This window comes from Colobus angolensis, unplaced genomic scaffold (genome assembly GCF_000951035.1).
Source record: "Colobus angolensis palliatus isolate OR3802 unplaced genomic scaffold, Cang.pa_1.0 Scaffold211, whole genome shotgun sequence".
Taxonomy (NCBI): domain Eukaryota; kingdom Metazoa; phylum Chordata; class Mammalia; order Primates; family Cercopithecidae; genus Colobus; species Colobus angolensis.
The window spans coordinates 1192655-1244497 of NW_012115278.1; the positions used below are offsets into that span (position 1 = coordinate 1192655).

Below are 51843 nucleotides of genomic sequence, written 5' to 3' on the forward strand. Positions count from 1 at the left end.
TCTGTTGCCCAGGCTGGAGTGCAGTGGCGCGATCTCGGCTCACTGCAAGCTCCGCCTCCCGGGTTCACGCCATTCTCCTGCCTCAGCCTCCCGAGTATCCGGGACTACATGTGCCTGCCACCACACCCGGCTCATTTTATTGTATTGTTAATACAGATGAGGTTTCACTGTGTTAGCCAGATTCGGCCTCCCAAAGTGCTGGGATTACAGGCCTGAGCCACGGCGCCCGGCCGAAGAATTTTAAAATAAGAGGTCAAGAGGTTAGAGATGTATTAAGAACAACATACTAAATCTGTAACGGAGCTGCAAGAAACAGAAAACCATTCTTTAGTTTTCTGTTGATTGAATGAGATAGTGTCACGTGACGTGCAAAGGTCTGGGTCAGCACAGAGTGTATGTTGTCGTCTAAATCAACAACTCTGTCAAATAATGCTTGGAACTGATAGATCCAGAGAATAGAACCCGCGAGGCCAGGTTGCTCTGGAATGCATCACTGCCCCAAGAGGGACATTCTAGTGACAAGCTTGGCAGAGTCAGCCTTGCCTGAGAACCTCACCATAAAAAGTCACCCCTGTCAATGTCAGCCCCTGTAGAGCAGAGCCATTGGGGTTCTCTATCACTAGAATCCATTTGAAAGTCATCCTGGTCTTTGTCCTTGAGTCAGCAGAAGAGACTATTAGAGCATGTTTGAAGAAGGTATTGATTTAATTAAAGATTTTTTTTTCCCCAGAAACTTGAAGAGAACAGTTAGCTAAGTTTTACGTCTACCTGAGTACACAAAAACTTCACCAACACACACATTCTTATATTTCTGAAAAGAACTATGCAGGATATGACTCGAACAGGTGATAGTGGTCAGAACAGGAAGTCAGAAAGGCATGCTTCCAGAAAATAAAAAGGCCTTTGGAACAAACTTCTTTGTCTTCAGTGAGGACTACTGGGAAAATTTGAGGTTAGAAAGGGTAGATTTATGTGGGGATGTGCTTGGATTGCCATGTGGTGATGGTTAGTTGTACTATTTTTTATATGCTTGTTTCTAGAAAAATAGATTTTTGAACCCTAAGTGCAAAAAATGCCATGAAACTTAAGGCAATCATACAACTTAGGGATGAACTCTGCACATGTCACAAATAATTATAGTTTATAGATTATAGTCATTTTATTTAAAATAAAAATAAATATTTTAAATGGTTACATTAGACACTTTAATTAAAATTTTGTTTTCAGATTGTAAAAGTAATACATGCCACAATTCTTCAAGATCTATTCCACCAATATGGAGAAAATACTGTGTGTGCATATTCACACATTCAATAAGTATTGGTCCTTTTCTATGTACTAGACACTCTTTTAGATGCTGGCAATACAAAATTTAAAAGAACCATTCTCATCTTTCAGGAGGAGGCAGTCTACAGAAAAATGTGCTCAAATATAATAAAAATCCAGCAGGCTGTGAAGGTAGCCTGTGCACAGGGAGAGCAAAGAGGAGACAGAAGTCAGGGGAGCGAGAAGGTGTAGGAAGGCTTCCTGGGGCAGTGAGAATTGGATGCCAGTTCCAAAGCAGGAGTGGTTGTTGGGGGTGGGATTGGGGGAAGTGGGTGGGCAGGGAGACTCCAGGCAGATGGAGCAGCATATGAAAAGGCGTGGAGATGTGAGAGGGTATTGGCTGGAGGTGGGTTCCTAGCAGGTGATGAAACTGGAGAAGTTAATCAGGAAGCCAGCTTGTGAAGGATCTGTGTGCTCAAGAGTGAATCTGATTTCAAATGTGAGCAAGACTTTCAGATGTCTAATTTAGCCCATTTACATATCCTCCAAGGTAGAGAGCATAGGTTTATTCTAAGATTGCCTCCTCATTCCGTTGACTAACCTTAGTATTTATTGCAGCCTGTGAGCCTAGGTAGCCTCTGTTGTACAAACCGTACCCATCCTCATTCGAGGTAGTATCATTGTCACCAAAAGAAACTTTAGCACAGAAAACAAGTCAGATAAGCACAATGCGCCCTGGCTAAGCATCCGAGGAACCCACACCTGGCTGGCCTGGAGAGAAGCAGGTGATGATCTCGAGAGATCTCATTTATATGGTGGGAGAAGGCTACTCAGAGGGTTAAAAAAATGAGATGACAACTAACTAGTGCTGGGACCGAGATTTTCATGGATACTCCCCAAATACTAAGGTCTAACTACTCTTTAGACTGTCTCATAGATCTAAGGCCAACGTATTGGCTGAATAATAGTAGCTGATACGGTTTGGCCGTGTCCCCACCCAAATCTCATCTTGAATTGCAGCTCCCATAATTCCCACGTGTTGTGCGAGGGACCTGGTGGGAGATTATGGAATCATGGGAGTGGTTTTCCCCCAAACTGTTCACCTGGTAGTGAATAAGTCTCATGAAAGCTAATGGTTTCATAAGGGGAAACCCCTTTCACTTGGTTCTCATTTTTCTCTCTTGCCTGCTGCCATGTAAGACGTGCCTTTCACCTCCTGCTGTGGTTGTGAGGCCTCTCCAGCCACGTGGAACTGTGAGTCCATCAAACCTCTTTTTCTTTGTAAATTACCCAGTCTCAGGTATGTCTCTATCAGCAGCATGAAAACGGGCTAATACAGTAGCTAATATCCATTGAGCATGTTCTCTGTGCCAGGGACTTGCTGAGTGTTCATGAGATACAATACCAGAGCAACCACTTTCCCAAGCCTAGCTCTCCAATAAAGATGGCATAAGCTGCTCAGTGCAAGTGTGAGCACATTTTACCCTCTTAATGGGAGAAGAATGTTTAAAGTGCTGAAGACCAGCATGAAAATGCTCAAGGTGAAATGGCCAGGGACATAGTGTGAGTCTAATTTTGTTCGTATATGAAAGGAACACAAAAGCATAAATTGTATTTATCTCTGGGAAGTGGAAGCCAAGTAATGTGTATTTCCTTCTTCATACCTTTCTTCTAGAATGAACACAAACTATTTTGATAATAAAATAATGTATTTTTTGTTTGTTTTTTTGTTTATAAAAGGGTGATTTTATCTGGTGAATTGGAGCCTGGAAGTTGTGAAGGGAAATAATCCCCATGTTTCTCTAACATGTCCCCAAGCCATTGAGCCCCAAGTGTGTGTTTGCATCTGTTGCTATGCATAAAAGTTTTTATTCTGTCATTGGGGTTAATTTTTTTGAGTCAAGGGGGCAGAGACTGGATTTGAGTTTCCACAGTTAGAAGGAGGCAGGAAATGAACAGAGCTACTTTTTATGGAAGACTTGGTAGAGAAGAGAGGTCAGAAGTTGACAAAACTATCAAAGAAAGACTAGATGGCTCTAGTGCAGAGTCATCTCGTGGGAGCCATGAGACTGAAGGTGGCATTCAGTAGGAGCAGCCCACTGTCCTCGCCTCTGGCAGCACCAAGCACCCAGGAGAATCCTAAGACTGCAGGCTGGGCATGGCTGGTGTTGTCACATAATGGGCAGGGGTGGAGTGAGAGGAGTAGGGCTTCTTTTGGGCAGGCAGGTATGTGATTGGTTTGTCTGGATGGTGGAAGCTGAACCTGAAGACCCAGGTAAGGGATGGCTTGATGTCAAACCAAGAAGGGTGGCCTCATTTTGTGATCACAGGCTGATGGAGGCTCAGTGTGAGGTTATGTTGCTAGGAAACAGAAAGAAGATGCGTTTATAAGCAAGTAAGAACTTCTGCAACCACTGGAATGCAGCCCAAAGCTTGGCACAGTTTTTGGTTGGTTTTATGATTCTGATAAGCACCAGAGTATGCAAAGCAGCTGGAGACTGCTAGGGTCCCCATGAAGGAAGGTGGCGGATGTGCTGACTGACATACGCCTGCCGGCCCCTATGGGACTTTGATGGCCATGAGCGTCAGGGAGCCACACCTCCCTGTGAGAGACACGACCACTGTCATCTGCTGTAGCTCCTGCAAAAAGTGAAGTGAAAATTGATGGACGTAAACATTGGACCTCATGAATAAAAACTTCCAGACGTGACTGGTGAAACCCAACTTGAATGCGGACCCACCAAAAGTTAATGTGATACCCATGGATTTGGTGAGCACTCTGAGGGGGCCTGTGTCCTCCTCATATGGCCACGGACTGATGAGGTTTCTCTTCTACTTCCTTCAGGACAGATGCTAACGTCAATGTCAAAATCAGCATGAGGACCCCCTGCTGACAAAGTTCCTATGTACTGAGAGAGTGCTATTTTCAGACAAATGTGACGAGTGTAAATTTGCCATTACACTATTTCTGGAATGAAGACAGGAATAAAGGGAGCACATTTTTAAAAACCTATCTATCCCATTTCAGTGTTTATTGTTATGATACATAGTTGAAATGTAGCTGCTGTTTAAAAAGTGATTTACCATTTAATCAATGAAAGTCCTTTCTCGTGGGCCTGACACCACCCTGTCACTTCCTCAGAGGGTGTCGCCCCCGTACTGGGTATGAGGACAGCCTTGGTGCTGTAAGGGGCCTGTTGTGGGGCCTCTGGAAGGATCTGTAGTGTTCCCCCAGGGTGCTCTCTTAGATGGCTCCAGGGATAAAGGGCGCTGTTGACAGAGGACCGTGCGAATGGTAGCACCCGATGCCACCTTAGACTGTTAGTAACGCAGAGCTGGTCATTTAAGAGCCCTGAGAAGTCCTTGGATCAAGGAGTGTTTGCAAGTCTCATAGGAGGCACTTGGTGAATGTTTCATAGGTGTGCTTGAAAAAAAAAAAAAAAAGAGTATTCTGCTATTATTGATTGGAATGTTCTTAGGCATCTACTAGGTTCTAATAGGTCCTGTGTTGTTTGGTTCTTATATTCTTTGATGATTTTCTGTCTAGTAGTTTAATTCTCAATTTTGGTATAACCTTTTGATAATCCTTCCTCCTTACAGCTGCTCTGAATATTCTCTCTGAACTTGATTTCACTATATACAAATTTTGCCTGAGTCTAGAGCAGCATATTAGAATTATCTGTGAGCTTTAAGAGACGCATATGCCTGAACCACATCCCAGACCAATTTAAGTCAGAATCCCTAGGGGTGCGTCCTAAGAATCTGCCCTTTAAAATCTCCCTAGGTGGCTCTATTGTGCATCCAGGATTGAGGACTACTGGATAGAGGCTGTACAATGTGATTCAATTCAAGTGTCCCAGGTAACAGACCTGGGTGAAGCCATGAGGTCACATCCCCTGTGTCTAGAGCAGCACTGTCTGGTAGAGTTGTCTGAGCGGGTGGAAGTATTCTGTGTCTGTGTATTGGGCACTTAAAATGTGGGGAGTGAGACTGAGGAACTGAATTTTTAATTTGATCTTTATTTTAAGTAATTTAAATTTAAATAGCTGCTTGTGGCTAGTGACTACTGTAGGCAGCTCTAGATCCATGTAATTTTTCTGTCTTATTTTACCAAAAAAAGAAATACATTTTCACCCGAACTTCCAATGATAAATGATTTTAAGTGGAAGTACTCTCAGTTAAAAATGTGTTCTTTTTATATCAAATAGTACATGTGTCAGCAAAACACATGAATTGATATTGTTTCTTCTCTGTGGAGAAGTGAGACTTTAGCAAACAATTCAGTGTGCCTCTATGATTACAAAATTGCACCTTGGAAAATATTTGTAAATGATCCTGCTAAGGAAGTAGAAAGAAATAAACTTACATTTTCTTTGAAATACATGTCTGTTATCTGTGGCTTTTAAAACTTACTCGGGGCTGGGCACGGTGGCTCATGCCTGTAATCCCAGCACTTTGGGAGGCCAAGGCAGGTGGATCACCTGAGGTCAGGAGTTCAAGACCAGCCTGGCCAACATGGCGAAACCCTGTCTCTACTAAAAATACAAAAATTAGCTGGGCGTGATGGCCCATGCCTGTAATCCCAGCTACTCGGGAGGCTGAGGCAGGAGAATCGCTTGAACTCAGAAGGCGGAGGTTGCAGTGATCCTAAAAAGTGTCTCACTCCCACCTGGGTAATAAGAGTGAAACCCCGTCTCAAAAAAACAGAATCAAAAACAAAAACAAGAAAACCTTACTCTGAATTCCCCAATTACTTTGTTCATCTCTCCATTTCATGAGGCTTGTAGTTTCCAGGAGCACAATTGTAACCATAAAAAAAAAAGTTCAAAGTCCGACCCAACTGCGTGGGACTCAGAATGCTTGCAACCATCTGTCACCTGTGATCAAGGTGCTGTGATAAAATGCATTTGTATTGGCTGTTCAGTGTTTCCCACATGACTGACACATGTTTGCATGGTGCACCGGCCCACGAACTCTTCACTGAGGAGTAATTCCTTAGACCCTGACAAAATTCATTGCAAGATAAATCCTAAGTGCATGTATTTTACACCATTAATTTGAGGTAGCAGGAAAACAAGCTACTCTTCATTTTGAAGTATTTATTCATTCTCTGATTTTTTTTTTTTTTTGAGACAGAGTTTAGCTCTTGTCCCCCAGGCTGGAGTGCAATGGCACGATCTTGGCTCACTGCAACCTCCACCTTCCGGGTTCAAGCGATTCTCCTGCCTCAGCCTCCCGAGTAGCTGGGATTACAGGTGCCCGCCAGCACACCCGGCTAATTTTTGCATTTTTAGTACAGACAGGGTTTCACCATATTGGCCGGGCTAGTCTCAAACTCCTGACCTCAGGTGATCTGCCCACCTTGGCCTCCCAAAGTGCTGGGATTATAGGCATGAGTCACTGTGCCCGGCCTTCTCTGATTATTATTTTTTTTTATTTTTTTTTATTTTTTTGAGATGGAGTCTCGCTCTGTCGCCCGCGCTGGAGTGCAGTGGCTGGATCTCAGCTCACTGCAAGCTCCGCCTCCCGGGTTCACGCCATTCTCCTGCCTCAGCCTCCCTAGTAGCTGGGACTACAGGCGCCTGCCGCCTCGCCTGGCTAGTTTTTTTTTTTTGTATTTTTTTTAGTAGAGACGGGGTTTCACCGTGTTAGCCAGGATGGTCTCGATCTCCTGACCTCATGATCCGCCCGTCTCGGCCTCCCAAAGTGCTGGGATTACAGGCTTGAGCCACCGTGCCCGGCCTGATTATTTTTAAATGCTAAATTTTAGTGTTGGGAAGAAAAACTAGGAAAAGGAGTGCTTTATCATAAGCTCATCAAGAAAAAGGGCTATAATAAAATTATTTTGGTTTTGGTTCTTTATAAAATATTTCTGAAAAATTTAAATAGTAAATATAATGTATCATGACAGCACCAAGTCAGATATAATTTTTCCATATTTTGCTACTCAACAGAAAACCATTAATGATACACAAAAACTAGGAGAAAATGTTTAAAGAAATAATGGGAAAATATTCATTCTTTCTTTCCATAGCTCCTTTCAGCTTCTGAAACTAAGAGCATTCATTTTCACTCAAGCCTGTCCAAGTCCTAAGAAAATCCTAACCAATCCTAAGCCCATATCAATAGGCTCTTCACCAGTTGGTTAAATTGGAATCAGTCTGTGGCCAAGAGTCTGTTGTGTATATCCCAAGCAGGGCCCAGACAAGGGAAGAGAGTCCATGCACCTGCCCAATTTCAGTTTTCTTCTGTTTCAGTGTTTCTGGCATCTGTTTCAGGTGCCACTGACCTAGGGGGAAGGGCTACTATAACCCACTTGAGAGGATGGTCAGCTGTCAATCAAATTAACACACTTAGAAGGGCCAGGGAGACTCAGGTGTGTCTGGCATTCAGCATAGCAGCCAGAAGGTGCTAAGAGGCAGAGGGGTGTTTTTGTGTTGCTCCTCCAGGCCTGGGAGCGTGGGCTGTTTGCCCTCTGGGGTGAGTTTTTCTCTGCTTTCATCTACATTGACAGATTTGCCATTTCTTGTACTTCTTCTGCCCTCATTGTCTTCCAGTCTCAAAGGATTGAGTGTCCTTCCTTTGCTGGAAGCTGGCCTACTCAGACTACCACAGTGGCACCCAGCTTTTACGCTAAGGACATTGTGAAAAATGAGAATTTCTGGGTCTTTCCCCCTGTCTGTTCTGATACTGGGTGTTGCCCAGGGATTTTTGTCTTTAGCCCCCCAGGAGAACTGCCCACAGGATTTGGTGGGCCTTCCTTGAGAAATACTCCCTGCTCCATGGAGAGTAACCATCCTCTCCATATTCGTTTGTTTTTATTGAGTCATTCCTTACTCTGTAAGCATGCTCACTTCCCCACGGAAAACAGAGTCCTCTCCCAACACCTCTTCTCCGCATTCCTTTCTAGCTGATTTCTCCCGAAGAAATAAACCCATACTTGTTGCCTATTTCCCCACGTTACTCCTCAGTTCTCTGCAGTCCAGTGTTTGTCCCCACTACTCCACACGTTCTGTTATTATCCTCCAAGCAAATAAAACTCACCAGTCAGCTCCAATCCAGACCCTTCAACAAAGCCTGCCGAGCCCCGTTCCTGCCCCCCGGTCATGGGCAGCCCTGTCCCGCTCCTCGCTGTCTGCTGCCTTGGCGCCCCGGTTTCCTTATCGCTTCCTGATATGCAGAGCTGTTTCCTGCCTCAGGCCTTTGCACTGCAGCTGTCTGGGGCCTATGCCTCCCACCGCAGGCTTCCTCCTCACAAGGGACTGTGTCATGTTCTTGGTGTCACAGCATCCATATTAGAAAGAGGCCTTGCCTACACACGTGATTTAAAGCAGCTATCATTCTCTCTCTTACAGCTCCTGTTATTTTCCTTCAGAGTGCATTTCCCAATTTATATATGTTTTAACATATTTATTGATATTTCCCCTCACTAGATTCTGAGTTTGAAAAGCTAGTGGCCTTACCTACTTGTATAGTTCGTCACTGTACCAAACCCAGTTCCTGAAACACAGTAGATGCTTTACTTGGAGAAAAAGGGAACCAATGATGCTGTTTTGGCGGAGGCCAACTAATGACTCCCTAATTTCCAGCTTCTGCACCTGAATGCAGAGCTGCCTGGGTGAGAGACCATGGCAAGCGATGACTCTGCAGAAAATCTGTGACTCAATATCTGCCCTGAGTGTTCTCAGTTCTCTGATGAACAAAGCCAGACACCCGGCACTTCACATCACTGTGGCTGATCCCATTGGTAGAAAGGCCTTGGGAAATTTTGCGTTTTAATGATTTCACTGAAAATAAAACCAAAAGCCTAGTTTCTTCCTTTGTACAGAAAAATGGTACTGCTGGTGTTAACCTTGTGATTACAGGATAATTTCAATAAATTGCCAGAGCCTTTTTGTTTTCTGTCTTTGCAGAGTAAATGAAATACAGAGAGAACTAAATCCTCCACTTCCTGTGTAGCATTGAGGCATTCAGGTGCCCCTTAGGAAAGAAGATTCCAGGAGCTTTGCCTCTCAGCATCACTGTGCACACAGCCTGGTTCCTGAGCACAGTGCCCATCATGTTCCCATCTAAGCCTCATTTCCTTTCCTTCTTTGGGGACATGAATCTGCTAGCAATAAAAATATCTAACTGGGTAATAATGTATGCAGGATACACTGTGTTTCTAATTGCTGTTAAATGGTGAAGGGAGTTAACTGGCATTTTGAACAGAGCCCTTACAAAGCCTTTCTTTTCCCCCCCACTAAAGCTGGTGCCTGCCCAGATACCTAAAAAACATGCACAACCCCACAATGGAAATGTCAGCAAGCTCTTAGTCCCTTTAAGAAGCTTTCTCAGCAGATGAGACACTCTGAGTGACAGTCTGGACATTTGGTTGTTTCTTTTATTATTTAAGAATGTCTTAGAATGTAACAGAAATGAAATAGACATAAGAAATATAATTATGGCAAAGAAAGAAAGCAAATGACCACTATTGCTAAATGGCAAGGCTAGTAAATCCATGAGGGTCACTTGTCCAGAATTAGTTTAGTAGAGATGGATACAAAATAAATATGAAAAATCACTATAATACTGCTTCCTATGCACTTCCTGGGATGTGCTTTACACACATCATTCTGCAATGCTGAGCAGATAGAGGGGCTCCAGGTTCACACAGGTCGGCTCTTGAGTACGTCTTTGCTACTCTTTGCAATTTCCAGCATCACTGCCAACTTATCTGGGTCCTTCGTACAGTTCACATGCATTATTGGTAATGGGTAGCTCTCTGTGCTCGGACTTTGTAGCTGATCAAATGAGGAGGGGGAGGACAAAGGGGCTGTTCGTAAATGTACTGAGCATCTACTAATCTGTATCAGGCCTTGTCCCAGACGCCAGGGTTGGACTGATGAAGCCCCAGGGCTACCTCTGAGGACACACAGGGAAGGGTGTGCTGAAGCTCCCGGCTTTGGTAATGGGCACGTAAACGAGATTCACAGAGAAGAGCAGGTTTGGGTGAAAGATGGTGAGTTCACACATGGGCACTAAGGACTTTCATTTCCACATGATAATGACTGGCAACCCCCCCCCCCAAATAAAAGACCAGAGCAGAAGCAGGGGCCAGAGTCTGAGAAGAGGACTCAGGAGCCAGGCCCAGAGTGGTCCCCGAAGTCCTGTTGAGTGGATGAGTTTGCTAAAGACATTCAAACAGAAAAGGAGAAATTAGTGAGATTAGACGCTCCCAGAGATCTCATGAATTACAGTCTGCAGGAAGAAATAAAATAATAGAGGAGATGGAGCTGAAATCATCAGAAAAGTTTGCAAGCCAGGCAAGTGCCCAAGAAACAAGGCCAGAGAGAGTTCCTCGAAGTAGATGGGCACAGTGACAAGTGCGGTAGAAGGTAAGGCAGCCAAGCCAGAAAATGGCTTTGACCTGGTGCTGAGAGACGCTGGGGCGAGTTGCTCAGTGGAGCAATGGAGGTGAAAACTGTCCACCGAGGGCTAGGGAGTCAGGGGGTGGGAGGGGCGGAGGCCGTACAGGGGTCGGGGGTGGGGTGGTAGATGGAAAGGGAAATGTGGGAGAAAGGGAGAGGCTGATAATGCTGGGGGACGGTGAATGACCCGCCAAGTCCGCCAAGTGCAGGTTGGACTGCAAAGGAAAGCGGCCAGAGAGGAGAAGGGGGAAGATACGAAGGCCTGAGATAAGATGGAGAGAAGAGAAAGTGGAGAAGGCTTTCCTTGGCTGTTCTTGACTATTTTACAAAACTGAGGATGGTAATTTGATAAAAACAGAGGGGGCAGAGATGTCCCTGTGGGCTTGAAGGGGCACTCCCATTAGGCAATACACAGATAAGTCAAGAAAAGATGAACAAAGTTGAGCGCTGTGCAGTCACTCGGGGCCAAATTATAGTTAGCATGAATTTTGGGAATCCAAATCACACAGATTTGTGACTTTCTTCAGAGATCCTTGGGCAAGAAAATGCAGAAAATAATTGGGTTAGAAAGCAACAATTCTAAGGCCCCCGGAGAGCCTAGTGGTTTACAGTCATGACCATGGGGCCCAGCCTGGGCAGAGGGGAAAGTGATGGCGGAAAGGGGAGGAAAAGCCAGGAGATCAGGGAAGATTTTAGGGACAGCAGACTCTGAGCTGAGCTGAATACCTCTCTTCCCTTAGAGGGAGATGCACCACTTCAAGGGGCAGTGAGGCGCCTCTCCTTCATATTTGCTTGCTGGCAGGTGAGCAGGAGAGGTTGCCCAAGTCGTCACAGAGATGCTCATACTCCTGGTGGTGGTTTCCCTTACCCATGCCCAGGTCTCTCTTGTCTTATATCAGTGTCTACCCCACAGAGAGGCTGCTCCCCTCATTATGGAGTACAGATTGACTAAACCATACCCTTAATGTCTGTCAATGCTGATAAACTACCAAATGTATACAGGTGATTAATAAGTACTCCCCTAATGATGATACGATCTTGCACCAGTGTTTTTATATATATATGTGTATGTATAGATATGTGTGTGTGTGTATATGTATGTGTGTGTAGATATATGTATGTGTATATATATTTACACACACACACACCAAGTCACTGGTCTAATCTGTTTAGTCTCCTGGAGAATTTAAGTAGCAGCAGGGGAAGAGCTGTGCCTTTTGTGTGTCCTGAAAGGCACATACGCCCCTGCAGCCTGCGGGTTAAGATGGAAGATTATAATTAATCACAAAGATGTGGCTGAACGCCCTGTGTTCTTCCTTCTGCTGCTTCCTGCTGCCAGGGGAAGAGCCAGTGGCCTCTAAGCAACCCCTGAGAGCAGCTCCGTTTGCCGCGTGCAGCATTGGCTTCAGATCCTGCTTCCTCAATCCTGCCTCCCTGCAGTTTTGGCTTTCCTTTTTCTGTTCTTTCTTTTTCTCTTGGCTTGCCAAATTTGGGCTTAGTCAGGGCTGCGGTGTTCACACTCCTGACGAGCCAGCTCACGCCGCCGCCGACTCAGAGCCAGAGCCTGAGCAGCGGTAATCAGAGCTGAAGGCAAAAGCAGGGGCGGAGGCACGCGTCCAGGTGTGCTTTCTGCAGTGCCTCTCTTTGTCCAAACATTTCACAGATGCCAGGGGGGAGAGGGCAGGGACAATGTGAGGGGCAGTGAATTCCCTAAGGAAATTACTGTTTCAATAAAGAAAGAAGATTGCAGGCTGCACTCTGTACGTGTAGATGAGTGTGTGCTCATGTTTTAAAACTCTAAACATGCAATGACTGTTTTTTTTTATTATACTTTAAGTTCTGGGATACGTGTGCAGAACGTGCAGGTTTGTTACATAGATATACATGTGCCATGGTGGTTTGCTGCACCCATCAGCCTGACATCTGCATTAGGTATTTCTCCTAATGTTATCCCTCCCCTAGCCCCCCCACCCCCGCGACAGGCCCTGGTGTGTGATGTTCCCCTCGCCGTGTCCATGTGTTCACATTGTTCAACTCCCACTTATGAGTGAGAACATGCAGTGTTTGGTTTTCTGTTCCTGTGTTATTTTGCTGAGAATGAAAATTTCCAGCTTCATCCTTCCTTACGCCTTATATAAACATTAACTCAAGATGAATTTAAGACTTAAATGTGGCCAGGCGTGGTGGCTCACAGCTGTAATCCCAGCTCTTCGGGAGACCGAGGCGGGCAGATCACCTGAGGTTGGGAGTTCCAGACCAGCCTGACCAACATGGAGAAACCCCGTTTCTACTAAAAATACAAACTTAGCCAGGCATGGTGGCACATGCCTGTAATCCCAGCTACTCGAGAGGCTGAGGCAGGAGAATTGCTTGAATCTGGGAGGCGGAGGTTGCGGTGAGCCAAGATCGCACCATTTCACTCTAGTATGGGCAACAAGAGTGAAACTCCATCTCAAAAACAAAAGGAAAAAAAGAAAGAAAGAAAGACTTAAATGTAAGACCTAAAACCATAAAAACCCTAGAAGAAAACCTAGGCAATACCATTCAGGACATAGGCATGGGCAAGGACTTCATGACTGAAAGACTGAAACACCAAAAGCAATGGCAACAAAAACCAAAATTGACAAATGGGATCTAATTAAACTAAAGAGCTTCTGCACAGCAAAAGAAAGTATCAGAGTGAACAGGCAACCTACAGAATGGGAGAAAATGTTTGCAATCTATCCATCTGACAAAGGGCTAATATCCAGAATCTACAAGGAACTTAAATTTACAAGAAAAAATCAACCCCATCAAAAAGTGGGTGAAGTACATGAACTGACATTTCTCAAAAGAAGACATTTATGCGGCCAACAAACATATGAGAAAAAGCTCATCATCACTGGTCATTAGAGAAATGCAAATCAAAACCACAATGGGACACCGTCTCACGCCAGTTAGAATGGCGATCATTAAAAAGTCAGGAAGCAAATTATTTTTAATTGAAATTTGTATCGATCTAATTCCAGATTCATGTGCAATTATAAGAAATAATACAGGCAAGCCACAATAGCTCATGCTTGTAATCTCAGCATTTTAGGAGGCCAAGGCAAAAGGATCCCTGAGCCCAGGAGTTCAAGACCATCCTAGGCAACATAGCAAGACCCTGGCTCCATAAAAAGTTAAAAAAAAAAAATTAGCTGAATTAGTGGCATGTGTGCATAATCCCAGCTACTCAGGAGCCTGAGGCAGGAGAATCACTTGAGCCCAGGAGACTGAGGCTGCAGTGAGCTGTGATCGTGCAACTGCACTCCATCCTGGGTAGAGTGAGGCCCTGTCTCAAAACAAAATAAAATAAAGAAGAAATAATATAGAGAGATCCCATATTCACTTTCCCAGTTTTCTGTAATGGTAATATTTTGCAAATTTATAATGTAATATCACAACCAAGATATTGACATTAATACAACTCCCCATCAATTTCAGATTTCCCCAGTTTTGTTTATTACTCATGTGAGCATGTGTGTGAGTGCATACGGTGTTTAGTTCCACACAATTTTATCACATGTAGGGTTGTGTTTCCACCACCACAATCAAAATACTGAGATTTTCATCACCACTAGAATTGCTTGTGTTACCCTATTGCACCCACATCCACCTCCCCCATACCATTCCCCATTGCCACCCTGGCCTTCAACCTCTGGTAACCACTGTTCTCCAGTTCTAAAGTTTTATTTCGAAAAATAAAATGGAAATGGGAACATACAGTATGAAATATTTGGGTTTTTTTTTTCACTTAGCCTAATTGTCCTGGGATCCATTAAGTCATTGTGCATATCAATAATTTGTTCCTTTTCATTCCTGAGTAGTATTTCATGGTATGGATGAACCACTTTGTTTAATCATTCATCCTTTCAGTCTGCCTGTATCTGCCAACCTCTGTCTTTTTATTGCTGTGTTTAAATTACTGATATTGATAAGTATTTATATGTTGATGCTTAAGTCTGCCTTTTTAATTATTTGTTTTCTGTTTGATTTCTCTGGTTCTTGTTCCTCTGTTTATTTTCTCACCTTCCTTAGGTTATTTGAATAATTGTTTTGGATTCTACCTTGATGTATTGTTAGTGTCTTTGTGTTTTGAATGTATTTCTTTGTATAGCTTGTTTTTAGTGGGAACAAAGATCTTGCCATGTTGTCCCCATTGGTCTGGAACTCATGGGCTCAAGTGATCCTCCCACCTTGGCCTCCCAAAATGCTGGGATGATAGGCATGAGCCACCATGCCTGGCCGGCTTGAGTATTTTATGGTGTTTCAATCATCAAATGTGATTTAGAAAAACCATAAGAAGGATAGTCTTTTGCATGTACTCATATTTTTATTTCTTAAAAAAAAATTTTTTTTAGAGACAGTCTTGTTCTGTCACCCAGGCTGGAGTCCAGTGGTGCAATCACAGCTCACTGCAGCCTTGACCTGCCTCAGCCTCGTGAGTAGCTGAGACTACAGGCATGTGCCACCGTGCTCGGCTTCCATATTTTCATTGCTGTTGTTTCTTCTTCTGTTCTGATGCTTCAGGATTCCCTCTTATCAGTTCCTCGCTGTCTGATAAATTATCCAATCTTTAAGGATAGGTCTGCTGGGCACAAATTTTTCTTTCATTTGAGAATGTCTTTATTTTCTCTCCATTCCGGAAGGATAGTGTTCCCAGACATAAAATTTGTGGTTGAATTTTCTTTTCACTTCAAATACTTGAAAAATGTTGTGCCATTTCCTTCTGGGTTCCACTGTTCAGATGGGAAGTCTACTGTCATTTCAACCATTCTTCCCCTACAGGTGATTTGTCATTTTTCTCTAGTTTCTTTCAAAATGTTTTTTCTTTGTCTTTGGTATGGATTTCCTTGGGCTTATCATATTTGGGATTCACTCAGATTCTCAAATCCATAGGTTTGTGTGTGTTGTCAAACTTGGGAAGTTTTCAGTGTGTTCCTTCTTTCAGCCCTACTCTCTTTTCTTCTCTTCATCTGAGACTCTGATGACAGAAATGTTAGATCTGTTTTACAGTGCCGTAGGTCCCTGAGAATATCCTTAATATTTATTAAGGATATTTTCTGATTGTTTAGATTGGTTACTCAAATTAGGCAAATTATATCCTCAAGTTCAGTGATTCTATCCTCTGTCATCTCCATTCCACAATTAAACCCATCTAAGAAGTTGTCTTTTTAAGTTTCTGTTATTATATTTCTTAGTTCTCTAATTTCCATTTGGTCCTTTTGTGTAACTTCTGTTTCTTTGCTGAGATTTTTAAAATTGTTTTTATTTGTTTAACTGTATTTATAATTGATTGTTGAAGCATTTTTATTGCAACTGTTTTAAAATCTTCATCAGATAATTCCAAATCTTATTCATCTCAGTGTTGATGTCACTGACTGTTGACTGTCTTTTCTTATCCAAATTGTGATTTTCTTGGTTTTTGGCCAAATGGGTGATATTTTATTGTATCCGGAACATTTTGTCTATTATATTACGAAACTCTGGATTCTATTAATTTTTTTTTTTTTTAATTTTAGCAGGCAGTCACTCTGTTTAGGTTCAGCACTCAGGTCCTGGATTACTTTTGTGGGCTGTGGTTCTAAATCAGTTGTATTTCAGAGACTGGGTGTTTGTTTATCTGTGAGGGCTGGAAATCCCACTCACTGCTGGTGCTGCTTGAGGAATGGAACAGGTTCTCCCAGGCTGGGCTATCAAGTGTCTCTTGGAATAGGATGGGAATCTCAGGCCAGTGGGTATGAAGAGGTTTCCTGGGCTGGGCTACTTGTCATAGTGGCATCCTTCTGCTGGCTCTGCCCACCCACCAGGCAGGCGGGGAGTCTCAGCACAGAGGGGTCCCTTGTTTGTATTTTCCCTAGACTGTAGATCTAGGGAGGTAAGACCAAGTCTGGCTGTAGTTGCGCAGCTGTAGCTCCAGCGTGAAGCACAGAATATAATGTGTAACAGGGTGTGTGTGCTGGGCTGGCTGTGCTATTGTTCTCCAACTCCCAAGGCCTCCAATTTGGCTTATCCATATATCTCATATGGGTAATGAAATGCAAGCAGGAAAGAGTATCACTTATAGGTGAAAGCTTTGAGAGCCAGGAGAACCTTCGCTTCACACTCTTTCCTGTGTCATCATCACTGACAATGTTTCAGACGGTAGCTGTTCCATCAACACACATCTCAGAGTCCCAGAGTAAGAAGGGAGACAGCTGGAAGCAGAATCGCTGCAGACCTTGGAGGGCATACTATGTGAGTGAGCAGGAAACTTTGTATGTGAATTGCAGAGATTTGGGAAGTTGTTTGTCAACACAGCATCACCTAGCCTATCCTGCAGTGAGTTTTGCTTAAAGGAGAAAATGAAGAGGCAAATTTTGTTGGCTCTGGAGAGTACTAGAAATGTATAAAACCATACATCTTAAAAATTACATTCATTAAACATTTTAGTAATTCAGTTTGTATCCTCTTGTTACACGTTAACAGTTGGGGCTTTACTCTAGGGAAATGAGAAACCACAGTTTAGTTTGACAGCATCTGGCAAAGTCACCCAGAGTACCTGGGTGGTCTGTGAGGACATTTGCGATATAGAGTGTTTACCGTTAAGAGAATTGTGGGGATCAGGACATTTTCAATTGCCAGAGAAAAGCTTCCTTTCTGTCTGCACCTCCAGGATGGATTCTAACACTAAGGATTATTAACTTGGTGGCTTTGTGCTTAACTCCAAATTATTTGTTCATAGATTTTGCATTTATTTGTCATTCTTCTGTAAATTTCTGTCTCCATCTTATAGCCTTGTATTGAGATCTCCATAGGCCAGTAATGAAATCAGCTTAACTTGAACCAGACCATAATACAGCCTCTGGGTGTGAACAAGGCCACAAGCAAGGAAACTGAATACCTCCTAGAGGAAGGAAATGGAGTTTCTGCTGAGGACGTTTAGGTAACATCACAGCACTTGTGTTATTGCCGGATGATGTTTCTCAGATTAAGGTGGCCTTGACACTTTCTCCAATGCTCTTAATACAATTTATTACTGAGGAAAAGATCTTCTGGTCATTTAATAAAGATGCAGAAATACTTTCTGTCAAATCGTGAGGAAGGAATCTGTGTATTTTTACAATATTGAATTGGTGAAAGTGAAATCCCTTTAAAATGAAATTAGAATGACTCATACACCCCCTGAATCACGTAAATACAGAGACCTGTGGCTAGTTAAACCCCTGAAACCAATTATCCATCCATGGCTGTCCCTAAGCACCCTTTTCTATTAAGGAAACACCTGTAGCATCCAGCCTATTGTCTTTTTTCTCTTTGTAGCTTGATTTTCTGACTCCTATCACCTATTTCTATTCTTCACGTCTCAGTGTCCCTAAATCTAGCGACAGAATAGTTTTTTCATCTGTACATATTGGTCTTTTTCTGCTGTTCTAATCAAGGCATACTGTAGACTTTTTAAGAATTGTATTATTCTCCAGATAGTTTTCAAGCCTATTTTATAGCTAGACAGAGGGATATGGGGCTAAATTATGTTACAATGCCATGAACCCTCTGTTCTTTCCCACTCTCAGTAGTTTTTCTGGAACAAACTCTCCTCAGATTACTGTAAACATTTGGTTAATTTCAAGATCTCTTAAATAACTGATTTTGACAATTTTGGCTACTGTGTTTATTGCTCTGATGGAAAGGTAGATTTATAGAGATTGTCAACCTACTATTCTGGTGGTATAATTTTAATTAGTTAAATTTAAATGTACCCACAAAGATAACGCATTTTATTTAATAAAAATTTGTTGAGCAGCTAGTATTTACTGGGCAGTGGCCTAGGCACTGAAGATTCAAGTGTGGGAAAGAAACACTTTTGCTAACATTTAGCATTTGCTAACAGTTTACCATTTTCAAAGGAAACAGACTTACAGACAGGAAGAAGTAAGCTGAGGAAGGAAATGAGTCTTCCCCTTCAGAACTAAGAAAGGGACAGTTGGCCAGAGAATGGAGTAAAGAGGCTGACACATCCACTTCCATTTACATTTTGGCCAAGACAGAGAGTAAAAACTGTAAGGTCATTGTGAGAGTCCTTCCACATTAAACTTTGCCCCAAATTTTCCATTTTTCAGTTTATTTCTCTTAATTTCCATCTGGAGAATAATAAAAGAATCAAATGGCAACTGTAGAGCTAAAACTATCATAATGAGGCCAGGTGCAGGGGCTGATGCCTGTAATCCCAGAACTTTAGGAGGCCAAGGCAGGTGGATTACCTGAGATTAGGAGTTCGAGACCAGCCTGGCCAACATGGTGAAACCCCATCTCTACTAAAAATACAAAAAATTAGCCAGGCGTGGTGTCAGGTGTCTATAATCCCACCTACTCGGCAGGCCGAGGCAGGAGAATTGCTTGAAGCTGGGAGGCAGAGGTTGCCGTGAGCCGAGATCACACCATTGCACTCCAGCCTGGATGAGAGAGCAAGACTCTGTCTCAAAAAAAAAATTAAATTAAAAATAAATAAATAAAACTATCATAATGAAATGTAAAATTTCTTAGAGGATTTCAACAGAAAATTTAAGGTTACAGAAGAAAGAATCAATGAATTTGAAAATAGGTCAATTCAGATTTTCCAGCCTGGGAAACAGAAATATAAAATAATGAAGAAAAATTAAGAGTCATAAATACCTATGGGACACCATCAAGCATACCAACGTACCCATAAAGGTAGTCCAGGAATGAGAGAGGTGAGAAAAAGGAGGAGAAGGGATGCTTGAGGAAAACAATGCCCAAAACATCCCAATTTTGATGGAAGCATTTATGTTCATATCCAAGAATATCAAATTAGATAAACTGAAAGAAATCTACACTTACACATATAATAGGCAAAACTGTTAAAAGACAAAGAATCCTGAAGACAGAGAAAAATGACTCATTACATGCAAGTGGTCTATAATAAGATTAATAGCTAGCTTTCCATTAAAAAATCATAGAGATGAGAATGCCATGATTCTCATGACGTATTCAAAGTGCCAAAAGAAAAAGAATGTCAATCAAGAATTCTATGTCCAGCAAAACTATCCTTTATGTATGAAGGATAAATTAAAGCAACTGTAGATTCAAAAAAACTGAGGCCAGGTGGGTGTGGTGCCTCATGCCTGTAATCCTAGCACTTCAGAAGGCTGAGGTGGGAGGATCACTTGAGGTCAGGAGTTCGACACCAGCCTGGCCAACATGATGAAACCCCATCTCTACTAAAAGTTAACTGGGTGTGGTGGCAGGCACCTGTAGTCCCAGCTACTAGGGAGGCTGAGGCAGGAGAATCACTTGAACCTGCAGGGCAGAAGTTGCAGTGACCTGAGATCACACCACTGCACTCCCACCTGGGCAACAGAGCAAGACTCTGTCTCAAAAAAAAACCCCAAAAATCGAAACTGAGAAAGTTTTGTGGTAGTGGACCTGCCCCCCAAGAACACTAAAGGAAGTGTTGCAGGCTGAAATTAAGTGATATTTATTAGTAACTTGAATCAACATGAGTTTGTAACACTTTACTTTCTGATTTAAAAGACAACTCCATAGAGCAATAATTATAAAACTTTGTTGATAAGCTTATAATGTATATAGTTTCCATGATGCACAATTAAAGGAGAAAGGAGCTATATTTAAATGAAGCTTTTGAACACCATTAACATTAAGTTAGTTTAATATGAATGATATTGTTATTATGTTATTAATCACTCAAAAATAACTCAAAAAATACATAGTAAAACGAACAACAAAGAAATTAAAGTTGTACACTAGAAATATGTATTACTGTAATAAGATGTTAATGGGCATGTACAGGGACAGAAACCACATAAAGCATGTGGAAAACAAGTAGAAAGATGGCAGACGTAAATCTTACCTTATCAGTAACTACATCAAATATAAATGATTAATTAATACTTCAGGCAAAACACAGAGACTGGCAGAATAAATAATATTATACAATTCTATTCTGTCTATAAGAGATGCAGTTTAGATTAGAAAACTGAATACATTAAAAGTAAAATGATGGACAAAGGAATACGATGCAAGTAGTAGTCAAAGTAGAGCTGAAGTGTCTATACCAATATCAAGAAAAATAGTTTTTAAGACAAAACTTGTTACTAATCACAAAGGATAGTGACAAAGTGGTAGTGATCCCACTGGGAAACACAATAATAATAAACATATCTGTACCTAACAACACAAATTTTAAAATACATGAAACAAACTGACAGAAGGGAGAAATAGACAATTCAGCAATGATTGGAAACTTCAATATCTATCTCACTTTCAATAGTAGATAGAACAAATAGGCTGAATATTAAGGAAATAGAACATTTTAACAACACTGTGATACAAATAGACCTAATTGACCATTAAGTATATAAAGCATTAGGTAGACTATGCAGGAAAAATAAAGAGAAGACTCAAGTCTTAAAATCAAAACCAATCTCACAGAAATAAAAAGATTATAAGGGAAACTATAAAAACTATGCCAGGCCTGGTGCAGTGGCTCATGCCTGTAATCCCAGCACTTTGGGAGGCTGAGGTGGGCGGATCATCTGAAGTTGGGAGTTTGAGACCAGCCTGACCAACATGGAGAAACCCTGTCTCTACTAAAAATACAAAATTAGTTGAGTGTGGTGGCCCATGCCTGTAATTCCAGCTACTCAGGAGACTGAGGCAGGAGAATTGCTTGAACCTGGGAGGTGGAGGTTGTGGTGAGCTGAGATCGTGCCGTTGCACTCCAGCCTGAGCAACAAGAGTAGAACTCCATCTCAAAAACAAAACAAAACAAAAAAACTGTGTGCCGACAAATTAGATAACCTGGATAAAATGGACAAAGTCCTATAAGGATGCCAAGTGCTAAAATTGACTCAGGAAGAAATAGAAAATGTAAATAGATCTATTAAAAAGTACAGATGTTGAGTTAATAATTTGAAAACTTCTCACAAAGGAAATTCTAGGCCCATGTGGCTTCACTGGCAAATTCTACCAATTATGCAAAAATGAATACTCATCTCCTACATACTCTTTCAAAAAATAGAATACCCATCCCCCCAACTCTTTCAAAGTGGGAAGGAACTTACCCACTTAGCCTATAAGGACAATACTACCCCCAGTACTAAAACCAGACAAAGACAGCATAAGAAAACTACAGACTGATATCCATTGTGAATATTGACACAAAAATTCTGAATAAAATACTAGCAATTCACATCCAGAATATATAAAAAGAATAAGAATGACCATGACCACATGGGAATTTCCCCAGGATAAATGTTGGCTTAACATTAAAAAAACAATCAGCTTAATATACCATGTTAATAAAATAAAGAACAAAAATCACATGATAATTTGAATAGACACAGAAAAAACATTGGACAAAATCCAACAGCCTTTCTTAAAAAAACACTCAACAAAGAGGACACAAATTCCTCTTCCAAATAAAGAAGCCTATGAAAAACTCACAAGTAATATCATACTTAATGGTGAGAGACAGAATACTTTTCATATAAGATCATGAACAAAACAAGGATGTTTACTCTCACCATTTCTATTCAACATTGTACTGGAAATTCTAGCCTGGGCAATCAAGCAAGAAAGAGAAATAAAATGCTTTCAGAGTAGACAGAAAGAAGTAAAACTATTTCTATTCTAGATGATATGAAAATGCTAGAAATAATATCTTTTAAAAGCTATTAGAACTAGTAAACAAGTTCTCCTACTTTGCAGGATACCGGGTCAATATACAACAATCAATTGTATTTCTAGGCATTTTATGACCAATATGAAAATGAAATTAAGAAAAACAATTCTATTCTAATAGAATTAAAAAGATGAAATAATTTAGGATAAATTTAAAGAAGTATACAAGTTCAAGACTTGTACACTGCAAACTAAAAATTGTCATTGAAAGGAATTAAGACAAACTTAAATAGATGAAGAAGCACTCCATGTTCACAGATTGAAAGACTTAACATTGCTAAGACAGCAATATTTCCCAAATTGATTTGTAGGTTCAATGTAGTCTCCATCAAAATCCTAGCTACCTCTTTTGGACAGAAATTGACAAGCTTATCCTAAAGTCATAAGGAAATACAAGAGAGCCAGAAGACCCAAAATAATCTTGAAAAAGAAGAACAAATTTGGAGAACTTACACTTTCCAGTTTCAAAATGTTCTACAAAACTGTGGTAATCAAGACAGCATGGCATTCTCATAAAGACAGACATATGAATCAATGGGACAGAATTGATCATCTAAAAATAAATCTTCATTTTTATGATCAAATGATTTTTAATCATGATGCCAAGAAAATTTAGTGGGTAAAATAAAAGTCTTTTCAACAAATGGTGTTTGGAAAACTGGATGTCCATGGCAAAAAATAAAAATTTAACCTGTACAACATGCCATATACAAAACCTAATTCAAAGTTGATCATAGACATAAATGTAAGAGCTAAAATTATAAAACTGAGAAGAAATAGAGAAGTAAATATTTATGACCTTAAGTTAGGCAGTGATTTTTTAAGTATGACACCAAAAAGCACAAGCAACCAAAGAAACTAAATTGGACTTTCTCAAAATATCGTATTTTGTGCTTCCAGGGATACCATCAAGAAAGTGATGTGATTCTCCTGCAGAATAGGAGAAAATATCTGAAATGATATGTCTGATAAAGGGCTTGTGTCAAGAATATATAAAGAACTCTTATAGCTCAACTAATAGACAACCCATATTTTTTAATGCGGAAAAGTTTTGTCTATACATTTTTTCCAAAGAAGATATATGATTACCAATAAACATATTAAATGATTTTCAATGTTATTATTCATTTTTCATTAGGGAAATGCAAATCAAATTTTCTATGAGCAAACTGCCCACTAGGTTGGCTGAAATTTAGAAAGTAAACATTAATAAGTATTGGCAAGGATGTGGAGGAATTGGAATCCTCATATATTGCTGGCATGATTTTAAATGGTGGAGAGAACAGTTTGGCAGTAGCTCAGATGTTAATTACAGAGTTTTCATATGATCCATCAATTCTACTCTCATGTATGTACACCAGAAAAATGAAAAATAAAAATATCCACACAAAACTTGCATATCAATGTAAAAAGCAACATGATTTATGGAAACAACTCAAATATCCATCAAGTGATGAATGGATAAATAAAATGAGGTATAGTCATACAGTGGAATATTATTTGGTATTTAAAAAGGAATGAAGTACTAATACATGATCTTTCCTCTCTGCCTCTGCCTCCACCCAGATAACAAGAATGACCCCTTCAATGACTATGTGGGTCATGAAAACTGGAAGAATCTTTCAGTAGTTTCTGTCTGCCAACCAGGAAAATTTTTGATGATTAAGAGCCCCTCTGCCTCCTGAAACAGAAAGGGAATACCATAAGGTGACTAAGCACAAATGAATATTTAAATTAAATGTCCTGCCACTTTGCGGTTGAGTTGAAGGTGACCAAATCCAACAGGCTGCATGGTGGCATCACTAGGATGTTGTTCTGACCTCCTCCTCTATCGCTTTCTTGGCTGAAGCTGTCTGATCTGGGAGGAGAAACAGAGCAGACAGAGCCTAGACTTTTGTGAGACCAAGAGATTCCACTCTATAGTCTTTTTGTAGTTTCCTGGACCTCTCTTGAATCCCAAGATTCCTTAGACTCCCTCTTATTCCTTGCAGTTCTCTTCTTGGCTGTGGTCTTCTATGACACATCTGTCCTCTTTGCAGACACAGCCAAAAGAAAGGCATATGTAGTCCCTTACCCTCAGGGCTGTTTTTGATGTGTATCCTCTCCCAGCTGGGTGGTGCTTTCTTGTTTCCTTCCAGATCTGGTTTTCTCTTCCAGGAAACAGTCTCTTTGCTTATTCCTGGGCGTAGTTTATTTCATGCTGAATCTTTAGTTGGAAAAATCTGAGGATACCACTCTCATTGACTTTACCACAATTTGTGCTCTCTGGAGTGCTGAGATGTGGCTACTCTGGCTTCCCTGGCCTTGGCAACTGGCTCTTCCTTGTTGACTGGGCTCTAGGTAAAATTCTGGACCTTGGTGCCACCCTGGTGACAAATTACTTTCCAGGAGCTCAGGAGATATGGAAATGTGGTGTTCATCCCCACTAGATTTTATGGACAGAGTCACTCGCACTGAGTGACTTTTTTTTTTGAGACGGAGTCTTGCTCTGTCGCCCAGGCTGGAGTGCAGTGGCCGGATCTCAGCTCACTGCAAGCTCCGCCTCCGGGGTTCAGGCCATTCTCCTGCCTCAGTCTCCCGAGCAGCTGGGACTACAGGCGCCCGCCACCTCGCCCGGCTAGTTTTTTGTATTTTTTAGTAGAGACGGGGTTTCACCGTGTTAGCCAGGATGGTCTCGATCTCCTGACCTCGTGATCCGCCCGTCTCGGCCTCCCAAAGTGCTGGGATTACAGGCTTGAGCCACCGTGCCCGGCCATTGAGGGACTTATTGATGGCAAACAGAAAGAGACATTTTCTTGGGGAAGCTAAGTGGAAAAGAGGAGTCTATTAAAAGGATGCTCGGCTAGAGACCAGGCTTGTGACTCTCCCCAGGAGCAAAAACGTCATCCTTGCTCTCTGCCTTGCATCTCTTTTCTTTCTGATTCATTCTTTTTTTCTATCTGGAGATTAATGTCTGTTTTTTGATCTTCACAAGGAGGTGGAAGATGATCCACTGGGGAAGATTGACTCTGTCTGGCCCAATTCTCAGGGTAGAGTTTCCGAGCTGCTGAAGTTTGGTCAGTGCCCACCCTGTGTGGACTGGGCTGTCTGAAGACTACTCCCGCACATATAGGGCAATTTGAGGCAGTGGAAATTTGTGAACGGGATCAACTCTCATTAAATTGCTTTTATTAGAGTGTGCCAGTGTTTAAAAGAGAACACACAACTTCCAGTTTTCACTTCAGTGCAAAAGGAGCTTTGAAGCTGTCACTGTATCCTAATAACAATTCAAAAAACTGACAAACTGAAAAATCAACAGTTCTTCTTAGAGCTATCAGAAAAGTGAGGACACAGGGTAAGCTGCTGTCCCCAAAATTGGAGAGACAGACATGTGGATACAATGAATCTGCTCTAAACAGCAGAAACTCTAGAGCAGAAACCTCCATGGGCACCAGTGCCAGCGTGGGAAAAGCTGAACTGTAACTGACAAACTGCCAGAGGTTGAGTGTGGAAAAGATGGAGTTAAAAATTCCAAGAAGACCCAGGTATAGAAGGGCTCTTACACTTCTATGAGGTATAACTACAGACACTCTCCCAGATTCTCAAAGCAAAGATCAGAGAAAAATTCCCTTATGCTTCTCTCAGGGGGAGGAGAAAAGCAACTACTTTGAAATATGCCAGAGCATCCTTCTTATTACAAGGCTTACCCTCAGGAGAAACTATTTTATCAGAGCCTAAATGCTGGGTTTTTATCAGAATGTAACTTACCCAGGGGAAGGGGAAATACCTAACTCCAGCTGCCTGTAACCATCCTGTCCTACCTAAGGGATTGGGGGCAACTGAGAAGCTCCTATGAAGTTCACAGTCCACTTTAGGAAACTAGCAAAAGAAGAACAAATTAAATCCAAAGTAAGCGGAAGATAAGAAATAACAAAATTACAGTAGAAATCAATAAAATTGGAAACAAAATCAGTAGAGAAAATAGACAAAATTATAAGCTGGTTCTTTGAAAAGATCAATAAAATTGATAAGCCTCTGTAGCTAGGCTAAGAAAAAAAACCAAACTACTGGATTAAACAATGGGCCAAAGACCTTAACAGATACTTTACCAAAGAAGATATACAGATGTCAATTAAGCATATGAAAAGACGCTCCACAAGATGCCATCAGGGAAATGCAGATTAAAAAACAATGAGATATCACTACATACATTAGAATGGCTGAATTCCACAGCTCTGACAACATCAAATGCTAGTGAGGATGAGGAACAACAGGGACTGTCATTCACGATTGGTGACAATGCAAAATGGTACAGCCACTTTGGAAGACAGTTTGGCCATTCCTTTAAACACTAAACATACCCTTACCAGCAGTTGTATTCTTTGCAGTTGTGTTCTTTAACGTTCATCCAAAGGAGATGAAAACTTACGTCCACACAAAAACCTGCAGCTTCATTCATAATTGCCAACACTTGGAAGCAACCAAGATGTCCTTCAATAGGTGAACGGATAGATGAACCGTGGGACATTCATACAGTGGGATATTATTTAGCACTAAAAATAAATGAGCTATCAACCTATGAAAAGATATGCAGGAAACTTAAATGCGTATTGCTAAGTGAAGGAAGCCAATTCGAAAGCCTTTGTATGTATGATTCCAAGTATGTGACATTCTGGAAAAGGATAAACTAGGGAGAGGGTAAAAAGATCAGTTAATGCTAGGGATTTGGGGGAGAGAGAGATGAATAGGTAGAGCACAGAGGATTTTCAGGGCAATGAAACTATTCTATCTGATATTATAATGGTAGATATGTGTCATCATACACCTATCAAAACCCATATTAAACCCCAAGAGTGAATCTCAATGTAAACTATGGACTTTGGGTGATGATGTGTCAATACCATTTCAACAGTAGTAACAAATGTACCATCCTGGTGGGGAATGTTGGTAGTTGGGGGGTCTGTGCATGTGTGGGGACAGAGGGTATATAGGAACTCTCTGTACTTTCTGCTTCACTTTACTGTGAACCTAAACCTGTTCCAAAAATAAAGTGTATTAATATGAGAAACCACAAATGAAGGAAAATGAAATGCACACACACACACAGGGTGAACACACCCACTCGTGTGATGTCCTCTTAGTTTCTTTAGTATGCCCTCTACAGAGATTACCTGGCATGCTTCCAGTCTGCCACTCACAGCCTTTACAACCTGGAGAATATGGTAGTAAGGTGCTAACAACTACATAGCCACATCACCCTCCCATCAAGTATTTAGTCAACAGGTATTTGTTGAGCATCTAATATGTGCCAGCAGTGCCTGGAGGCTGTGGGGTGGAAAAGGAGTCAGCACTCTTTCCAGTCCCTTGCCCACAAGGATGCGATCATCTATAATATGGTTTGGATGTTCTTTGCAATCTCATGTTGAAATGTGATTCCCGATGTAGTAGGTGGGCCCAGGTGGGAAGTGATTGCATCATGGGGGCAAATCCCTCATGAACGGTTTAACACCATCCTCCTGGTGATAAGTGAGTTATTGCTCAGTTAGTTCATGCACAGTCTGGTTGTTTAAAAGAGTCTGAGGGGACCTGCCCCTTCTCTCTCTCTTGCTCCTGCTCTTGCCATGTGATGCGCCTGCTCCCTTTTCCCTTCTGCCACAAATGGAAGCTTCCTGAGGCCCTCATCAGAATCAGATGCTGGCATCGCTCTTCCTGTACATCCTGCAGAACTGTGAGCCAGGTAAACCTCTTCTCTTTATAAAGGACCCAGCCATTAGGCAGTCCTCTACAGGAACACAAACAGACGGACACAATCCACTTGGGAAAGAGAATGTCACCCTGCAGCTAGTGGTGAATATGATGATATTACATATTGCTACAGTTGACTGGGGACCAGGATAATAGTTGGTGAGCTAATTATTTGGCACAGGTGATAAGAGTATGAAGATTCGGTACAGGAGGAAAGACTCATTTGAGCTGGAAAACCCTGAGAAAATTGGCAAGAGTGGGAGCAGCTTCACGTAGGCTCCCACAGCTCGTCAGCTCTGCTGACACCATCTTGAAATTCTTACTAGTTTTGGAACAAAGATCCTCATATTTTTATTTTGTACTGGACTCCCCAGATTAAGACCCCTCCTCTCCAGGAAGGAAATGCTTGTATGGGTCATGTCTGATTTAGAAATCATAATTGCTACCACTTACTGTGCATTTGCAAGTACCAGGAAGGATCTTCGGTGCTAAGACCTTATCTCCTCTAACCCACACAAAGGAGAGGAAAACCGAGTTTCAGACAGGTCACCTGAACTCACCCAGCTGGTGGGGCAGGAAAGATTTAAACCCAAGCTCTTTTCTTTTATTTCTGATTCATTCTTTGCAGATTTTTATATCAGTTATTTACATTCATGGTTCATACTTTGAAATGATTTTTAATTAATTAATTAACTTTTTGAGGTAGGGTCTCACTCTATGGCCCAGGCTAGGGTACAGTGGTGCAATCTCATGGCTCATTGCAGCCTCAACCTCCTCAGCTCAAACAATCTTCCTGCCTCAGCTCCCCAAGTAGCTAGGACTACGGGCGTGCACCATCACATCCAGCTGATTTTTACTTTTTGTGTGTGGAGACTGTGGTCTCACAACATTTCTCAGGCTGGTCTCGAACTCCTGGCCTCAAGCAATCCTCTCACCTCAGTTTCCCTAAGTGCTGGGATTACAGTTGTGAGTGATCATGCCCAGCCTTGAAATGACTGTAAGATGTTTGAGAGGAATAAACCAGCTCACCCCTGTGAATGGTTTAGTTCAGCGGTTCCTAAACATTTTCAGTTCACAGCACCCTAATGTCTTAGTAATCTTATTCACAGGGCTCTGAGGCCACAAGAAATACCTCATAATTCTGTTTATGACCTTGTTGGGTCCAACTACCTTAATAAGTATTTATGTCCTAACAACTTAGTAGCTGGGTAAAAAATAATATATACAAATTGAAAGAAATAAATCATATTTTATTGTATTATTAAATAACCACAATACTTACTAATAGTATGTAGGTGCATCATTTGGGCACTAGCAATATATTAAACCTTGGAATCAGATAGGACATATCACCTTTTCCCCCACAGCTATCACAGCAGTCACCAAAAACCAAGCTTTATAAAGATATGACGTCATGGAAGGAAATTTAGCAACCTAATGTTAAAACCGATTTACCTGGAGCTAGCAGTTCCTGAGGTGTTTGACAGGCATCATTGTGTTTTCCTCAAGTACTTCAAAATATCCAGGCACTTCTGCGAGTCCCCTGAGGTGCCTGCCCCTCTGTCTGTTTATGCAAAGCAATGTCCCCTTGCTGGTGGACAGGTGCAGGCAGTGCTTTTTCCTCTGCGTGACGATATTAGATATGCAGAAAATCATGGATAGGAAGAGCCAAGGAAAAAAGGGGGAATAAAAATAGAATGAACAAGAAAAGGAGCTCAAGAAATGTATTTTTAAAGCAGTACCACAAAAATAAGCTCATATTTTACTATGTATTTGACAGCAGAATACAATTACAACTGACATCAATTATGTTCTCTATTAGACTTTTCTCTACCTTATACATTTAAGTGTAATCCCAAATGGGGAGAGAACCACTGCTTTTTAATATAGGTGCTTTCTCAATTTGAAAACTAGAATAGAAGTCATGTTCAGAAGTGTAAAGAATTCTAAGAATGAGGTGGGGGGTTAAACGATTGTTAGTAACCAAGAGGTTCCATTATTTTTTCCTTCAAGCATGTTGGTATGTGGAAAACGGAAAGCATATTAAACCACTCACTTGAGTTAGTTAAACCCAACATATTAGAGCAATTATTAATCCTCTTTCATCTTTCTAATAACAACAAGACACAAAGCAATTGTTAGTTATAATTTGTAATCAGTAGCATGTCGTTAGTGGGCTGTTAATTGATTGTATCTACCAGTGTTTGCGTAGATGGGTTCTGTTGTTGTTGTTTGAGTTTCATGTTAATTCAATAGGAGTGGTAACTTGGTTTTTGGTGAGGACAGGAAGATTTTACATCTCATTTCACTGATTCTGTTTTCTTCTGAACATTGGACTTCTATGTGCTTATTTAAAAAACTATGTGGCTACTGCCATCTGTTGGATGGAATGTGAGTCCTCCTCAGACACGTGGCCCTTTAAAGCCCAGTGTCTGTCCCTTCTAACTTCACCAAGTGTCTCCTCAAGGTAAGGTTCTGCCTTTGATCTACCTGCATGCATCCCAGCTTCCAGCCCCAGAACTGAGTTCATTTTGGGAACGTTTTCTGCCGTGGTGGGGTACTTTCTCTTCAGACATGTAAATGCTCTTTACTGAAGAGTGTGAGGTTGTTTAGCTGTCCAGGAAGACTTACAGCATAAGGAGGCATGTTGAGGTGGGGACGGATGTGCCTGGGAGCATGTTTAGGAACAATTATATTTTTAGCATGTGGTAGTGGAATCTACATTGGACTAACAGGCAGAGAAATCAAAGTTCAGCTGTACATTGTGGTGCATATTGAGGCCAGTGATTTTATGTCTCTGAGCTGGCATTTCCTCAGCTGTAAGACAAGAGGACAGGACTAGGACTGAGAAAATCTTATGAGCTGAAGACCCACGCGGCTCCGTCTCTCTAAAGAGTCATATTAAAAGAACAGCAGACCTAACAGCAAATACGAATTTAAGAGGAAATGCCAGTCTGATTTAACTGAAAAGCACAGAGAAGAACCAATCTACAGATCATGGGAAACCCATTTGACCTGACTCCCTTTTCCCCCACTGCTTGGTTCCTATTTTTCTACTTGGGCTGTGATTGTCAGCATCCTCGTTCCTCACCCCTCCTACTCTTTCTCTGCGGAGGGACTGTTTTCTCTCTCCACTCCTGTTCAGGTTTTTTCTTAGTCCTCCCCTCCTCCTCTAGCCCTCAGTCTCAGCTTTCTCTGCCCTTTTGCTGATTCTGCATCACAAAATTCCAAGAACCAGTCTTGGAGAAACTACCTCTTCTCTGAGATGGGAAACAGGTGAAGAAGCTGAACCAGGCAGAACACACTTCATATTGTCCAGGAGAAACACACACACACACACACACACACACACAGAGCCAAGCCCTTCTGACAGCAAGAGCCTTCAACCCTGTGACTGATACGACTACAATGCCTATAGCTGAATTCACTGGTTAGGGAGTGCACAATGGAATTTTGTCCCTTGAATTGGGGATGTTTGAAGATCCAGGCTATTTCACTCTTCCTCCTGCCTTGCTAAGGAATGACCGAGGTCATTATTGAACTCAGTTCTCATTTGCTTTCTTAAAATTTGACGTCCACAAAACTTGGAGTTTATTTACTTCTCCCTTTCCTCCTCTCTTCATTTAGTCCATCATGCCATTTGTTAATACCAGATTAGAGAAGGGGAGCATGTCAAGGAATTCCTTTATGATTTCTTCTCTGAGGATGAAGTCTTGGTTGAGTCTTCACTGGACAGGTTCAGGATGGATCCTGGGAGTGGGGCTGGGGCTCTGCGGTGTGTGTGTTCTCCAGAGCAGTTATCCTGCTGGGGCTGGGCCAGCCCTCCTGCCCCAGCAGCCCCCATCTCTCTCTGCCCCACCCTGTCTCCTAGGTGAGGTGTGCTGGGATTGCTGTGTGGGGACGGAGTACGGCCAGCCTGCTTGGGCTCAAACCTTCAAGGAAATGAAAAATAATTTCTCCTTATAAGAGGTTAGGGGAGCCTCCCCAGGCTCGTCTGCTGCTAGTTCTGTCAGTGGAGAGGCAGTTTAGAAGGCCCCAGGAGGCTGGGAGGAAAGGAAGTGTGCCCAGGCCCACCTAGGGGAAGGTCTACAGGAGAAAGGCCCTCTTTGTCATTGCTGCAGGGTAACAGCGAGTTTTGCAGTTGGTGATAATGATTCATTCCTCAGTTGAGGTTTGGGAGGATTATAGCTGGAATTTGAAAAGTCGTTTCTATATCTGGCAACGAAGGAACTCTGAGTGATCACCATGTACTGTTTGGTGTTTTGCCATCATTGGTAATATCACTGTGGTAGTCAGCTCGGGCGGCTGTAACAGAACACTGTAGACTGGGGGACTCACAAACAGCAGACATCTACTTCCCACAGTTCTGGAGGCTGGAAGGCCACGATCAGGGGCCAGCTGGCTTGGGTTCCGGTGAGGGCCCTGTTCTGGCTGCGGGTGGTTGCCTTCTCATCGCATCCTCACGAGGCGGAAAGGCAGCCAGAGAGCTCTCTGAGTCCCTGTCGCAAGGGCACTCATCCCATTCATGAGATCTGCACCCTGATGACTTAATCACCTCCCCAAAGGCCCACCTTCTAAAACCATCACATGGAGGAATAGGATTTGAGCATAAGAATTCCGTGGGAATGCAAACGTTCAGTCAATAGCCATCACCAACAACACTAAAATGTGAATTGGAGGTGTCATGTGAAAAAAGAAATGATCTAAATGAAATTCCATGCTGTCATAATGGAGTTCTGCAGCCACCAATGTATGTCCTCTGGTTGAGTGTACAGGCGGTATATGAATATGTGTAAGTGTATATATATCTTGTGATTGTTCTGAGCATTCATGATTTAAAGTACCTCATCAGCAATGAGCAGTGTTCACACTCCCGGCTGAGTAGAGCTAGCGTGTGTCTCTACACACTGGCTGGTTGTGGAGGCAGAATGTTATCAGGATGCCCTGATAGATCAACAATGTCCTCTCCTGCTTTGCTTCAGGAAGGGGTGAACATTTGTTTACGGGTCTGACAGCATAAAAAGTGAACCTGTGTAATCCCAGCACTTTGGGAGGCCGAGACGGGCGGATCACGAGGTCAGGAGATCGAGACCATCCTGGCTAACATGGTGAAACCCTGTCTCTACTAAAAAATACAAAAACTAGCCGGACGCGGTGGCAGGCACCTGTAGTCCCAGCTACTCGGGAGGCTGAGGCAGGAGAATGGCGTGAACCCGGGGGGCGGAGCTTGCAGTGAGCTGAGATCCGGCCACTGCACTCCAGCCCGGGCGACAGAGTGAGACTCCGTCTCAAAAAAAAAAAAAAAAAGAAAAAGTGAACCTGCCGAGAATGGAGTCCATGCACTCCAAGTCACTTCGCCTTCACTGGTGCTGAAGGATCCCTGTGGCTCAGGGTCCACAGGCTAGAGAACTTATTGCTAGTGCAAATGCTGACCCAGTTCCTTCCACTGGGATGGACAGCTCCAGTTCCTAACTCCGCCAGAGGAGCACAGCTCTTTTGTTTCTAGTATGTTCTAGTATAGAGGAGCTGTTGTTGAGGATAGGTCCGCGGAGGTGATCACCTCCCTTAGCTCCTGCACAGTAAGTGGATGCTGAGGCAGAGTCTTGAACATCACAGCATAAGGCACTGGGATGTGTCCCCAGGGCTGTGCTGCCCTTGAGTGGCTTCCTGGTCTGTAAAGTTGCATGGTGTGTAGGAAGAGACGGAGGTCTGGCGCCTGGCAGCACACCGTGACTGGGTGGACCTGACTGTCCTGGCACCTTGGGGGTGCAGAGCCACCACTTCACTCTCACGGAGCTACACTATTATGGGGTATCCTTGCAGGACATAGGAGACAATCTGAAGCATTCAGGAACCCCAATGCCTTGAAAACAGTATCAGGGGATGAATTATAATGTAACATACTAATAATATTAAAAAGGCAAAGGGAAGTAAGGTTTTAAGAGATTCACTATGAACTTTGACTTCAAGTCTATGGAATCCTCATTTACCTCATACCTCATTGTAGATTTTTTAAAAACTACAGTGAATTATGTTTTTTTCTATTAAAATTGCCTATAAGTTGACTGTGAGTTTATCAGAAGTCCATCTTTTCCCATTTTGACAAGGTCTAGTGACAACTGGTAAGAACTACAGTCAGCACCGGCTACTTTCAACTAACTACAGGTGGGATAACTCTGCATTGCTGTTGGTTGATACAGAAGCTGAGACATGAGTGATATTCACTGCATAACTGGCGATGCTGGCACTAATGGGACCCTTCCCACAGGTCATGCCCTCTGTTGAGTGCACTGTGTAGAGGATCACATTTATTCCCCAGTGCAATTCATGGGACAGAGATGATCATCCTTATATTCAGGGAGGAAATTGAGACTCAAGAGAGGCTCAGGTAGCAGAACCAGGCTTGGATCCAGAGACTCTGACCCCAAAGCCGTGACTTATGGTGGGGACCTCTGCTTCTTCCCAGAGGTTCTAGTGAGCAGCCTGGGGTAGTGATTTCCGCCTATGGCGACTAAGAACTCCTACTTTATGGCATCAAATCAGGGAGGGACTCCAGCTTGATCTGGCAGCTACAGCTGTAGACATTATCCCTGCCCTTGTGAAACATAAAGACTTGTTAGTCTAATGGCAGAGATACCACATCAGTGTAACGTAATAGATACGTACTAATCAGTTGCTGTTATTCCAAACACAACATTGCTTTATTATACTCTATGTAGTCGCTTTTTCTGTATGTCTATAAATCAAATACGTTTTCCTGCATCCTGAGAGGTAACAGCCTAGATAAATACTTTATTTATTTAAAATCTGTCCACCTATTCATCCGTCCAACACATATTTGGTGATTTTGATTAAATTCCAGGTGCCTTTGCTAAGGATGGAAGGACATACAAAGATGTGAAAATCCAGGCACAGGCTCTTCCTTCAAGGTGGCTCAGTCTACCAGGGGGAGACCCTCTATGTAAAGAACTCTGAGGTAAGTGCGGTGGAAGCGTAAGGGTTTAGCAGAGAATTTGCTCTCACTGCAGGGGGGTCACAGAAGTATTGGTGAGTGAGCAGGACTTGGAAAGGGCAGATGGGCTGGTAGAAAGGACACTGCAGATGAGCAAAGGGACACTCCTAGGGAGTCTCGAGTGTGGGGAGGACTTAGGGATGTTCGTGGAAGGGAAGAGCTGGGCAAGGCTGAAGAGTAGGGCAGGGCAGGGCACGGAGGGCTCGGCCCCTGGGTTGGCGGCTGGGACTGAATTCAGTAGGCAGTGGGGTCGTTGAAGCTTTGAGAGCTGGGGAAAGCCATGACACAGGTTTAGTGGGAAACGCATGTTACTTAAAGTCAGGCAGATCCTGGCTGGAGTCCTGGCTCAGCTTTTTAGCTGTGTCTGCTTGGTCGGTCGCTCTCAGCCTGAGTTCCCACGTCAGTCACCTGAAGGAAACGGGCCTGCCTTGTGGTCTCGTTTAGAGGTCTTGTTCAATCATGTGTGTAGAGTGTGCCCATGGGGCCTGGCCAGGGAGGCGTCCGAGGCACCTGAGGCTGAACCAGGGGTGGCCGTAGAAATGGTATGAAAAGAGCGACAGCTCTCAGAGACAAGGAAGAATGACTAGAACTCGGAACCTGACAGGAGGTGTCCTTGCCCGGTGAGGGGGCTGCAGAGTGAGATGTGACCATTCTGGGCTGCCTTCCCCGCAGTTCCCGGCCCGGGCATGTAGTCGCTGTGGGGTCCTGAGCCTGGGACAGCCCTTCTTTAGTCAGGCTTTTCTTTGGGCTATTCCTTTCAAGCGACAGCAAAACCTAGTAGTCTCTGTTTTCATACAAGGTTCTAACATCTGATGCCAGATTTACAACCTGGGGTGGCCAAAGATTTTTGGTTTTCCCTGGGGCTTAAATCAATGGTGTTGCTTGGCTTTCTCCCGTGCAGCCAGGATGGCCAAGAAAACCACCGGTTGTTCTGCTGCGAATGGAAGGCATGCTGCTGCGTGGCTCTTGGTATTTACCTGATCCTGGAGCTGAGCTTCGTCTCTGTGGCCTGCAGGTGGAGCGGGGCTGGGAGAGATAGTCCTCTGGCACGCTTTCCACATTTGGATGGCAGCCCCAGCTTCAGCTTCAAACACTTTTATCCCTGATGGCATTGTTTACAAACACGCTGGAAAAACAGAATTAGGGAACAAAATTATCTCCTGATTGCTGAACTATGATGAGATTGATGCTTTTAAGCACTTCCCCTAGGGAAGCCAGGCAGGAATCTTCCAAGGGGAAAATGTATCATAAGGGAAGACTGTTAAAAGTTAAAACTGGGCTAATGAAACTGATAAAGGGAGAATCATTTTAATGATCGATGCACTGTCTTAATTAAATTACATGATTTCCCAGAATAACACATCCATCATCATCGAGTATGCGGACATGACCCGATTCTGGGGTCTCACAAGGGGCCTTTGGGTGTCTCTGAGAGGATGGTGATGAAAGACTCAATGAAATTCGTGCTTCTGAACGCTGAATCCGCTTCAAGGTGCCGTGTCAGTGCTGTGCGTGTTCACCAGCAGATGTCACTGTTTACATATAAAATGCAAACAGCCCCCAAAGTTGTTTTTTTTTTTCCCCCACCTTTATTCTAAAGCAAGACAAGCTTGTCCATGTTTTCTCATAAAGCCTTATTTATCATGTGGTCATTTTTGTTCTGGGAAATAATGATATTGTTTATCTCTTTAAATAGCTGTACGTGTAAAGGGAACTGGTTTATGAGAGACACTCATTTCACATACTAAGCTATCCAATCACATCTCATTTAAAAGGTAATTGTTAACTACTTACAATTTGCCCGAAACCAGCTTCCCATGACGAAAGGTGTCCAAAAACAGCTAAAGAACTGTGCTTCTTTAGAGGTCTTAAAACCTCTTTTGAGAGATGACAAATAATAAAGCAGCTTAGAATGTTGGAAGTTAAGTTCTAAAACTAAAACTGAGTGTCATATTGTTTCAGGGAGATAAAGGTCTGTGGGGGCTGCAGCAGATGGAAGGCTTTAGAGAAGGAAGCCCCGAGATAACGAGGGTGAATTCATCTGGTTGGGAGGGGGAAGGTTCTGTGGGTTTTGGGGGTTTTTTTGTTTTGCTTCTTGTGTTTTGGGGGTTTTTTGCTGAGAGAATAAAGGGCAATTATGTTTGGAGGATCTATTTGATGGACTCATGAAAAGCAAAATGGAGGGGGCTGATGTTATTACAAAATCCAGTTGTGAGAACAGGAACTCCTGCACTGGTAACTAGAAATAAATTCAGATTGGGAGGCATAAAGAAGGAAGACAAGACCGCCGTGCCAGCTTATTGACAGGTATAGTCACTATGTCTTTTTGTCTTCTCAGTCCAAAATCAAGATACAAGCATTGACACATGGTCAGACACTAAAACAGAAGGTTTGAAAGCAGGGCTGTTTGCAGAAACTCCGGGACATATGGATGCTGCATATATACAGAGGAGAGAGTGACTTGAATCTCATGAACATGTAGGGTAACAATGGTGCTGCCACTGAGGGAAATGGAAAACCTGGGCAGGAAGGTTGGCTTACACAGAAAGATGTTTCTAGTCTGATCCATGTTGTTGAAACTGATGTGGGCCACGGCATGATTGGCAAGGCTGGAAGCTATTCAGGAGCCACTGACCTAGAAGTGGAAATGACAATAGGGAGGGGAGAGAGAAGGGCCAGGGTGTAGCAGTCAAGGTTTGTGTCTTAAGAAGCCAGCTCATTTTATTAAATTGCATATATCTGTAAGTAACATCCAGGAAAGAAGAGAACTAGAAACCTCTCCCTGGTGTGGTGTACTCTTAAGCATGCAAGTTTCCGCTGACTTTGCACCCTCTCTGCCTTCACAACATGGAAATTCGTGACCGGAGCCTTCAGCCTGCACCCCTCCACCTATCCTAGGATTCCATCATCATTACTCGGGACTCTCAAACATCTGTCCATCAATCAGCTGCCCATCATACTTGCTCACCCCTTCCAGTCTCTGGGAAAGCAACTTGTTATCCAACGTGGAAGGTCTTGTTCTTGATAAGGTTCACTTTTTGAATCCTATGAGGGAGGGAGGGAAATGTGGCTGGAAGTTTAAAGCAGCCACAGCCATTTCCAAAACACATTCTCCTTCATTTTCCACTGACTCACTGTCGGATCTTGACAAACTCCTAACTAGAGCTGTGCCTTAGTTTGCTCAACTATAGAATGGGAAAAAATGACCCATTCTGTATTCAGATTGTGTGTCTGTCTGATGCATGTCAAGCCCAGTGGGGGCACGCCCTTAGTAATGAGACATGTTAGCACCAATTATGTGCTTTTCACATTGGGCAGGTGTCAGGAGAGGCCTGGGGTCATAGGACCAGACTGCAAACAATACAATCCCAGAATAAGTCCTACTAATTTGGCATAATTGATGAAAATGAAGATCAGATATTCGACCAGAGATGAGAAATTCATGGGCACGAATGCTGCAGCTCTGATTACTTTGCATATGAATGTGTGGTAAGAGGCAACATTTCTTTTGTTTAAAACCCTGTGCACTTAATTCACATTCAGAGAAAGGTTGTGGAATCATTCAGGCTCATTGCAAACAAGGAACCAGGATGCCAACAAGGCCGATGTTGTTGTGAGAATGTTGAGCTATTAATCGTAAAATAGCAAAACAGGGTGATTTTATTTATAGCAAACTGTCGTTACGCAGATAATAAAGACCCCTTTCAGAGCTTGCATTTATATGTATGTGTATATATATATATCTATCTTTTTTTATCCCCACAAAAAAGTGCTGGCTTGTGCAATGATTTTTCAGATGAAATGAAAGCAGGATGAGGATGTCAGCCCTGAGTACTTGTGACTTTTAGACCTAAGTCCTTGGCATCAGCCAGCATTGCAGGATGGAGCAGGTAGGTTCAGCAACCCTGTGAAGGGAGGCTAGGGTATTACTGGCGCCCTTTAAAAGCAGACTGAGTACATAAACTCTCACTAGACTGGAAGTGAGTGAACAGCCCCGGGAAAGCCCAGATGAGCTATTGTGCCTTCCTCGGCTTCCCCACCTTCTGTTGTGCTAGGAAGGGCTGGGGAACCTGTCTGTGGCAGTCAGACATCCCTTCCCTGGCCCCTCTAGAGATGGATGCTACCTCCTTTTAGGAAGTGTGTGGGAGGGGGCCAATTTGCAATGGTTCGCTTGTGCTCAGTCCCTGCTAGGATGATCAAGCTCTTTTCAAAACTCAGGGGTTGGGCTTTTGCAGTTTCTGCACAGAATAGGCACTTAAATATCTGTGGAATTCATGAACGACTTCATGCATGCATTTGGTCCTGTATTCTGGTCCAAATAGAAGATATGGTAGGTAGACAAATACCACCTCCCCCCACAAAGACGTTTCTGTCCCAATCCCTGGAACCTGTGCATGCTACTTGATTTGGAAAAAGGCTCTTCACAGATGTGATTAAGTCAAGGGTCTTGAGATGGGGAGATCATGCTGCATTATCTGGTAGACCCTAAAGGCAATCACATGTATCCCTATAAGAAAGAAACAGATATTTAACTACGTACAGAAGAGGAGAAGGTGATGTAAAGGTAGAGGCAGAGTGCTACAGACTGAATGTGTGTGCCCCCTGCCCTCCCCAACACACACACGTTCACATATTGAAACTTAACCCTAATGTGATGGTTTTAGGAGGTGGGGCTTGTGGGAAGTGGGATTAGGTTATGGGGGCAGGGTCCTCATGAATGGGACTAGTGCCTTTTTCAAGAGGCCCCAGAGAGCTCCCTTCCCCTTCCACCAAGTGAGGATGACCATCTAGAAACTAGGAAACAGGCCCTCACCAGAGACTGAATCTACTGGCGTTTTCGATCTAAGATTTCCCAGCCTCCAGAACTGTGAGAAATAAACTTCTGTTGTTTATTAGCTACTCAGTCTGTGGTATTTTTTAATAGCAGCTCAAACGCACTAAGATACAGAGACTTGCAAAGGTTCAGCCTTTGCAAATCGTGGTGCAGCCAAGAGCCACAATTGCCAAAGCTGCCAGCCGCTGGAAGAGCCAAGGCCTGGATTCTCCCCTCTGGAGGGAGTATGGCCTGTGGACACCTTGGTTTCAGCCCAGCGAAGTTGATCGTCTACTTCTGGCCTCCAGAACTTTGAAGAATAGACTTTGGTGTTGTAAGGCACCAACGTGTGGTAGTTTGTAGAGCAATCACAGGAAACAAATACAGAAAACAGCCATCTCCTCCTGAACCAAACTCCAGATAACCAAATTCCACTTTGAACTAACCAAATTCAAGTTTCAGAATAAGGAGAAGACATTTTTGTCCCGCACAGGTATTACTGGGGCGATGTTATGAAGGTGGTGGGAATTTTTTAAAATAGTTTTTAAAATTATGAAAGTACGAGACCATCCTGGCTAACACGGTGAAACCCCGTCTCCACTAAAAAATACAAAAAACCTAGCCGGGCGAGGTGGCGGGCGCCTGTAGTCCCAGCTACTCGGGAGGCTGAGGCAGGAGAATGGCGTGAACCCGGGAGGCGGAGCTTGCAGTGAGCCGAGATTGCGCCACTGAACTCCAGCCTGTGCGACAAAGCGAGACTCCGTCTCAAAAAAAAAAAAAAAAATTATGAAAGTAAAACACAGTCACGGCAGAACAAAGAAGCCAAATAGTATATGGCAAAGTCTCAAATTCAGTGCGCCCTCCACTCCTGATTCCCAAAGGTCAGTCCTCTGTTTCTGTGTGCTCTTCTTTCAATTATGATGAATACAAATATACTTAAAGCTCCTTATTTTTATACAAACTGAATCATTTATTCACACCCCACAGTTCATTTTTTGTTCACTTAAAAGTGTATTTTGGGAGATCTTCCTGTATTTGTATATAGGTAATTCCTCATTATTTTTCAACAATGGTATGGACATATCATAATTTAATCAGTCTAAACTGATTACTTATTAAGGAAAATGAGATATGCTTTTCCTTTGACAAGGACACTCTGCCTTTAAACTGAACTTATAAGATGATAAAACACTTTTATTTCCCTAAGTCACGGCAAACTATTGTCGTTGCTCTTAAAAGGCAGTGTGATTCATGAAGAGGGTTGGGTTCTGCCTAGGAACCCTAAGATTGTGGGAGAAGTGTGGGATCTTCTGAGTGGTAATATTCATCTGTGTCAAATGCAAACTATTGCGCACAGCCCAGAACCAGAGAAGGCTCTGAAACACACTGGCTGAACGAAGAAATCAAACAACACACTGCTATTGTGTTTATCTGGGCCCTTACTCGAGGTCTCAGTGCTAGTAAGTGGCTGATCCAGGACGTTGACCCTGGCCAGCTGACACCCAACTGTCCACACTCTTAGCTAATCAAGGCAAATGCTTTGGCTATCCCTGGCTGCATTGCAAGCCACTCCCAAACCCAGCAGCTTAATACAATAGCAATCATTTATTTGCTCGTGATTCTGCCCTTTGGGCAGTGCTTGGTGAGAACCACTCATCTTCACTCCAAGTAGTATCTGCCTGCACTGGAATGTCCAAGATGGATCATTTTACTCATGTACCTGGTGCTTCTGCTGGGTGGCTGGTACACAGGGGCTGATCCAGCCTTTCAGTCTCCATGTGGCCGCCCTGTGCGACCAACATGGGCTTTCTTACAGTATGGTGGTCTTAGGTATTGGCCTTCTTACATAGCAGCTGACTTCTCCCAGAGCATACAATCAGAAGCTGCATTCTTTCTTAATTTCCAAACCTGGAAATTTAAGGATACCACTTGTGCTGCCTTGATTGGTGAAAGCAATCACAAGGTCAGGTCCGATTCAAGGGGAGAGGAAACAAGCACCTCTGCCTCTTGTGGAGGGAGCGTCAAGGCCATTGCGAAAGAGCCTGGGGGATGGGAGATGTCGCTGTGGAAATCTTTGGGAACACACTCCACAACCGACAATTAAACATGCACATTAGAAAGCAATTGTAGGAGAAGAAAGAAGAGTCGCCAAGGGGATGGAGTTTGTAAGACTGACAGATTACTTCCAGCTTGCAGGATGAAAGCCAGAGATCATGGAGGACCTGCTTGAATTGGCATTGGTGGGTAGGTAGAAGCAGACATTTGCATGTGAGAAGAAAGTGGCTTCAGGAGCACAGTGTAAGCAAAGGCCCAAGGTGGGAGGGTGAGGGGTGTGTGTGTGTGTGTGTGTATTTTCACCAAAAGATCTAGGAAGAAGAGGGTTAAAGAGCTGTGGGGTGATCTATTTCTTTTTCTTTCTTTCTTTTTTTCTGAGACGGAGTCTCACTCTGTCGCTCAGGCTGGAGTACAGTGGTGCGATCTCGGCTCACTGCAAGCTTCGCCTCCTGGGTTCCTGCCATTCTCCTGCCTCAGCCTCCCGAGTAGCTGGGACTACAGGCACCTGCCACCACACCGGGCTAATTTTTTTGTGTGTATTTTTAGTAGAGACGGGGTTTCACCGTGTTAGCCAGGATGGTCTCGATCTCCTGACCTCGTGATCCGCCCGTCTCGGCCTCCCAAAGTGCTGGGATTACAGGCTTGAGCCACCGCACCCGGCCGGGATGATCTATTTCTAAGTGAAAGATCATACGTAGCGCAGAGGTGGCTGGTGCTACTGGCTTTCTTTGGTTCCTAGGGTACTGCAAATAGGGTGGAGATGAAGACAAGTTCTCACCCTCTGGCTATACTGGCACATGGGAGCAGCCTTCTCTTGGAGGACTGTTGCCAGACAGAGGTATGTGGGCACCTACGCATTGCCATGGACTTCAGGATGAGAGTGGAGTGGGCCATTCTCACTGCTCCCACCCTGGAGCTGAGTCCCCTCCTGAGCCCTTGTTGCCACGCCTGTGAGGCGGGCACAGCTGCAAATGGCAGCCGCGAGGTAATTGTGGGAAGAGTATGCTAATCAGCAGATGCCCGCGATTAACTTGCCTTTCCTGTTGCCTGTCAAACCCAAGCTGCCTTTGTTGGAAAAGATAATTAAATTGGAATCAGATGTCTGCAGTAAATATTTTATTCAGAGCTTTAGATGACAATAGAGGAAGCTGACTTGCAGTCCACCTTCAGATTCCCACCTTTGTCCAAGCTCAGGGCCTGAGCTTGGAGTCTATTCTGTGAGCTTCTTGTTGAACAATCAAGGGACACCACTGGGTGCTTATTGTCTTATTAATGCTAGCATGTTGTCAAAATGCATCTTTGTTCCTGTAAGAGTGGATGAAACCTGTCTTGGAAAGTGTGGAGTCCAGATGGACTGGGTACTCTAGCCAGCGTCCTCCCTGTGTGCTCCCCTCATGCACCCCGTTTGCCTCCTGTGTGATCTGAGGGGACCAAGGGCTCTGCTCCCCTCCCTCACTGAAGCTGTCCTCACATGCCATCGCGGTGCTTGAGCTCAGGGCCTGCACATGTTTTTCAGCCTCTTGTGGACGGCTCTGCCCTGCTCCGGCAGGAGACAGTCATGATGGTGACTTTGGTGCAGTGAATGCCCGGGAAGCTCGTTAGATTTCTTTTCTTCATGTGATGCATTAGCTCTGATACATCTTATAGGATGGGAAAGTGAAGAGTGCGTAGGGGGCAAGTGGTTCTTTCTTTTGAGTACAAATGGTAGTTTTCCTTAAGGACTTTATATGAGGAAAAGATTTGTAAGGAGAAACCAGTGTGCCCTGTCCCACCTTCCTCCTCATACTCCAAGCCTGCCGTCATCCTCACAGTATTGTTGCTCTCCCTCCATGCCTGGAATCCTGGAAGGATGAGGAACTGGCCTAGCCTCTTGTTTGTTAGCAATGGAGAAAGGAAGCCAGAGAGTGAAACACGTGTGGGAGACCTGACCTAGGAGACACAGGACCAAGACATGGCTCCTTGTAATTAGGTATATCAAACGGAAAATCTTCTGCACAGCAAGGGAGACAACAGAGTGTAAAGGCAACCTGCAGAATAGGAGAAAATATTTGCGAACCATATACCTGACAAGCAGTTAATTTCCAAAACATCTAAGCAACTCCTAAGACTCAATAGCAAGAAAACAAATCATCTGGTTAAAATATGGGCATGGGACTTAACTAGACATTTCTTAGTTTTGCCTCTCTCCACAGAGAAAGACTGTCTAAAAAGCAAAAAACTCAAAAAACAATAACAAAAAAACCCTCAGCAGAGGTGAATCTGCTGAAAAAGCAGGGAGACCTGGCCAGAAGCTGCCTTGGGGTGACATAAGGGAGCTGTGATGTCCGGCTGACCTGGGACAGCACATGTGTGCACTGTGACACGGGGAAACTTCAGGAGCAGGGCCTGGGAGATGGCGCTGAGCACGGGGAGGGAGTTGTGCCTGAGGATGGCCTGGATAGGGCAGTTTGCCTGTGAGTGGGGAGGGTGATGGGAGTCACTAGTTTGCTACAGGTTATATGTTCTGCCTGTGAGGTCATGCAGGAGGGTGGAGAGCCATCCACGACCTGCCAGTCAATGGGAAAAATACTGTCTCAGTAGTACTTTTGAATTGTTTGAATACTTGCTTAAGATGAGCAAGGACCTTAACCTTCACCAAACTTTGGTGAGGCTCCTCTGAGCGCGCCCCACCCCCACTTTTATTTATTTATTTTTTTGACTGAACCTTATCCTTGGTCCTGTCTTTGATCTGCCTAGCCCAGTGCTGACAAGAAATCCTGTTGTCAGTTTAACGAGAGTCCTGGTAAGTTCCTGGTATGAATTTTCCATCTGCTGCTTCCCTCTGCTCATTGTCCCCACCTGTCCGTGTTGTACGCAGAGTCGATGAGTTCAAGCTCTCTCCCATTGACAATAGACTTAAATGAAGTTTTCCTCGCTATTTTAACAAGTGTCAGAATAACTTCTCTTTTACATGGCCTAGGGCCTAACACTCTAGAAGACCCATTGGTGTAATTCCATGCTCCCTGCAACCACATTTATCCATTTCCCCTCTGCCCCCTACCCTTGCTCACCTCCAGGTGCAGTTGGAAGCCATGCTCCATTAAGTGGAGCAAGATTTGACTGGATCCTCAGTAGGGAAGATCTCTGTGTGCCTTTTTTGTCCATCTTAGAGCCATCCGATTGTAACACAAGTTGGAAGGTTTTTATGGGGCGATCTCTTCTTCCTTGAACATGGTTGACTCTTCAATATCAAGAGCTCTGTGCAATCTCTTGAAATAATTAAAATAGAGTGGACGGTTAGGTGATGTTGCTGCCTGCCAACCTTCTGAATGAGGACCTGGCGTTCAGAAACTAGCTCAGATGTGTCACTCTTGATATTTTTTCGTTGAAATTCACCAACACTGTCTGAGTCCACCCTTCACATTTAATGTATTAAGACCCTATACATTGTAAGACTTAGCGAGTTATTGGATAAGAAATTGGGAACACATCACTTTGACTTGTAAGGACTCATGTCATACCCCAAATGGATGAGTTGACTCTCAGGGATTGTAATTAATGGGCTTCACCCATGGTACCTGCTAATGGACAAAGGATCGTTGAGCACAGACAAGAACTTTGTCCCAAGTATGTGTTTTATAAGGTAGTGGCTGAACGTCAAGCCGGAGGTAGGAAAATATTCTGTAATTTTCTATTCTGAAATTGATTTCCAGCATGAGAATGGCACGCAGTACATACAGCATTCCCCTGCCACTGAACGCTCACGCCCAGCTGCATTTAGGTTTTGAGGGAGGCCTACTTTGAGGTTCAGGATGTGTAACAGCCCTATGTTGGAGTTACTGTTAAAAAGTGAATCCAGCCCCAGCTTCCCGGGGACAGTTTGCGTTTATACCTTTGTCCCAGCGTTTTTATTGATAGTGCTTTGTTCACCCTCAAAGATACTCAGTTTTGGCTGATTTTTAGATCATAGGGTTACCCTAGTTATAGCATGTTGATGAAGATGTGGTTTACTTCATTGTACAGAGTCCTTTTCCTGAGGACTTTCCTCATTTTCTTTTTTTTTTTTGAGACAGAGTCTTGCTCTGTCGCCCGGGCGGGAGTGCAGTGGCCGGATCTCAGCTCACTGCAAGCTCCACCTGCCGGGTTTACCATTCTCCTGCCTCAGCCTCCGGAGCAGCTGGGACTACAGGCGCCCGCCACCTCGCCCGGCTAGTTTTCTGTATTTTTAGTAGAGACGGGGTTTCACCGTGTTAGCCAGGTGGTCTCGATCTCCTGACCTCGTGATCCGCCCGTCTCGGCCTCCCAAAGTGCTGGGATTACAGGCTTGAGCCACCGCGCCCGGCCCTTTTCTCATTTTCTTAATCCTCAAGACCAAGGATGTTTGTACCACTTCTTACTAACAATTTTGTCATTATATTGGAGACAAAGATCATATAACAGATCACATTTCTGTTTTTACATTGAGTTTATGGGAAACTCAGAACTATCTCTAGTAATTCTACAGGTCTACCCTCTATGCATTTTTGTTTGTTTGTTTGTTTGTTTGTTTTTGAGAGGGAGTGTCACTCTTGTTGCCCAGGCTGGAGTGCAATGGCACGATCTCAGCTCACCACAACCTCCACCTCCCAGGTTCAAGTGATTCTCCTGCCTCAGCCTCCCAAGTAGCTGGGATTACAGGCATGTGCCACCACGCCCGGCTAATTTTGTATTTTTGGTAGAGACTGGGTTTCTGCACGTTGGTTAGCCTGGTCTCAAACTCCCGACCTCAGGCAGCCTCCCTATAGTGCTGGGATTACAGGCATGAGCCACCACGTCTGGTCCCCTCTATGCATTTTTATGTGATCTCAGTCTATTTGCTCCCAATTCTTGACTTTTTGCTTATAGCATTGTTCTTAATTTTTCAGACTCCCTTGAATTGACTCTGGACAAGACAACTAGAAAACAATTAAATAATTATAAAGGCTAAATTTAACATTCATAGGCAAAAAATGAACCTTAGCCTAAGTCTTGTACATTATCTAAAAACAAATTCAAAATGGAGCATAGACATAAATCTATACAACTTTTTTTACAACAGGGGAAAATGTTTGCGATCTAAGACTAGGCAAGTGTTCTTAGACTAGACACCAAAAGCAAGATCTATTTTTTAAAAAGTTTGTAAACTGGGCATATTAAATTTGAAAACTTTTTCTTTTCTACAAAATACTTTGTGAAGAAAATGGAAAAACAAGCTACAGACTTGAAGAAAACATTTTCAAACCGCATATCTGACAAAGGACTCCTATCTAAAATATGTAAAGAACTCTGAACTCAACAGAAAACAACAAGACTCGAATATGAAAATGGGAGACAAATATTTCATCAGGGAGTATATTCAAATGGCAAATAGCTTCTGAAAGGTATTCAACATCATTAGCCATTAGGAGAATGCAAACTAAAACCACAGTGAAATATTGCCACACACTTAACAGAAGGGCTGTTAGAAAGAAGGAAAGTGCTGAATGCTGGGAAGGATGCCGGGATGCAGGGATCTCTTACGTTTTGCTGATGGTGATGTGAAATAGGACAGCCTCTAAAGAAAACATTTGGGCAGTTTCTTCAAAAACCAAACCTGTAGCTACCATGACACTCAGCAGTTACACTCCTGAGCATTTACGCATGTGAAATGAAAACATGTTCTATATAAAAACCTGTGCCCCGATGTTTACAGCAGCTTTATTTGTAGCAGTCAAATAAAATGAAACAGCTCAGATGTCCTTCAACAGGTGAATGGTTCAACAAACTGGTACACCCCTGTCATGGAATGCTACTCTGCAGTAAGAAAGAGTAAACTATTGCTATGCTGAAAAGCCTAGCTGAATCTCCAGAAAAGTATGCAGAGCAAGAAAGACCAATCCCAAAAGGATACATATCATATAATGTTATATATGTATGATATTCTTGAAAAAGTACAGGAATTGAGATGACTTGAGTGTTTGCCAGGAGTTAAGGAGAGGTATAGGTGAGGGGAAAGTGTTGGTTGCAGGTAAAGGTCACCATGGAGGAACCATGTGGTGACAGAAATGTTCTGTATCTTGGCTGTATTGATGCCAGTATTCTGGTTGTGATATTGCACTGTAGTTTTGAGGAACTGTCATGCTTTTCTTCATAGCAGCAGCACTATTTTTTATTCTCGTTAGCAGTGCACAAATGTCCCAATATCTCCACATCCTCACCAACATCTGTCTTTGTTTGTTTTGATAATTGGCATCCCGATGGGTATGAAGTGGTTGTAGTGTAACTTTGCAAAATGCTACTACCATTGGGGGGCATTGGGGAAATGGTACATAGGATCTCTCTGTATTACTTCTTAACAAGTTCATGTGAATTTACAATGATCTCAAAATCAGAAATTAATAAAAAAGTGATATGCTTATTGCCAAAATTAGACAGTAATGAAAACTGTAAAGATGAAAATAAAAATCACCCTTAATCCCACTACTAAGAGGAGGCAGCATTTGGTGGCTTTGGAGGTAAAAATCTTTGGTGTCATTTTTTAACCTCGCCATGGTTTAGCTTTGTTGGCCTCTGTTTTCTTATCAATAAAATGGGAATGATACTAGTGTAAAGAATTGTTAAGGGGTCTAACAATTTACCGTAGTTGCAAACTAACAGATTAGTCTGCTGCAGTTTCACAAATGCTAGGAAGGAGACCCGTGATTCCTGGGCCAGAACACAGCGGGACCCACAGCAGCAGGAGTCACTCAGTTCTCTAAGTCCCCCTTCCCCCCGGGAACCACAGGAGGGCAAGGCAGTGACTCTACCTTCAGTGTTAGAGTTACAGTAGAGTAGCTTAGGGAACTCAAAACATTGATGTCAGGCAGTAAGCTTGCATGACCTCCGCCTGGAGGTATTTTTATTGTATTGGACAATAAACCCAATTGCCCTATCTCTGCCTTACAAGGCTAAACTTCCCTTGAAAGGATGGATCATTCCCAACAAAGAAAGTTGGTCCCTCTGCTTGAAAACAATGCCAAAATTCAATAGACACATGGGAAATGGTCCACCAGCCGTTCCATATGTCCAGATATTTCTCTGAGTTTATTTCTTCAGGGGGAGGAAAGAGTCAAGGCTTCACAGGTAAAGGCTTACACAGTGCCTGGAACATGGTGACTCCTGAATAAAATTTAGTTTCCATCTTTCAAAAAAATTTTACAATCACAGACAGCTCTTCTAGTCGCTGGTCATGTCATATATCTTTCCACCTACACTTTCCCTCAAATTTCAATGAGTTCTGGCCTACGTCTAAAATGCCAGTGTCTTTAACCACGTTTCCTTTCTTTGTCTCCTTGTTCTTCAAGAAATCAAGAAGTTCCAGAAAATAGCTGTAGAGGATGGTAGGAAGCTGCCAGCTTCATCTCCCAGGATAAAGTTGATGAAATTATCTGTGATTCTAACAGCTTTTCAGACTGTGAAAGATTCAATTCCATCTACTTGGGCCAGTAATAGCTTTTAAAACTCTCTATTCCTGAGTTGCTTCCTAGTTTATTTTTGTCCTAAATCTTATTTTAGAAGTATAGATTTAAGTGTTTTTTAAAAATTGAATGAATAAAGAGGTGGGACTTGTTCATGACAATTCAAAGTAGAAAGTTTGGTAGGAAATGAGTTTGAAGCAAAAACTTACCTTTCATTCTATCGCATTTCAATGTTGCATTATGGCCAGGGGACCACAAAGGAAAGACTGGAGGATGTTACTAAAAACTTTCAGTCATAACAAATATTTTTCTCCCACTTCAGTCTTTTCAACTCTGCATAAGCTGAGACTTAGGACATTGGACAGGAAACTACCAGGATCTCAGTTCTTAGAAAATTCTAGTGAAGATTTTTTACATTTCTGTGCAAATGAATGGTCTCTGATATTCTCAGTGATTCTTCCAACTTAAGGTCTAGGCAAAACAGAAGGTGAAATAATCTTCTTCACTTTCTATTGAGACAGAACACTCCAGAACCCAATGTAGTTTCTCGTTTACTTTTTCCCTTTAGAAAACATTGTTCCTTCAGAGTTCACAGAAGCATGACACCGCGTGTTTCTGTACGCTCTAAAGGGACAATCTTTTCAGGTGGTTATAATTTTCTTATGATAGAACTAGTAGAGATATGGAAGGAATGCCTATTGTTTTGGAACCAAGAAATTTTAGAGGCCACCTGCATTAGTAATTAGTTCAAAAGAGACTTTTTAAAAGCCCTCTACTGAACTTTCGGCATAAAACTGCATGAGCTGCTGGAGGAGAAACAAACAGCCACAGTCTCTACATTTTAGTATCAGGAAACATGTGGAATTTGGTCAGATGGACAAAGTAAGCTAGGGAGACAAAGGAGGGTTGCAGGCAAGGGGTGCTCCAGAGGTGGAGAGATACCAGGGGATTTAAAACCACCCTAAATCAAAAAATACATAAAAAGGAAACTGGACAGATCAGAGCCAACTGCAGGAAAGAAGTTCCAATGTATCCACCATTTAATGGACCAGACTCTTGATTAAAAGGGATAGACTCCATTTAATGGAGCATGTATGATTTAAGAGACGGCCTTCCAAAAGCACAACTTCTGGAGGGGGAGTAAAGGAAAAAGAGAAGGAAAAAGCATCTTCCAGCAGTTGGGCAGTGATGAGGAAAAGAAGTAAAGGGGAAGAGTTAGGTTCTTCCGGACAGAAGCACCACAAACCCTCCACCATCACTGAAACAAAGAAACAAAAACAAAACCCTATTATAAATCATCTGACCTTTGCTAGACAGAAAAAGGTACCATTAAACCAGGAATCATTTAAAACACCTCAATATCGTTGAAATTAACAAGAAAAGAATTAAATCCACAGAGAACTTGATTTGCAGAAAGTCATGAAATGAACTTTTACACAAATCTGTCCTCAAAAAATAATCATAAAGAAGAAGAAAACTGTAAATCTACATTTCAAACAGAATTGTGTGTACTCAAGTATTTTAGGATATGATAAAACACTTTGGAATAGAAACTCAAAAACTAGAAACAGAAATGGACAATAAACAAGGAGAAAGTTTATAAAAGTTGATTGAATTCAGAAGGAAATGGAAGAAAAAGAAAACATTATCTCATAAATAAAAATTAAATTACAGAATGCCCAAAGGAGAATAGACTCAAATGCAGATTTTAAAAAGGGGCATCAGAGAAAGGCAGGAAGGCAGCTAGCAGAATGAAAATGATGTAAAGAGGGCCAGCCACAGTGGCTCACACCTGTAATCCCAGCACTTTGGGAGGCTTAGGTGGGTGGATCATTTGAGGTCAGGAGTTCAAGACCAACCTGGCCAACATTACAAAACCCTGTCTCTACTGAAAATACAAAAATTAGCTGAGCATGGTGGCTGGAGCATGTAATCCCAGCTACTCAGGAGGCTGAGGTGGGAGAATCACTTGAACCCAGGAGGTGGAGGTTGCAGTGAGCTGAGATCATGCCACTGCACTCCACCCTGGGTGACAGAGCAAGAGGAAGAAAGAAATAAAAGAAGAAAGAAAAGAAAAAGAAAGGAAGGAAAGAAGGAAGAAAGAGAGAGAGAGAGAAAGAAAGGGAGGGAGGGAAGGAAGGAAGGAAGAAAAAGAAAGAAAAAGAGAGAAAGAAGAAAGAAAGGGAAGGAAGGAAGGAAGGAAGGAAGGAAGGAAGGAAGGAAGGAAGGAAAGAGTGGGAGAAAAAGTAGAGGAAATGTAAGATAGGCTAAGAAGGAATAATATTTCTATTACTGAAGTCCCTGAAGAAGAAAAACATGTCGGCCGGGCGCGGTGGCTCAAGCCTGTAATCCCAGCACTTTGGGAGGCCGAGACGGGTGGATCACGAGGTCAGGAGATCGAGACCATCC

General features: G+C 42.9%; 1 long non-coding RNA gene across 1 annotated transcript; it reads right to left on the bottom strand.

Moving 5' to 3' along the window:
* Positions 1-15010: 15010 nt before the first annotated feature.
* On the bottom strand, positions 15011-36257 carry LOC105512417. The gene is made up of 3 exons (XR_001001848.1): positions 36111-36257; positions 29577-29744; positions 15011-17028 (listed from the first exon to the last, which is right to left on the bottom strand). It is a non-coding gene; the product is annotated as an uncharacterized LOC105512417 (long non-coding RNA).
* Between the last annotated feature and the right edge of the window lie 15586 nt (positions 36258-51843).